Raw genomic sequence first — 72,089 nt, forward strand, 5'->3', positions numbered from 1 at the left:
CACCGCACGTCACTGCAGCCATCCATCCATTTTCAACCGCTTGTCCCTCTCAAGGTCACTGGAGCCTATCCCAGCTGCAAGAGGTAGGCAGAGTAGCCTGAAATTTTATTCAAGTAAGAGTACTGTTACTTTAGAGATTTATTACTCAAGTAAAAGTAAGGAAGAGTCACCCAAATATATACTTGAGTAAAAGGAAAAAGTATGTTGTGAAAAAACTACTCAAGTAATGAGTAACTGATGAGTAACCTGTTCGTTTAATGACGACGGCAACAAGTAATGCACAAAAACATAAAAATAGCAATGAACAAATTCAGAGCCAAGAATATCTCTTAAGAAACTAAAACAATAATATATATTACATAATATATATTTGGTTTTACACCGTGGAAGAGGGGTTAGTGCATCTGCCTCACAATACGAAGGTCCTGCAGTCCTGGGTTCAATCCCAGGCTCGGGATCTTTCTGTGTGGAGTTTGCATATTCTCCCCGTGAATGCGTGGGTTCTCTCCGGGTACTCCGGCTTCCTCCTACTTCCAAAAAAATGCACCTGGGGATAGGTTGTTTGGCAACACTAAATTGGCCCTAGTGTGTGAATGTGAGTGTGAATGTTGTCTGTCTATCTGTGTTGGCCCTTTGATGAGGTGGCGACTTGTCGAGGGTGTACCCCGCCTTCCGCCCGATTGTAGCTGAGATAGGCGCCAGCGCCCCCCGCTACCCCAAAAGGGAATAAGCGGTAGGAAATGTATTGAAAAAAAATTTGAAAATGAATTTTACCTTTGCAACCTCATTATACTATTGGCTAAGTTTTATATTCATAAATGTTAGTTTCTCAATACCCGACCTGTTTTTTGTGCCTCTAACAACCAAAAAGGTGTGAAAATGATGATACTGTATTCCAAATTTAAGTTATTTACTGAGATTGAGTGAGCCTATGGCTTTGCACTTTGTTTATTTTATATATATATTTTTGTTGTTGTTGTTGTTGTTGTTTTTTTGCATTCTATTTTAGTTACTTTGAATTTACACCCCCCTGGAGCTGTTTTGTACAGTTTTTATACTGTTTTGTACTGTTTTTGTACTTACTTTGATTATTATTTTCAACTGTTTGTAAATGTTGAAATTTATAAATAAAGGTTTATAAAAAAATAAATAAAAAATGTGCAGTTAATCATGTGACCGCTTGGCTCAGTTTGATTGGTGAAACAGAGTCAAACATCACCAGTGACTGCATTTGATTGGTTGAACGGGGTCAAACGGAGTCAGTGACAGCATTTCATTGGTGAAACGCAGGCATGTGATAGATCCTACTTTGAAGGTCTGTCTGACAAAACAAAAAGAAACAAAGCTAGCAGATCGATAAAAATCGGTAGCCAGGAGCGAGCTGAATGTAGATAAATGGAGCGGAGTAAAAGTGGCGTTTTTTCTCTATAAATATACTCAAGGAAATGTAAAAGTATGTTGCATTAAAACTACTCTTAGAAGTACAATTTATCCCAAAAGTTACTCAAGTAGATGTAACGGACTAAATGTAGCGCGTTACTATCCACCTCTGCCAGCTGCACTGTACACCCTGGACAAGTCACTACCTCATCGCAGGGCCAACATAGATAGACGGACAACATTCACACTCATATTCACATACCAGGGACCATTTAGTGTTGCCAATCAATCAATCAATGTTCATATAGCCTTAAATCACTAGTGTCTAAAAGGGCTGCACAAACCACAACACAAACTACAACACAAACCACAACGACATCAATCAATGTTTTGTAGTAATTTTGTTAATTTTGTTACTTTATTTATTTTTTATTCCATTCCTATTCTTTCAACACATGTTGAGATAGGTCAATGATGACTATGAGAACCTTGGAGAGGAGGAAAGCAATGGATGTCGAGCGGGTCTAACATGATACTGTGAAAATCCATAATGGATCCAACACAGTCGCAAGAGTCCAGTCCAAAGCGGATCCAACACAGCAGCGAGAGTCCCGTTCACAGCGGAGCCAGCAGGAAAACATCCCAAGCGGAGGCGGATCAGCAGCGCAGAGATGTCCCCAGCCGATACACAGGCAAGTAGTACATGGCCACCATCTCGGACCGGACCCCCTCCACAAGGGAGAGTGGGACATAGGAGAAAAAGAAAAGAAACGGCAGATCAACTGGTCTAAAAAGGGAGTCTATTTAAAGGCTAGAGTATACAAATGAGTTTTAAGGTGAGACTTAAATGCTTCTACTGAGGTGGCATCTTGTACTTTTACCGGGAGGGCATTCCAGAGTACTGGAGCCCGAAATGAAAACGCTCTATAGCCCGCAGACTTTTTTTGGGCTTTGGGAATCACTAATAAGCCGGAGTCCTTTGAACACAGATTTCCTGCCGGGACATATGGTACAATACAATTGGCAAGATAGGATGGAACTAGACCGTGTAGTATTTTATACAAAAGTAGTAAAACCTTAAAGTCACATCTTAAGTGCACAGGAAGCCAGTGCAGGTGAGCCAGTACAGGCGTAATGTGATCAAACTTTCTTGTTCTTGTCAAAAGTCTAGCAGCCGCATTTTGTACCAACTGTAATCTTTTAATGCTAGACATGGGGAGACTTGAAAATAATACGTTACAGTAATCGAGGCGAGACGTAACAAACGCATGGATAATGATCTCAGCGTCTTTAGTGGACAGAATGGAGCAAATTTTAGCGATATTACGGAGATGAAAGAAGGCCGTTTTAGTAACGCTTTTAATGTGTGACTCAAAGGAGAGAGTTGGGTCAAAGATAACACCCAGATTCTTTACCGAGTCGCCTTGTTTAATTGTTTGGTTGTCAAATGTTAGAGTTGTATCATTAAGTAGAGGTCGGTGTCTAGCAGGACCGATAATCAGCATTTCCGTTTTTTTGGCGTTGAGTTGCAAAAAGTTAGCGGACATCCATTGTTTAATTTCATTAAGACACGCCTCCAGCTGACTACAATCCGGCATGTTGGTCAGCTTTAGGGGCATGTAGAGTTGGGTGTCATTAGCATAACAGTGAAAGCTAACACTGTATTTGCGTATGATGTCACCTAGCGGCAGCATGTAGATGCTAAAGAGTGCAGGGCCAAGGACCGAACCCTGGGGAACTCCACACGTTACCTTAACGTAGTCCGAGGTCACATTGTTATGGGAGACGCACTGCATCCTATCAGTAAGATATGAGTTAAACCAAGACAGGGCTAAGTCTGACATACCAATTCGTTGTTTTGATACGTTCTAATAAAATATTATGATCGACGGTATCGAAAGCAGCGCTAAGATTGAGGAGCAGCAACATAGATGACGAATCAGAATCCATCGTTGGCAATAGATCATTAGAAGCGACGTGTACCACAATAATAAATTAAACCACTATCTTACAACAAAGACAAAAGTAATCCTTAAAACTTTGTCTCTCTATGGGACAACGGATTACTCCAAACTGATTAAAATTGGAAAAGGACAGAGTAAAAATAAACCTTCAGATAAACTAAAAGGTAAAGATTGGAAAGTAATCAAAAACAGGATTCTGATAAAATCAAAAATTTAAAATAAAGGGATAAAAGATTACAAATTTGAGGGACAATTAAAAACAACCAAATTAGTAGAACTTAGAGGTGCCATAAAACCAAAAACAAAAGGCAATGTTAAAAAGATGAAGGAAGAAGGAGAAAAGGATGTAGAATTTTGGCTAAAAGTGGCCAGGGCCAGAGAGAAGGGAAAGAGAGAGAGTAAGGGGAGTGAGAAGGTGTTATTTTGCAGAAAGTAAGATGATGAGACGGCGCACTGCAACAGGCAGAAGAGAGAGACAGAGGAAAAAGTAAATGTTAGATGGTTGTAAAAAGGTAAAAAGAAGGTAACAAGGAGGTAACAGAAGGCAAAAAGAAGGTCAAAAGTAAATATAAGATGTTTAAAAAAGGCACATTAGAAGAATATATAAACCATGCACTCAATGCGGGAGTAGTGAAAAAGCAAAAGACAATAGAAGACAGCAACAACAATAACAGCGGTTACACCCTACTATTGGAGTTGTGGCAGAAAAGGACATTTTGCAAGAGACTGTCTTGGAAAAAATATATAAAATAAAAAATAAAAAAGATTAACAAAGTAATTTAGAATGACTGTTAAAAGACGACACCAATTCGTCATGTTGTCAGCGTATGCCATTGGTGGTAAGATTGCTGCAAACTTGTTTGTTTGTTTGTTAATGTGTGTTTAAGTGTTTCTCTTTCCAGGTACAAATTGTGTAAAAACCCTGGAGGTTCAAATAAAAATAAAAATAGGTTAAAAATAAAAATAGGGTTAAAATAAACCTAAAATAGGAGAACATCTCAAAGTGCTAAAGTGATATAAAAGTAAAAATAGATGAAGAAATGAGAAGAAAATAATAATAACATTTAATGCAAAATGCAATAAACTAATGCGTACGACGGAGATAATGTGGGGGTATTGAAATAAGATATGAAGAAAATGTAGACTACAATCGGGCGGAAGGCGGGGTACACCCTGGACAAGTCGCCACCCCCGCGACCCCGAAAGGGAATAAGCGGTAGAAAATGGATGGATGGATGGAAAATGTAGACTGAAGATATACATGTATGTTTGGGTATATAAATAGCGCTTTTATATATATATATATATATTTATATATATATATATATATATATATATGTATATATATATATATATTTATATATATATATATATATACATATAAATATATACACATATATATATTTTTTTAATATTGGAAAAAATAAAAACTTAGATTAATAACTATAATAAGAGTTGATATGTATAACATGGTAACGTGGGATACAAGTGTATAGCTGAGGAAAGAAGAAAAAAACGCACTTCAAGTGTTGCTGACTTTAGCCCTGGGAAGTGCACTCGGGCACTCACACACAACTTTGTGTGCGTGTGTGTGCGTGGTGCATTGGGGGAGGTGTGAAATTGAATGTAAGTTTAAAGTAGGTTTAACATTGAAATGTAGTATAACATTCTTAGGTTAAATTATGTTTTAGACATTTGCAGTACACCATACATCTGGGTGTTGAGCTAAGATAAGATAATAAAATAACAAAGAATAAATAGGAAGACATGGCAATCAAAACAACTATCAATTAGCGACAGACAACTATTTGCTTTTAATATTGTTGAATAATAATTGCAAATAAGAATAAGAAATAAGAAATAAGAAATATAAACAATGGGAAGAATATAAATTCTGAGTAAAAGTATAGATTAAGTGGCGTACAGACAATAAAGTGAGTTTAAAATGTTACTTAAAAAATTACATAAAGTAATGCGTCTAAAATTTGAATTAGGAGAAAAATAACATTAGCGTTACTAAATAATCTACATAGTGAAGAACACAAAGTAAGCAAAATAAAAGTCCAATTATGCAAAACAGAAGTAAAGTATGTAAGACATTCCCTAAACAAATATGGACGCACTATTGTAGGAAGCAGAAAAACAGAAGTACTACAAATAGAAAAAAACACAAACCAAAAAGCAAATGAAGTAATTTTTAGGATTAACTAATTACTGTAGAAGTCTGATACCAAATTATGCTTAAATAGTAGCTCCATGAAGTAAATGAATGTAAAAAATGTAATCATCCGTAGAGTAGTATTCAGAAGCTAAAGCAGAATTCTGTGAAATAAAAATATAATAGGATGTGTGGTTGTTACAGCAATGAACATTTTGAAAGCTATCAAATGACCATCAAATTACTCAATGCAAGCTGCAGAATTAGTAACACTAATAGAAGCATGTAAAGTAATGAAAGATCTAAAAGTTACAATATACACAGATAGCCATTACACATTTTCAACAGTCCACACATTTGCACAACACTGGAAAAATATAGGAATAATAACGTCAACAGGAAAACCTGTCAAACATGGAAGACTATTAGAAAAAAAATAATTGTAAAAGCAGTACAGCTACCAGCTAACAAAGCAATTTGCAAATATGCAGCGCACACAAAAGGAATTGACACAATATCACAAAAAAATGTGTTTGCTGACAAAACAGCAAAACAAGCAGCAGAAAAAGAAATACAAATTTCAAACTAAAAATTTGTGACATGAATTATGATACACTATAATATATGCAACAACAAAGTACTCGAAAAGAAAAAGATAAATGAATTAAAAAAAAATGGAGTCATGTTGAACAAAGAAGACATCTATGTACTGTATCTCCAGACAATAAAGTAATCTTACCAAAAAATCTGTATAAGTGGGTAGCAGTTTTCAGCCATAGGTGAACTCATGGCTCAACAGGAGGGAAAAGACTAGCCTCATATACTTCCTATAGTTTAATTCGTATAAAAAAAAAAAAAAAAAAAAAAAAAAAAAAAAAAAATTGTATACAACATCTATGCATGGATTTTATTGAACTAAATAAGAGTGAAGGAAAACATTATTGTCTGGTCATAGTAGATGCATTTTCAAAGTAGGTAGAAATATTTCCTACAGGAAAAGCAGATGTGCTAATAGTAGCAAAAGCATTATGCAAAGAGTTAGTAAAGATGTACAGTAAATGAACCTTACAAGTACAACAGGACTCGGACCATTTGAAATAATATTTGGAAGACTTTATCAGCAACCAACATTTTGAAAAATCAATGAAAGAAAACATTGGCATCCTCCAAGGGGGGAGAGAGGTTGTAAACAACTAAGACAGCAGTAAAGTCAGTGGAAAGACCAAACTGAGTACACTAAGAACATTGTAAAAAGGTCATATAATGGGAAAAAAGTATTTGGTATTGTATTTGTGTTATCAAAGGGACATGTTAATTAGCACACTGCAAATTCCACTGTCACAGTTGTAAGCAAACCATTTGATGGTGTGTCAAAGTTTGATAATAATTGGTTCCTGTTTTGGCAAATTGATTTGTTCCTTATGACCGAGCAAGTAACATAACATGGTTCTAGGAAATTGAACAATAAATGAAAATTGCAAGAAGAAGTTATTGGGGATGATAAGAATCTGGGGAAATTATTTTATAAACAGGGGGGAAATGTCAGAAAAAATGTGTGTAAATTATCAAAAAAAAACTTTGTATTACATTGTGTTCCAGACAAGAAGACAAAAGGCTGAAACCTTCCAAGAAAAATGCTCGTAAAACTTGACTGGACTTCCAAGCGGACAGATGGCAGGATCTGCCCAACTTCCAGAAGAACTCTTTTAAGTATTTTTACGAACTCTTGTTGATATATTTTATGGGAGTCTCTTTGAACAATTTTATGGAAGCCTCTTTGAATTGTTCGGTAGCCGAAGGCAACGCTGTCCCCGAGGAAGCAGCTGTGGGAAGGAAGGGGGTGAAAGTCAAATTAAGAACGAGGAGTATGATCTTGGGGCAGAGCTTGGTGCAGGACTGTACAAAGAGTGTACAGTGGCCATGTCTCTCCTCGGATCTGTTTTGAAATTTAATTCTGTCTCCGGTTGATTCTTTGCCTTTTGTCTTGTTTAATAGACGCTGTCATTGTTTGAACCTGACACTTTGCTTCTTCCTCGTCATCTCAGACACTTTGTAAAAGGAAACTGGAAATATGTGATGTATCATATATTAACTGTATGCATGTTTGAAATAAACTAACACCATAACACAGTGGTTCACAACCATTTTTTCAGTGATGTACCCCTGTGAACATTTTTTTAATTCAAGTACCACCTAATCAGAGCAAAGCATTTTTGGTTGAAAAAAGGAGATAAAGAAGTAAAACACAGCACTATGTCATCAGTTTCTGATTTATTAAATTGTATAACTGTGCAAAATATTGCTCATTTGTAGTGGTCGTTCTTGAACTATTTGGCAAAAAATATATACAAATAACTAAAGAAATGTTGATTCAATTATAAATAAATATTTCTACACATAGAAGTAATCATCATCTTAAAGTGCCCTCTTTGGGGATTGTAATAGAGATCCATCTGGATTCATGAACTTAATTCTAAACATTTCTTCACAAAAAAAGTAATCTATATTTATGGAACATGTCCACAAAAATGAATATTGCATTGCATTTCTTTTCACAGTTTATGAATTTACAGTCATATTTTGTTGAAGTATTATTCAATTAATATATTTATAAAGGATTTTTGAATTGTTGCTATTTTCTGAACATTTAAAAAAAAATTTCACGTACCCCTAGGCATACCTTCAAGTACCCCAGAGGTACACATACCCCCATTTGAGAACCACTGCCATAACCAACCATAACCAAAATGGTGATGTTCTGGAAGGCCAAGCAATAATTCAATTTAATGCAATTCATTTAAATGGCAGACTGATTTGAGATACAAGTGTTGTAAGTTAAGAGCCTGGTCACAGAATCAATTAACCTTGTAAATTGAGGTACAACTATACAGTAATAGCATTTCTAAGGGAAAATTGTACCATTTTTTTCCCTTGTCTTTTCGTAGTGAGAAATGTGAGCTGAACTTAGCTACAAATGAGTCTGCAAGCTTGCGAGCCTTGTCCCAAGAGAGCTTAGATCAGTATCGAGGTTTAGGCTTTCACAACCTTGAAACTAATTACAGTCAAGCCGAAACAGTTTGTCTTAATTTCCTCTCTGTGGCTTTTCCTTTCAAGACACAGCGCACACATCTTTGAAAATAATGTTGTAGAGTAAGTACAGGCGACATACTTCCTTCACGTCAGGTTGCTCACCTGTGCTTTTACATCATGTCTATTCAGATCTTTCAAGGAGAATAAAAGTTCTGTTCAGCACTTATGACATCTCACTCACTTTCTTCTCACCTTTGCATCGCTGTTCTTATCCATAGTGCTTTTTTCTGCTTTTTCATTCTTGCCTTCCCCTTTGCTTTTTAAACTCTTCTTCTCACCTGTTTAGTATTACAAAGAGATGATTTCCAACCACTGCACTATAAGAAGTGTGTGTCATAATATAAGGACTGGAAACAGTTTCTGTGAGAACACACTGATAGAAGATAAGGAGGGCTTTTACAACAAATAATCATTTTTCCCCCTGCAGAAAGATACTTTTGTGTATAGACTGTGGGAGTCGAACTATGTTTGTAATCAGGTGTTCTGATATCGGCAAAAAAAAAAAGTACAAAACTTCTTTGCTATAAGATCCGATACAAGTAATTTTGCAGGGTGCTTACTTGTGCAAAGGTGGAGAGCCAGTTAACATCTAAATCCATCCAACCATTTTTTATCGCTTGTCCCTTTTGGGTGGTGGGGGTTGCTGGAGCCTATCTCAGCTGCATTCAGGCAGTACACCCTGGACAAATCGCCACCTCATCACAGGTCAACACAGATAGACAGACAACATTCACACTCACATTCACACCAAGGGCTACTTTAGTGTTGCCAATCAACCAACCCCAGGTGCATGTCTTTGGTAACACCTAAATGTCCTCCAATAAACACACATTTAGTCATTTATTTTATTTTAGTGCATAAGCAGTAATAAGCAGGGGCGCCACTAGGTTTGAAGAACAGGGAGGGGCTTGGCCCCCTGGAGGTTCATGTGATGCCAGCCCAATGCATGTGAGCATTTTTGCACTTGCAAGATCTGTTCGCTCACAACTATTTGGCAGTGTATTAGAATTACACAACAAACAATAAATACATCTAAATGGTTTAAAGTGGTAGTGTAAAAAAGCCTTAGTCATCTTTAGTAAGCATGAGATGGACCTAACACATTAGGACATTGTTGTTGCATGGAAGAGCTGGCAGGCAACTTGCAAACAGGGAAACGTTGCACAGATGATAGCAGTGTACAAACCCTGTTTCAATAAGACTTGGGAAATTGTGTTGATGTAAATATAAAAAGGAATACAATGATTTGCAAATCATTTTTAACCCATATTCAGTTGAATATGCTACGAAGACAAGGTTTTTGATGTTCACACTGATAAACATTGTTTTTTTTGCAAATAATCATTAACTTTACAATTTGATGCCAGCAACACGTGACAAAGAAGTTGGGAAAGGTGGCAATAAATACTGATAAAGTTAAAGAATGCTCATCAAACACTTAGTTGGAACATCCCACAGGTGTGCAGGCTAATTGGAAACAGGTGGGTGCCATGATTGGGTATAAAAACAGCTTCCCAAAAATGCTCAAGTCTTTCACAAGAAAGGATGGGGAAAGGTACACCCCTTTGTCCACAACTGTGTGAGCAAATAGTCAAACAGTTTAAGAACAATGTTTCTCAAAGTGCAATTGCAAGAAATTTAGGGATTTCAACATCTACGGTCCATAATATAATCAAAAGGTTCAGAGAATCTGGAGAAATCACTCCAAGTAAGCGGTATGGCCGGAAACCAACATTGACGGCACTGTATCAAAAACCGACATCAATCTCCGAAGGATATTACCACATGGGATCAGGAACACTTCAGAAAACCACTGTCAGTAAATACAGTTTGTTGCTACATCTGTAAGTGCAAGTTAAAGCTTACTTTGCAAAGCAAAAGCCATTTATCAACAACATCCAAAAACAGCGCCGGCTTCTCTGGGCCCGAGATCATCTGAGATGGACTGGTGCAAAGTGGAAAAGTGTTCTGTGGTCTGACGAGTCCACATTTCAAATTGTTTTTGGAAATATTCGACATTGTGTCATCCGGACCAAAGGGGAAGCGAACCATCCAGACTGTTATCTACGCAAAGTTCAAAAGCCAGCATCTGTGATGGTATGGGGGTACATTAGTGCCCAAGGCATGGGTAACTTACACATCTGTGAAGGCACCATTAATGCTGAAATGTACATACAGGTTTTGAAACAACATATGCTGCCATCCAAGCGCAGTCTTTTTCATGGACGCCCCTACTTATTTCAGCAAGACACTGCCAAGCCACATTCAGCACGTGTTACAACAGCGTGGCTTTGCAAAAAAAAGAGTGCGGGTACTTTCCTGGTCCGCCTGCAGTCCAGACCTGTCTCCCACCGAAAATGCGTGGCGCATTATGAAGTGTAAAATACGATGGACTGTTGAACGACTAAAGCTCTACATAAAACAAGAATGGGAAATAATTCCATTTTCAAAGCTTCAACAATTAGTTTCCTCAGTTCCCAAACGTTTATTGAGTGTTGTTAAAAGAAAAGGTGATGTAACACAGTGGTGAACATGCCCTTTCCCAACTACTTTGGCACGTGTTGCAGCCATGAAATTCTAAGTTAATTATTATTTGTAAAAGAAAAATAAAGTTTATGAGTTTAAACATCAAATATCTTGTCTTTGTTGTGCATTCAATGGAATATGGGTTGAAAAGAATTTGCAAATCATTGTATTCCATTTATATTTACATCTAACACAATTTCCCAACTCATATGGAAACAGGGTTTGTAAACAGCACTAAAGAGTTGACCTGAAAACAAAGCAGTTGGTGGTGGAAAGAAACTTTCTTGACTGGAAAACAGATGCTGGATGTCCACCCAAAGATATGTTGTTATATGTCCGCGCACAACCTTTTAAAATTAGATTTGTTTCACTTACTAGATTTTTTGCTTACAACATGTTGTTACTTTATTTGAATTATACAACAAATACTGAAGAAATTGAAATGGTTGAAAAGCAATATTTTTCGTCTCCTGTTATTACTGTAATGATAATTTAATCACAGGTGTCAAATTCAAGGTCGTAGGGATAGGTGATATGGACCATCACAATAACTTGGAATTAACGGTGATAACGATAAAAGTGAAGATAAGAAACACTCATAGAACTTCACCTTTTAGACTGAGTCTGTCAGTGCATCCAGATATTTTCATCAGCAATGGAGCAGGACGGTGCTAGGAATACGTTCGTGGTGAAATCTCCTCTGAACGCCCTGTCAGTCATTAAATGACATTTTAACTGCACTTCTTCACGCAAAACGAGGCTCCTACCCCCATACTACATCTGCCCCGAATTAGTGTCCACAACCCGATCGCCCACTTCAATGTCCACTGTGTTGCTAAACAACAAGTATTTTCCCCTTCTAATCCATCGATGTATTGAAGATTTACGGTAAACTGAATCATGCACAGCATGCAGATTTTCAGGACCGACCAGTATATTTATGAACTAAGAATACTTGTCCAGGGTGTACCCCGCCTTCCGCCCGATTGTAGCTGAGATAGGCGCCAGCGCCCCCCGCGACCCCGACAGGGAATAAGCGGTAGAAAATGGATGGATGGATGAATAATACATTCCCTGATTGGATTGAGTGCTGCAAAAAGACACCCCTTGCTGTAAAGCCCAGAGTTGAGTTGAGTTTGAGTTTATTTCGAACATGCAAGTATATAATATGATACATCAAAATTTTCTATTACTCGTGGGCAAAATATTGTTTATTAAAGGCTTTCTTCACTGATTCAGTGCAGCGCCTCTACTACAGCTCCTCCATGTTTGATGCTAATCTGTCGGAATGAGAAGAAGTATCCCAATGCTGAACTGTGCTGCAAATGTTATTGAGCTTGAAGTGTTATTATTATTATTTTATTTATTTTTCCAACTGACAGTAATTACAACGCATAAGTAAACTGTGGCCGGGGGGGAGAATGCTATTTATGTGATGTTCTTAGCCTCACTTTGTGATACCAGAATTTTTTTTTTTTTAATTTAAAGTCTATCTATCCATCTATACATCTATCTATGTGCATTTTCTGCTATTTAATCATTAATGTTTGTTTTACTTTCAAATGGATTCTCCCCTGCAGGCTTCAGTAGTTGCGACCAATGGGTTGGCTTCACATTCAAATGAAATGCACACAGACAAACGAGGAGGCTCCTCTCTGCACAAATTCACTGGATCCTGTCTGACAACACAGGATAATGCTTTCTGTGTGTGTGTGTGTGTGTGTGTGTGTGTGTTTGTGTGTGTGCCTGCGTGGGTGTTTGTGTCGCTCTATTTCACACATGACTGCACGTCCACATCCCGGCTATAGAAGGAAAAAGCGCTTCAGTGTGACCGGCCGGAAGTCTCTTTGCAAGTTCAGACTGAGGAGAGATCAATATGCGGATGTGATAGCACCGCCACCTTTATCTTTTCACAAAGAACATCACTTGTGAGAACGAATGGGAGTGTTTGGAATTATTCAGTATGTGATGTGGAAGGTTAAAAATCAAGTAGAAGGCAAGGATGTGCATAGAACTCACAAAGTGTTCAAAGTTAATTTCAAACACTTTTTTCCTAAATAATTCATCACAGTTTTATTGAAGTCAAGCTATATCAGGTTCCATTTATCGACAGTCACAACCATTCTTTTAAGGCCATTTGTACGGGGCTGAAACATTTCCACTGACAAAAACGTTCTTTTACGTGATTTGTAAGTCATCTTTGGCATCATCTTGGCTGACGTAATGTCACTTTGTGTGTGGTTTAAGTGCACACATGTGACTGCAAGGCTCCGTTTAATTGGCGAAATAGTCACGTGAAAGTGCCCGTTGAAAGAAGTCTTTATAACGAGCTAAATGAATGCATCTACGCAAGCAGTAATCAATGGTGTAGGAATAAATACGATAATGAGATAAATAAATGTAGCGATCGGAATGAAAGTCATTACAACAATTTCAATCAATCAATGTGTATTTATATAGCCCTAAATCACAAGTGTCTCAAAGGGCTGCACAAACCCCAATGACATCTTCGGTACAGAGCCCACATAGGGGCAAGGAAAAACTCACACCCAGTGGGACGTTGGTGACAGTGACAATGATGACTATGAGAAACATTGAAGAGGACCGCATCATTGGGCAACCCCAGGGGACCGAAAGCAATGGATGTCGAGCGGGTCTAACATGATATTGTGAAAGTCCAGTCCATTGTGGATCCAATATAGCGGTGAGAGTCCAGTCCAAAGTGGATCCAATATAGTAGCGAGAGTCCCGTCCATAGTGGAGCCCGCAGGAGACCATCCCAGGCGGAAGCGGATCAGCAGCGCGGAGATGTCCCCAACCGATACACAGGCGAGCGGTCCATCCTGGGTCCCGACTCTGGACGAGCTGTCCATCCTGGGTCCCAACTCTGGACAGCCAGTACTTCATCCATGGCCACTGGACCTGTGTCCACCCCGCCGCCCCTCCTATATATAACATATAATACTGCAATAATTATGTCTCGTTTTTATTATTATATAACATGTTGGTCGCAGGCAAGCAAAATTACACTGAGGCCATTGGAAACTTTGCACAAACAATCGCTCAAAATCCTTGACCAAAAACCACAACATCACCATCACTGTTTAGTTCTCCAAAAATATAGATTGTTAAACTTACCTAACATTCAAAGATTAGCATCAATACGAATGGCTCATCGAATCCTAAAGAACGCTGCACCAACGCCACTTAAGCACTTTGTCCAGTTTACATCTGCTGTGACCACTAGAAACACACGAGCCTCCACCAGGGGGCAGCGTGGCGTACCCAGATGTAAAACATCGTTTGCACAATCAGCCTTTTCATATAAAGCCATAAAGGAATGGAACGACCTCAAAACAAACTTGAAAAGTCTACCAGATTACTCTTCCTTCACAATTGAAGTTAAAAAGTGGCTTTGGAGCAATCCAAGCTGCTCACAAGGTCACTAAGGAGGGCACTATGTTTGACAGGTCAACTTAATGTGTATTATGTTTATCCATGACAGCATTTTTGTTGTAAATTGTGAGGTGTGTCTGTTAAAATCATGGTTGTTTTTACAAATGATGACTGATGTGAACAAGAGCATGTATTGTCTTTGTGTGACGATGTAAATGAGGTGTGGTTGTAGTGTATATTAAGTATGACTTTTCTTAATTTGATTATATGATATGGTTTGATTTTATCGTCATAATTGTATTCCATGATTTTTTGTATCCCTTTAATTTAGGTAGCCAGGGACTGCAGATGGAAATTAGCTGTTTAGCTATAATCTGGTACAGAACATGTCTGTCTTTGAGTTTAATGTTTCTGTGCATTGTCGCTTCAAATAAAGACTAAACTAAATGGAGTAAAAGTAATGTTTTTTGTCACAAAAGTACTCAATTAAAAGTAAAACTACTCTCACAGTACCATTTATCCAAAACAATCCTTTAAAGGTGTCCTGTTATGCGACAACACCTTTCATAATGTATTGGCACCTGTTTTTTTGTATTTGTGATCCCCATAAGTCCCAAAAATGTGAAATCAATGAATGAAAGCATGGTGGAAATATTTACAAAACAATCGTGCCTTCTTCCAAACTTGCTGTTTGGAATTTAGGACGATTGTGATGTATTTTTCCTTTATACGGCAGCTTTTTAAAAAACACCAATGGTGCAACGAGACACATCATCAGTGATGTAAACTAGGATCACAGGGGGTTTCAGGTTTTTCAACAATCAGACCGCCTCCCCAGCCAGGGTTGATCAGGCCCCAGCCTGTGTCCAGGTAGCGCTACACACCTCTCCCCTCCTGATCCACGGCCACCTTGATGCCACTTCTGCTGCTTCAGTGGCTAACTTGATGGCCCTTCGCTGGCTGGCCCCTGGGATGCCAAGCATTCTGTAGGCCCACAAACCCTTGACATCCCACTTCAATGGGTCGGCATATCGCTCGCCACCTATAGCTCTGACACTCCACAAGCTGAGAGTACTTTGCGCTCTTCCTCTCATTGGCTTCCTCCATACGCTCCTCCCAAGGCACTGTGAGCTCCAAGACAATTACCTGCTTGGAGGCCACTGAGGTAAGCACAATGTCTGGCCATAGTGATGTTTTGGCAACCACGTTAGGGAACTCCAACTGCAGGGGGATCAACTGACAGCTCCCAGTTGCGTGATGTTGCCAACAGACCAGAGGAGGTGTTCCGGGTAGCCGGTGTTGACTTCTCCCCAGATCTTTACCAAGCGGAGGCTCTTGCTGTGACTGACTCCCCCGTAGATGGAATCGGCTTTGGTTTTCAGGACCTGGTCATGTCGCCAGCGGTACCACCCTTCACCCAGGACTTTTGGACAACAGCTCAGGATGTGCTCCAAGGTTCCTCTCCTTTGGCAGAGGGGCACGCCTGTCTCTCCACCTTCCCCCAGGTGAAGAGGTTGAATAGACTTGGCATTGGCAGCACATCGTAGATTGACTGGATCAAAAATATTATCTTCATATTGGATAGAGGTTTACCCAAAGAGCTTTGAGACAGTCTGCTATTGTTGTCTGATGCTGGATTCAATAAAATCCTAATTTTCCTCTATCTTCTTGTTGTAGGGCAGACTGGCTCGTACATGCACATGCATTCTAAAATCCTTCGCTGTTGCCATTTCTAATAAAAAGTAGCATACTTAAATTATATATTTCAGTACAGCAATGTTAATTTTGTTGACTAAATGTTTTTGTCTTCGTTAAATTGGTAGAAAATTGATGATGGATGGATGGATGGATTCGTTATCCTCAATGACCTAATTTTCCATGACTAAAATATGATGACAACTTATAATAACAAAATGCACGCTCACTAAAATAATGACAAAGTTAATTGGACATTTTGTCAACGAATGAAATTTATACAAAAATGTTGACGGAGACAAAATCCAATCATATTTAATCTTGTCTTTAGAGGTGGGGGGAATAAGTTAGTAATATATCCAATGACGGAAGCATGTGAAATAAGGGCGGGAAATAAATCTCCAAGGGGTCCAATCAGAACTTCTGTCTTTGTAAGCCTGAGGTTTGGACTTTTCACCGGGAAAACAGACTGATTTTTGACACTCCTCGTTATAATCTGTCTTCTACACTTGGAAGAAAGCGAAGAGAAGACCTAAGGACACACTTTACCTTTGCCGCCACAGACAACAATAGACGTTGTAAACCCGTTGGCTTGATTTTCTCTGGTAAAAATATAACCAACTTGAAGCGCCGTCAGCAGGCTAATCATTCAGACACCTACGCAACAGCAAGTAGGCCAAAGCTAATTTGAAGAAATTACTCACACTGAATTGAATTACTGAGAATATTAAAGACAGTAGCGTGAGAGCAAGAGCGAGAGTGCCTACCATACCATTACTTTTGCTGTACAGAATGGGTGACTTTGTCCACCAATGAAATAAGCTAAGATACCTGTGCAGTGCACTTTAATTGGTGTCCTTGTTGCATTGCTCAGCTATTAACAACTTCCATCCATCCATCCATCATCTTCCGCTTATCCGAGGTCGGGTCGCGGGGGCAGCAGCCTAAGCAGGGAAGCCCAGACTTCCCTTTCTCCAGCCACTTCGTCTAGCTCTTCCCGGGGGATCCCGAGGCGTTCCCAGGCCAGCCGGGAGACATAGTCTTCCCAACGTGTCCTGGGTCTTCCCCGTGACCTCCTACCAGCTGGACGTGCCCTAAACACCTCCCTAGGGAGGCGTTCGGGTGGCATCCTGACCAGATGCCCGAACCACCTCATCTGGCTCCTCTCGATGTGGAGGAGCAGCGGCTTTACTTTGAGCTCCTCCCGGATGGCAGAGCTTCTCACCCTATCTCTAAGGGAGAGCCCCGCCACCCGGCGGAGGAAACTCATTTCGGCCGCTTGTACCCGTGATCTTATCCTTTCGGTCATGACCCAGAGCTCATGACCATAGGTGAGGATGGGAACGTAGATCGACCGGTAAATTGAGAGCTTTGCCTTCTGGCTCAGCTCCTTCTTCACCACAACGGATCGATACAACGTCCGCATTACTGAAGACGCCGCACCGATCCGCCTGTCGATCTCACAATCCACTCTTCCCCCACTCGTGAACAAGACTCCTAGGTACTTGAACTCCTCCACTTGGGGCAGGGTCTCCTCCCCAACCCGGAGATGGCACTCCACCCTTTTCCGGGCGAGAACCATGGACTCGGACTTGGAGGTGCTGATTCTCATTCCGGTCGCTTCACACTCGGCTGCGAACCGATCCAGTGAGAGCTGAAGATCCCGGCCAGATGAAGCCATCAGGACTACATCATCTGCAAAAAGCAAAGATCTAATCCCGTGGCCACCAAACCGGATCCCCTCAACGCCTTGGCTGCGCCTAGAAATTCTGTCCATAAAAGTTATGAACAGAATGGGTGACAAAGGACAGCCTTGGCGGAGTCCAACCCTCACTGGAAACGTGTCCGACTTACTGCCAGCAATGCGGACCAAGCTCTGACACTGATCATACAGGGAGCGGACTGCCACAATAAGACAGTTCGGTACCCCATACTCTCTGAGCACTCCCCACAGGACTTCCCGAGGGACACGGTCGAATGCCTTCTCCAAGTCCACAAAGCACATGTAGACTGGTTGGGCGAACTCCCATGCACCCTCAAGAACCCTGCCGAGAGTATAGAGCTGGTCCACGGTTCCACGACTAGGACGAAAACCACACTGTTCCTCCTGAATAAGAGGTTCGACTATCCGGCGTAGCCTCCTCTCCAGTACACCTGAATAAACCTTACCGGGAAGGCTGAGGAGTGTGATCCCACGATAGTTGGAACACACCCTCCGGTCCCCGTTCTTAAAGAGAGGGACCACCACCCCGGTCTGCCAATCCAGAGGTACCGCCCCCGATGTCCACGCGATGCTGCAGAGTCTTGTCAACCAAGACAGCCCCACAGCATTTAGAGCCTTAAGGAACTCCGGGCGGATCTCATCCACCCCCGGGGCCTTGCCGCCGAGGAGCTTTTTAACTACCTCAGCGACCTCAGCCCCAGAAATAGGAGAGTCCACCACAGATTCCCCAGGCACCGCTTCCTCAAAGGGGGACGTGTTGGTGGGATTGAGGAGGTCTTCAAAGTATTCCCTCCACCGATCCACAACATCCGCAGTCGAAGTCAGCAGAACACCATCCGCACCATACACGGTGTTGATAGTGCACTGCTTCCCCTTCCTGCGGCGGCGTATGGTGGTCCAGAATCGCTTTGAAGCCGTCCGGAAGTCGCTTTCCATGGCTTCCCCGAACTCCTCCCATGTCCGAGTTTTTGCCTCGGCTACCGCTAAAGCTGCACACCGCTTGGCCCGTCGGTACCCGTCCACTGCCTCCGGAGTCCTATGAGCCAAAAGAACCCGATAGGACTCCTTCTTCAGCTTGACGGCATCCCTCACCGCTGGTGTCCACCAACGGGTTCTGGGATTACCGCCACGACAGGCACCAACAACCTTGCGGCCACAGCTCCAATCAGCCGCCTCGACAATAGAGGTTCGGAACATGGTCCACTCGGACTCAATGTCCCGCACCTCCCTCGTGACATGTTCAAAGTTCTCTCGGAGGTGTGAATTGAAACTCTCTCTGACAGGAGACTCTGCCAGACGTTCCCAGCAGACCCTCACAATGCGTTTGGGCCTGCCAGGTCTGTCCGGCATCCTCCCCCACCATCGCAGCCAACTCACCACCAGGTGGTGATCGGTAGAAAGCTCCGCCCCTCTCTTCACCCGAGTGTCCAGAACATGAGGCCGCAAATCCGATGACACGACTACAAAGTCAATCATGGAACTGCGGCCTAGGGTGTCCTGGTGCCAAGTGCACATATGGACACCCTTATGTTTGAACATGGTGTTTGTTATGGACAATCCGTGACGAGCACAAAAGTCCAATAACAAAACACCACTCGGGTTTAGATCCGGGCGACCATTCTTCCCAATCACGCCTCTCCAGGTTTCACTATCGTTGCCAACATGAGCGTTGAAGTCTCCCAGTAGGACAAGGGAATCACCCGGGGGAGCACTTTCCAGTACTCCCTCGAGTGTACCCAAAAAGGGTGGGTATTCTGAACTGCTGTTTGGTGCGTAAGCACAAACAACAGTCAGGACCCGTCCCCCCACCCGAAGGCGGAGGGAAGCTACCCTCTCGTCCACTGGGTTGAACTCAAACGTGTAGGCTTTGAGCCGGGGGGCAACGAGAATTGCCACCCCAGCCCGTCGCCTCTCACTGTCGGCAACGCCAGAGTGGAAGAGGGTCCAGTCCCTCTCGAGAGAACTGGTTCCAGAGCCCTTGCTGTGCGTCGAGGTGAGTCCGACTATATCCAGCCGGAACTTCTCTACCTCGCGGACTAGCTCAGGCTCCTTCCCCCCCAGTGAGGTGACGTTCCACGTCCCAAGAGCTAGCTTCTGTAGCCGAGGATCGGACCGCCAAGTGCCCTGCCTTCGGCTGCCGCCCAGCTCACAATGCACCCGACCTCTATGGCCCCTCCTATGAGTGGTGAGCCCATTGGAGGGATGACCCACGTTGCCTCTTCGGGCTGTGCCCGGCCGGGCCCCATTGGGGCAGGCCCGGCCACCAGGCGCTCGCCATCGTGCCCCAACTCCGGGCCTGGCTCCAGAGCGGGGCCCCGGTGACCCGCGTCCGGGCGAGGGAAATCTGAGTTCATTTTGTTGTAATTCCATAGAAGTCTTTGAGCTGCTCTTTGTCTGATCACTCACCTAGGACCTGTTTGTCTTGGGAGACCCTACCAGGGGGCATGAAAGCCCCCAGACAACATAGCTCCTAGGATCACTGGGACACGCAAACTCCTCTACCACGGTAAGGTAGCAGCTCAGAGAGGAGGCTATTAACAACTTGACAAACCAAAAGATAACCTCTGTAATTTTTTAAGCTAACACACAAAGAAAAACACTAATGTGAGATATATGTACATTCTAGATCAACGGTCCCCAAACTACGGCTTGCCAGCATTTACAACCTGACCTGGGGCAGGTCACCATGTCAGTATTAGACAACATTAAATGTTAACCGTTGACAATGTGCTCCCAACTAATGGAGTAGATAGGTATTGTAAATTACTGAACACGTGTTTTACATCACTATCAAAGTGCATACATTCTGTGAGGTTGTATTTTGGCCTCATCCTTCACTTTGAGCATGAGTGAAGAATGCGTGAAGACTGCATTACAGACCTGATAAAACCTGGTAAGTTAGAAAGAGAAAGAAATTATACAGTAGTATCTGCTCACAGAAGCTACCTGTGATAGTCCCACACCTTAATGCTTAAGTCACATGCAGGATTCTCACAGGAATGATGCAAAAATACAACCTTATCTTCTGTAGAAGCAACATATAGGTACCATTCAGCCAGACGTTCCCACCCATGATCTGATTATTTAAAAACTACCACAGAAAGTGGTAAAAAACCCACAACTTGCCCACTGAACTAGGAAGACATTATAAAAAATGTAGCAGTTTACACAACTTAAAATTATATTTATATCCATTACCAAGCATTATGGGTAAAATGCGCAACACTATCCACACTTCGACATGTTTGATGCATTTTAGCTAGTTGATATTTTTGATGGATCACACAACTTTAAGGAGGTCGTCAGAAAAGTAAAACAATATTCAATGTTTTATTGTTAATACTTCATATTGTAGTGATGAGGGCTTCAATGTGTAGTTGGTCTGTTGACTAAAGCTTGTTGTAGTTAATGCTTTAACGAACGGATGTGTCTCTAATCGTTTATGATAATATTGTAAAACCGATATCTTTTATTTTTATACAAAATGATCTTTAATGTTTTAATATTTTACTTAATACATATATATATATATACATATATATATACATATATATATATATATATATATATATATATATATATATATACATATATATATATTTTTTTGTCCTTATTAAATTATCCAGAAAATTGTGCACAATACTGTGGTAGAGCACAATATATGTATGTGTGGGAAAAAAAACACAAGACTACTTCATCTCTATAGAACTGTTTCAAGAGGGGTTCCCTCAATCATCAGGGGATTTTAATGGAAGCATTCACATACCATGGTTTATATAGGGCACAGAACGGGTAGGTACAGGGAGGCATAGGGGCGTGGTGATTGGCTCATGTGTTACCTAGGAGGTGTCTCCGTCTGTGACGGCATGCTGATACAATTTCACTGTGCTTGTTGAGGGATGACAGGTCTGGGTGGTATATAATAAACAGTTTTTCTTTTAAGCATAGGTTGCATCTTTTATTACCACTGTTGTAAGGTGTGCTTGATGCAAGAATTTGCCATGTTATTGAATATTCAACATTATTGTCTTTGAGGTTCCAAATGTGCTTGCAGGGTTCTGTAGTATTCCGCAGAATTTGGTTTCTAAAAGAAGCTTTGTGATTGTTCCATCTGGTTTTGAACTCTCCCTCGGTCAATCCTACATACGTGTCAGATGTGTTAATGTCCTTGCGAGTTACCTTTGATTGATAAACGACTGATGTTTGTAAGCACCCCCCGTTGAGAGGGCAATCAGGTTTCTTGCGGCAGTTACAGCCTTTGTTGGTTCGTTGAGAGGGCAATCAGGTTTCTTGCGGCAGTTGCAGCCTTTGTTGGTTTCGGGGTCGTTCAGTCTGGGGACGGACAGCCCTTTTGCAATTGCTTTATTGTGATTTGAAATAATTTGTTGTATATTATTCATACAGCTGTAGCTCAATTTGATGCTGTTCTTGTTGAATAATTTTCTTAGGGTGTTGCCTATGGGGAGGTGTTTGTCGATCAGAGTGAGGAACTTGTGACCGATATTAGTTGAGACGTTTTTGCTGTACGGGGGGTTGTACCAGATAATGTTGTTTCGTTTTCTGCTCTTTTTTGGTTGGTTTCCTGGCGTGGGTTTGTAGGTGAGGGTGAAATTGTATCCGCTTTCATCAAGAGCTTTCTGGTACGGGGGGGTTGCTTGGTCGAATTCAGCTTTGGTAGATGACAGCATCAATGTCCTCAGCGCAATTATTGACGTTCCAATAGCAGCGCACTTCTGACGTCCGGCAAAAATGTGTGTACCTACTTGCGGAAGTTTAGAAACCCCTGTTCTAGATTTATAACACTGGTTTCTATATTCAATTGGGACAGTGGCCAAGAGGCCAATTGTGGCCATACGTTATTCTTAATTCTTAATTTCAGCTAAAATAATTACACACAGTAAGCCAAGTGTGAAACGTACTTACTGTTCTGCAATTCTGCACCGTTATTGTCCCATCATAGTTTGGTGTTTTTCTCACCTGCCTGTGAGCTTTCATTTTTGGCCCATGGGCTTTGTGAAGGCTGCTATTTAGAGATTGTTTGCAGCCACCGTGTTACACTTGCAACTCACTTCCAGGAGAAAGGAAAAGCAATTCCATGCTTGGGCCACAGTGAATTCGTCTCTGTCGGTTCCGCTGCTTGATGCCCTCAAATCACATTCCGACTGCCTTCCAGTCTCCCATCCACCCCGCTGCTTTGTGATGCAGGCGCGGGTGGGCGTCGGCGGGGAAGTGAAATGGGGAGTGTGTGTACTTCACATACTTCCTTACAGTACCGTCCTCCTTGGTGTCATTCGGTTCTGTTCCTTGGCACTTGCAATCTCCCGCTTGGCAAAGGATCTCTGTAATTAACACAAGACTAATCACAGAAAAAAATTCCAAGTATGATTAACGTCTATTGATAGTAACTTTATACTTTTTCAAATCTTTGCGCACTAATTTAATTGATTTTCTAGGGACAGTAAAACCTCAATTTCCGAACCCCTCATTGTACAAACTTTTCGATTTATAAAACAGAGGCCCGGTAAAAATATTTTCTGGTGTGCCAACATTGTCTCAGTGCAGGATTGTTTTATCCATCCATTGTGTTGCCCTCAGTGTAACCATTTTGTGCCCGGCAGCAGAAGCACTGTGTCAGCATTGCAGTGCTGTTTGTAACCCTGTGTTGAAATGTGATAAAACATTTGAATACTATTGAAAACCCAAATTTCCTGATGGTAATAAATATTGGTAAAAAGTACAATGTATAAATAATAGTTCATTAATATACTTTTAATATTGTTAAGAATATTTCAAAAAGTACTGCATCACTCAGGATGTGTTTTTGTTGACACACAAAGCAACCAATCATGTCACAGTGTTGGCATCAGTGTAAGCCAATAAGATCAAGTGTCCCCACCCATGTCTGGGCATGACCTGTGCCTGTTGCAACATATTTATTGTGATAATACATGCTTTATGAGTAGACATTATAGTTATTAGGAGACATAGTTTAAGTTGGATCGTTCTGACCACCTAATCAGTGGCCTAGTGGTTAGAGTGTCCGCCCTGAGATCGGTAGGTTGTAAGTTCAAACCCTGGCCGAGTCATACCAAAGACTATAACAATGGGACCCATTGCCTGCCTGCTTGGCACTCAGCATCAAGGGTTGGAATTGGGGAAAAACACCAAAAATGATTACCGGGCGCGGCACCGGTGCTGCCCACTGCTTCCCTTACCTCCCAGGAGGTGAACAAGGGGATGGGTCAAATGCAGAGGACAAATTTCACCCTACCGAAAGTGTGTGTGACAATCATTGGTACTTTAACTTAACCTACTTCTAGGTCAGGTTTTTTGACATGGATTCTTTTCCTGAATTGGATTTTTTCATTGACTGCATCCCAGCAGATCATGGATTGCAACCCGAGCCTAAACAAACCAGCATTTGTGACCCGACCGGTCACATGTACACACTTAAGACTAGATGAACATTGATACTGACTAAATTATTGAAATACTAGTTTGTGTTTTAATTGTATTATCTTTTCAAAAGTCCCTAATGTGTGAATGTGAGTGTGAATATTGTCTGTCTATCTGTGTAGGCCCTGCAATGAGGTGGCGACTTGTCCAGGGTGTACACCGCCTTGCGCCCGATTGTAGCTGAGATAAACGCCAGCGCCCCCCGCGACACTGAAGAGAATAAGTAGTAGAATATGGATGGATGGATCTTTTCAAAAGTGTACCATCTATATGTTATGTTTCATGTTTTCATTCGCAAGTAAAAGCAAAATTTTCTGCAAATGATGTGGACACATAACAAGCTGCGTGTATCATGATCAATATAACGTGTGACTCACTCTGTTTGGTTCAGCTGGCCAGGGACGTTTATTCTGGTTAATTACGGGTAAGCACTCCATTTATGTCGAAATAGCTTGGCTTCAAGTTCCACATTTTGCAGCTTCGATTCACTTTCACCTGACAATTTCAGCTTCCGTCTGCTCCAACGTCTCCCTGTTCCTTTGTGCTCATTTCTAGAAGCAGTCGTTCATCCTCCTTGAATTCAGGTTTAAAAAGATAAGGTTGTGAATTCTCATTTATCCAAAAATAGTCATCTTCGTTGTTTGTTAGCGAACTTACCATGATTAAAACACACACAAGCGTTCTGTATCCGAAAGGGGTTGTTGCCAGAAGTCAGACATGCGCTGCTATGGAAACAGAAATAAATGCGCTGAAGACTTAGTTCCGACAATGGTTAAAATGACCAAAATAAGGTAAATATTGTACAAATGAATGTGTCGGTTACTACATTATATATATATACATATATATATATATATATATATATATATATATATATATATATATATATATACATATATACACACACACACACACACACACACATATACTTGCAGTGTGTAAATAAAAAGTTGATGAAGGTTTTTTTTAAGTTGTTTTAGAGGGCTTTGAAGGCTACAGTAGTGACTGCCAATACACACATCTTCAAGGTGTTTTTTATCATCTTTAAAACACAAAAACAAAAAAATAAGTGTATTCTTGTCCCTCATAATGTTTGTGAACGATCGGCAAAATTACCAAAAATGTGCATTTCCTTTAGACCTCACCACAAGTCTATCAATTTGATTGTGCTGGTCACCAAAGTTTCTAATACAAATGTTCAGTTTCGCTGAGTTCATGGGTGTTGACAGACCATTTCATTCTTTCTACTCCTAAATTCTGGAGGCATCCTCTCTGAAAGATTCCACACTGAAATACCAATCTGTGGGGTTAAGCATTGCCATCTTGTGGATGGTGTTCAGTCAGCCTTGACTGCAAATCAATAGGAAACAAACGTCTCCTGAAATATTATTTTTGTGTAACAAAGTTGTGTTTTTTATCCTCCAAACTAACTACAAATGTTTGAAGTTACTTCTGGAGCCTCATCGTGGGTGGAAGGAACGTTACTGTCATTGCACTTAAAAAGTACAATGAAAATAAAAGTTCAGTACAAAGCCGTCCAAGATCAGACATACCGTTGAAGGGGACGACTGATCGGGTCGCCACACGGGTGGCGCCCTGTAAAAAAGGTAAGAAATATGGTTATCGGGAAAAAGAGAAGAGAAAAAAAAGTCCCGAACTAAACTTTTGAGAGCTTGATAAACTTCCACCTTGCTGAGCAATAACGACAACACAGTCAGTCAGTCCAACAAAAGTCAACAACCAAGAGGTGTGTATCCATTAGGTGCAGGGAAAGAATGTGTTGCAGCTTTGCTGCACGGTCCATTTGGGGGAATCTCAAATGAACAACCTTGCCAGGTCCTTCCAACCAGGGAAAACAATCCATGTTAGAATGAATCATGCACATTTTTGGAGATAAAAGCGCTCTTTTGACTAATTTTTACCTTAAGTTGAAGACAATATCCGGTATCGCACTCGCTATATAAACTAACAGCTATTAGATGGCTACCTAGGTGGACAAAATGTTTTTTTTCCAACAATGAGAATGAAGGAACACGTGCACACACACACACACACACACACACACACACACATTCTTGTATTTGTTACCTTCTTGAGACCTCTTAAAAGGACCACCCTCTCTAGCTATATAAAGAATTGTATTTACCAGTGACGTGCTGTCAGGGGAAGCAAGTGAGCAGTGCCTCACCTACCACCAGGTGGCTTAACCATGAGATGTTCCAAAACGAAGTAATAAAATAAAATACGTTTTGATATTTCTCTTTTGGTATATGCCTTCTCTGTAATTTTGGTGTGGTTCCTGTATATTTTGATGATTTTCATGGTCAAAATCGCGGAATTTCCATGTTTCCTGATCAAAACAATGCAGCAGACGAGAAGTGAGGCAGACACAGGCGGGGCCTCCACGGCTACACACGGTGTGTATTGGGCGTGTGCATGCTTGTTGCCACATGGAAAAGGTAGGTCATGAGGCAGCAAGTACCTCTGCCTCAAGGTAGGGGCCGATATATCGTCAATTTGCAGTTCAATGCCTCAGCAGTACTCTGACTCACCACACTGGGAGAAGTTGGGGCGCTCAAGCTAGCAGACACAGATCTCCTCAGCAGAAGCCAGTCTTTTTTTCTTTTCTTTTTTTTCTTAACTGTATTTATAACAAACAAGGCATTTGTGGGTGTTTTTTGTCGGATGCAAAAATATTGTTTAATTTCTTGGAATGAAATTGAATTAAATGAATGTTTCTGCCAACATGGAGGATTATATACTGTATCCAAGATGAAATACTTCTCTAAACTGGACTTTAGGACAAAATGAATGCGATAATACAAAGTACGTTTTTATGGAGGATAGCTATTGCTGCTTCAGATACAAATAGAGAAAGGTAAGATACACTCACAATACTTGATTTATTTTGTTAAAAGTAAATGGGACCAAAAAGTATTTAATAACAACTTTATCAAATACTTTTTGGACCCATTTATCATATCATAATATCATTATGATAACGTTTTAATGAAAGCGAATAATTCCCTTTTTTCCCTGTAACTCTAATTTGCAACTTAAATCAACAATGACTAGAGCTGCACATTTGAATTTAAGTTAAAAAATAAAAAATAAAAAAAATTATCAATGCCTCACCTGTTGTTTAGTTCACTGCATGTCACTGGTATTTACAACATTAATAACAATATATACATACTTTGCAAATATAAAAGGGTAAGCTTTTAGTATTTTTTTTGGTTAGTTTTTTTGTTTGTAATTGGTTTTTAAATCTTCATTATTTACTTCGTTATTACAGTATGTCTCTCTCTCTCTCTCTCTCTCTCTTTCTTTCTCTCTCTCTATATATAGATATATATATATGCATATATATATATATATATATATATATATATATATACATGTATATATATTTATATATATATATATTTACTTATACATATATAAATATATATATAAATATTACTTTTTATTTTATTTTTTTATTAATTTTGGCTTAAAGGAGCACATTTACATTTCTTACACACACTTGTTATTACATATGTTGGCCAGAGGCGGGGCACTTTGATTTTTTTACACACACTTGTTATTTCATATGTTGACAAGAAGGGGAGCACTTTTATAAACCACTCACGGTCAATTTGAAAAATCCCTTCTTTTTGAGACCACCCTAATTTTGATAGATTTTACCACCGGGGGGTGCAAATGAGACATTAGATGCAATAGTTTTCCTTATTAGGACCATGATTTCTGTCTTAACTTGTTCACTGGTCGTCATATGGAAGGTACTTTTCCTTGATGTCTCAAGAAAGGTAGAAATACAAGAACACACACACACGCCCGCGCAAACACACGCACACACTCACACACACACACACGCACGCACGCACGCACACACACACACACACACACACACACACACACACACACACACACACACACACACACACACACACACACACACATTCATGCATGCACGGCTCCACAAAACCTGAATTCTGTCTCCTACAGGTACATTACTTCCAGAAACGCATCCTGACACTCTCAATTTGACTTGGCGGGCATCCTCAAACTTTACATTCAGAAGTTTTTTTGTTTTCCTCTTCCCCTTTGCCCTGAAACATTATCTCATCATCACCAGGCGCTTCTTTGCTCCGGGGTCTAAAAATGGTTGTTTTGCCTTTTGTAGAAAGTAGTGACACATCATTTTTGAAGGTGATGAAGCTCACACAGGAAGATTGATGGAGGCGTGTTGGATGGGAAAATAACGTTCTGGACCGTTAATTTCACCAAGTCGAGGAACCAGCCTGAGACTGTCAACACAGGAAATGAGTCGGATTTATCTCGGGCCTGGTGTCCTAGCGCTCTCTCGCTGGTTGCATTTGGAAGGAACACAGTAATGGCTTTCTCTGGTGGAGCTGCGGCTCAGTGTGTTTGTGCTTTTGAGACCTCGTAAGAACCAATCATGCCCCCGCTTGACTATACACTGTTGTGCAGGCAACATGAGCATGCAAAAAGTACATTGTTATTATGCGTTATTGTCACTTTGGTTTTCCATCAGCTTGCTTCCTGCCCAACTCACAGCATTATCAATCATCATTTTTGAATAGCAGCATAAATATATCACACTGCAGTCACAGTCACGAAAGCTTTCGAAATAATAAATGTGAACAAAAAAAATTACAATTTAGACCTATACGATCCCACGTGAGCTCCTGAGCGTGTCACTAATGTGCACATTTGTGTACACAACATGCAGCCTTGTTATACCTGCCATAGCCTTGCAAGCGTATAGAAGCAGCATTAACATATACACCAGGGGTCACCAACGCGGTGCCCGTGGACACCAGGTAGCCCGTAAAGACCAGATGAGTAGCCTGCTGGCCTGTTCTAAAAATAGCTCAAATAGCAGCACTTACCAGTGATCTGCTTCTATTTTTTAAATATTAGTTATTTACTAGCAAGCTGGTCTTGCTTTGCTGGACATTTTTAATTCTAAGAGAGACAAAACTCAAATAGAATTTGAAAATCCAGGAAAACATTTACAAATTTTGGTCTTCACTTGTTTAAATAAATTCATTTATTTTTTTACTTTGCTTCTTATAACTTTCAGAAAGACACTTTTAGAGAAAAAATACAACCTTAAAAATGATTTTAGGATTTTCAAACAAATATACCTTTTTACCTTTTAAATTCCTTCCTATTCTTTCCTGACAATTTAAATCAATGTTCAAGTATTTTTTTTTTATTATTGTAAGGAATAATAAATACATTTTAATTGAATTCTTCACTTTAGCTGCTGTTTTTTCGACAAAGAATATTTGTGAAATATTTCTTTGAACTTATTATGATTAAAATTCCAAAAAATAATTCTGGCAAATCTAGAAAATCTGTAGAATCAAATTTAAATCTTATTTCAAAGTCTTTTGAATTTCTTTTAAAAATTTTGTTCTGGAAAATCTAGCAGAAATAATGATTTGTCTTTGTTTGAAATAGAGCTTGGTTCAATTTGTTATATATTATAACAAAGTGCAGATTGGATTTTAACATATTTAAAACATGTCATCAAAATTCTAAAATGAATCTTAATCAGGAAAAATGACTAATGATGTTCCTCAAATACTTTTTTTAATTTTTTCAAAAAGATTCGAATTAGCTAGTTTTTCTCTTCATTTTTTTTGGTTGAATTTTGAATTTTAAAGAATCGAAATTGAAGATAAACTGTGTTTCAAAATGTTTTTTCATTTTTTTCGTGTTTTCTCCTCTTTTAAACCGTTCAAATAAGTGTTTTTTTCATCATTTATTCTCTACAAAAAACCTTCCGTAAAAAAAAAATGTACGACGGAATGACAGACAGAAATACCCATTTTATATATATATATATATATATATATATATATATGTAGGTGTGGGAAAAAAATCACGAGACTACTTCATCTCTACAGATCTGTTTCATGAGGGGTTCCCTCAATCATCAGGAGATTTTAATGGAAGCATTCACATACAATGGTTTATATAGAGCACAGAGTGGGTGGGTACAAGCAGGCGTAGGGTGTGGTGATTGGCTCATGTGTTACCTAGGAGGTGTTTCCGTCTATGGCGGCATGTTGAAATGATTTCACTGCGCTTGTTGAGGGATGATAGATCTGGATGATATATAATAAACAGTTTCTCTTTTAAGCATAGGTTGCATCTTTTATTACCACTGTTGTAAGGTGTGCTGGATGCAAGAATTTGCCATGTTATTGAATATTCAACATTATTGTCTTTGAGGTTCCAAATGTGTTTGCTGAGTTCTGTAGAATTCTGCAAAGTCTGGTTTCTAAAGGAGGCGTTGTGATTATTCCATCTTGTTTTGAACGCTCCTTCGGTTAATCCTACGTACGTGTCGGATGTGTTAATGTCATTGCGTATTACCTCTGCTTGGTAAACGGCTGATGTCTGTAAGCACCTTCCGTTGAGAGGTTAACCAGGTTTCTTGCGACAGTTACATTCATTATTGGTTTCAGAGTCGTTTAGTCTGGGGGTAGGCAGTCCTTTTGCAATTGCTTTGTTGTGGTTTTAAATGATTTGTTGCATGTTATTCATACAGCTGTAGCTCAATTTAATGTTGTTCTTGTTGAATATTTTTCTTAGGGTGTTGCCTTTGGGGAAGTGTTTGTCGATCAGAGTGAGGAACTTGCGGCCGATGTTGGTTGAGACGTCTTTGCTGAATGGCGGATTGTACCAGATGATGTTGTTTCATTTTCTGCTCTTTTTTGGTTAGTTTCCTGGGGTGGGTTCATAGGTGAGGGTGAAGTTGTATCCGCTTTCATCAAGTGCTTTCTGGTACGGGGGGGTTGCTTGGTCGAATTCAGCTTTGCTGGATGACAGCATCGATAGCCTTTTATTAATTCCGGTAGGTATTCTTTTCGTGGTGGTGGGTGGGTGGTTGCTGTCGTGGTGCACGCATATGCCAAATCTTCAAAGAAAACGGCCTACGGATCACGATTGAAGCCAACAAGCAAACCGTCAACTTCTTCGACGTCACTTTCAACCTGAGAAATAACAGCTACCAACCATTCACGAAACCCAACACAACACTCCAATACGTGCACCACGACAGCAACCACCCACCCACCACCACGAAAAGAATACCTACCGGAATTAATAAAAGGCTATCGATGCTGTCATCCAGCAAAGCTGAATTCGACCAAGCAACCCCCCCGTACCAGAAAGCACTTGATGAAAGCGGATACAACTTTACCCTCACCTATGAACCCACCCCAGGAAACTAACCAAAAAAGAGCAGAAAATGAAACAACATCATCTGGTACAATCCGCCATTCAGCAAAGACGTCTCAACCAACATCGGCCGCAAGTTCCTCACTCTGATCGACAAACACTTCCCCAAAGGCAACACCCTAAGAAAAATATTCAACAAGAACAACATTAAATTGAGCTACAGCTGTATGAATAACATGCAACAAATCATTTAAAACCACAACAAAGCAATTGCAAAAGGACTGCCTACCCCCAGACTAAACGACTCTGAAACCAATAATGAATGTAACTGTCGCAAGAAACCTGATTGCCCTCTCAACGGAAGGTGCTTACAGACATCAGTCGTTTACCAAGCAGAGGTAATACGCAAGGACATTAACACATCCGACACGTACGTAGGATTAACCGAAGGAGCGTTCAAAACAAGATGGAATAATCACAACGCCTCCTTTAGAAACCAGACTTTGCAGAATTCTACAGAACTCAGCAAACACATTTGGAACCTCAAAGACAATAATGTTGAATATTCAATAACATGGCAAATTCTTGCATCCAGCACACCTTACAACAGTGGTAATAAAAGATGCAACCTATGCTTAAAAGAGAAACTGTTTATTATATATCATCCAGATCAATCATCCCTCAACAAGCGCAGTGAAATCATTTCAACATGCCGCCATAGACGGAAACACCTCCTAGGTAACACATGAGCCAATCACCACACCCTACGCCTGCTTGTACCCACCCACTCTGTGCTCTATATAAACCATTGTATGTGAATGCTTCCATTAAAATCTCCTGATGATTGAGGGAACCCCTCATGAAACAGATCTGTAGAGATGAAGTAGTCTCGTGATTTTTTCCCACACCTACATATTGCGCTCTACCACGGTATCGAGCACTATTCTCCGGATAATCCAATCAAGACATATATATATATATATATATATATGTATAGATTTATTTATTAAAGGTAAATTGAATAAATTGGCAAATTCTGGCAATTTATTTAAGTGTGTATCAAACTGGTAGCACTTCGCATTAATCAGTACTCAAGAAGTAGCTCTTGGTTTCAAAAAGGAAAATGCTAAGGGCGCCGTCCATCAGGGGGCGCCACACCAGTGCCACAAATGTTGGAGAGAAAAAAAAAAAGTTGGTTCTTTTATTTCTAAATACAAAAAATAATCCCACGTTAATTAAAATGCAAAGTGAAGCCAATTTAATAGAAATATTAACACGGTGCGCCCCCTCCCTTCCCGTATCATGACTCTTTTTGGACGTCACCACATCAAAAAATCAACACAAGATGTCAAAACGGCCAAAACTGTCAGGTGCCCAGGGAAGAAAAAAGAGAAAAGAAGAGGAGGACAGAGGTAGGTAACGTTAGCCTACATGAAATTATTTGTCTGTTACAGAATGTGATAGCAACCTGGCTTTTTAGCATTAAGCTAATGTTACATGATTCGGCAATTGCTAATCAATAAATAGCTAGTTCTGTTTTAACGTCGGGTTAATATTGTGGAGGGGGCTAAATTGTTATGGAAAATAATAATGTTACGTTAGGTAATTACAGTACTCCCACCTTACATTACTCAGGGACATTTGAATTGGATCTTTTAAGCAGATGTTTTATGTTTACATTCTTATTGCCTTCTGGTTAGCTAATGTTTGCCCTGCAGGTAATAGTCACTTTTCTACCCCTTTATATATTAGGTATAGTTGTAAGCCTAGTTGTTAAAGTGCACATCATTAATGTTAATTAAGCAATATCACATGAGAAGGAATGCTGTTTTTTAATTTGAACACAGCTGTGATTCGGTTAAAGATAATCATAGCATAACATTCTCATATAATATTTTATACTGTTACTTTGCATTCTGCTATTCAGCATTTCACTGTAATGATGACAATAAATTGAATCTAATCTAATTTGCATATCAGTTAATATCATACATATATCTTCTTGGTTTTTCATCTATATTATATCATTTCATTTTATTCCTGGAATCATAGGTTGTTATTATTAGACTGTAATACTCAATGGTGTCACATACTCCTCTCTTCAGATGCATTGTTGAAGTTTCTAAAAAACGCAAATAAAGAACTCTGTAGGATCCCTTTTTTTTGTAATATAGTTGTTAAAGTCATACTGGTTTGATATCTTGTTTTGTGCAGTGCCTTTATTAAATTGTATTTTTAATTTATTTTATGCAACTTGTTGACACGTTTTATTTTGTGTTTATGTATGTAAAAAATATTGTATTTCATATATATTTTTTTTATTGTTTGTATTAATGTATTTATTCATTTTTTTTATCTTGTTACTATTCTGATTGTTAATTTGCTTTCTTTAAAGGGGAACATTATCACAATTTCAAAAGGGTTAAAATCAATAAAAATCAGCTCCCAGTGGCTTGTTGTATTTTTTGAAGTTTTTTTTCAAAATTTTACCGGTCCTGGAATATCCCTAAAAAAAAGCTTTAAAGTGCCTTTTTTTCCCTCTCTGCGAACACACTGTCCATTTTCCTGTGAAGTCACACAGTGTTGCCAATGTAAACAAACAATGGCGAATACCACAGCAGGATATAGCGACATTAGCTCGGATTCAGACTCGGATTTCAGCGGCTTAAGCGATTCAACAGATTACGCATGTATTGAAACAGATGGTTGGAGTATGAAAGTATTGAAGAAGAAACTGAAGCTATTGAGCGAATAGCTATTGACGCTATTCATAGCAATAGCATGGCCGAATAGCTGCGTTAGCATCGCCGGTAAAATGTGTGGACCAAACGATCAGGACTTTCGCATCTTGTGACACTGGAGAAACTTAAATCCGTCGATTGGTAAGTGTTTTTTTTCGCATTAAATGTGGGTGGAAGGAAATGTAATATAGTTGCAAATGCATCTGCAGGTTATCCATACATCTCTGTGCCATGTATTCTTTAGCACCGCCGGTAAATAGCATGTTAGCATCGATTAGCGTAGCATGTTAGCATCGATTAGTTGGCAGTCACGCCGCGACCAAATATGTCTGATTAGTACATAAGTCAACAACATCAACAAAACTCACCTTTGTGATTTTGTTGACTTTATCGTTGCAAATGCATCTGCAGGTTATCCATACATCTCTGTGCCATGTCTGTCATCGCCGGTAAAATGTGGAGACACTCCGGCACAATCAATGGGGGTCTGGCGGAAGATTTCTTGCCACATTTGCATCTTCGGGCCAGTGGTGCAACTTGAATCCCTCCCTGTTAGTGTTGTTACACCCTCCGACAACACACCGACGAGGCATGATGTCTCCAAGGTTCCAAAAAATAGTCGAAAAAAATGGAAAATAACAGAGCTGAGACCCGATGTCTGCAATGTTGAAAATGACGGCTGTATTACCTCGGTGACGTCACGTTCTGACGTCATCGCCAAAAGGGCCATAAACAGAAAGGCGTTTATTTCGCCAAAATTCACCCATTTAGAGTTCGGAAATCGGTTGAAAAAATATATGGTCTTTATTCTGCACCATCAAGGTATATATTGACGCTTACATAGGTCTGGTGATAATGTTCCCCTTTAAGTAAAAAAAAGGTCAAAGACAAAGCTATTCGTTTTTTTGTGAGTATATACACTTCACTGCCGATGTGGGGGCGCGCCACCTAAAATCTTGCTTAGGGCGCCAGATTGGTTAGGGCCGGGCCTGTACACAAATATGAACTAAGGTTCAGCGGGACCACAAGGCCGGAGTGTTATCTTTTACACACGTCTGCCTCGCTCTCTGCAAATTATTTATATTCACAGTTAAGTCCTCCTCCTCCAGGGGATGCTTTATGTTACTCTCTACAATGGACCCAATGGAAGTATTCCAATACACTTTTAAGGTCCAAGCTTTGCTGATCAATACTGGAGAATAATCTATTAAAAGCATGCTGTCTTATATTTTATATGCAATTTCTACTTTGCTATTGATTTTCGGCACAATCCACATGTCATTATTCTAACCAATCCATTTGAAGTTCCATAGTACGAGATATTATGTGAAATATGGTGAAATTATTCAGTAGTTCATTGATTCCAGGAGCAAATGGAAGCACAGTATATATATATATATATATATATATATATGTATATATATATATATATATTGTTTTCTATCTTTCAGAAGTCTTTTAGACTATTTTATGTTTCCATCATTTTTGGTTGGTTTGTTTGTGTAATTTCAACAGCTTTTATATAATTCCTTGCATGGAGGATATAATTAATACACATACAATTAACGATGTAAAGTTGTAGCTCAACTTACAAACTTAATCGTTTCTGATTTTAAATCAAAGCTTTTGTCATCAATTAATTGCTGCTTGCCGCCTGTCCGTAACACAACTATTTTAAATGTAATATGCCTTTTAAACGGAAAAACTAACTTTTAAAAAATAAATATTGTATGAAAACAATACAATTGAATGCTTGTGACGACAATTTTGTGAAGTAATGTAATAATAATGCACAGAGTAGACTTGTACGGAATCTCCTTCCAGCTGCTTCTCTGTCAAACATATCATCAGCAGCTTTTCCATATTTCCATGAATAAATGTCATCTGTTTGGATTTAATTTTATCATTCTTGGTGTTATGTATCCACTGGGAAAAGGAGACGGCACAGCAACAGGATGTCAAGTTCAATAGGTTTATTGAAAATTTGATGAATACGTGGAGTGTGTATGCTACTATGTGTCTGTATGAATGACCATGTGTGGAATTACCATATGTGAATACCGTGAGGTTTGTTGAGGTGCGTGTTGGATGAACAGCGTCCAAATCCGAGTGGGAACAAGCCAGGGGAAGTCCAAGGTCCAAGCGGGGGTCAAAGGCAGGAGAGAGGGTCCAAAATTCTAAAGCTAGGTCAAGGATCCGGGAAGGCAAACAGGTCCAGGAGGGAAACAGCAGTGGTTACACTAACGCTGAGGGAATAGCGGGAGAAACAGGGATCAGGGAAAGAAAACGCAACGAGGAAAACAGGCAACGAGCGAGATCAAGAGGTTTGTCAGAGACGTCACGTGCAGTTTACGGGTAGTAGAATACGTTACGACGTCGATGAGTCAGCGTCGGCCATCTTTATACTGCCGTCCTTCATCAATGTCAGGTGTGGACTGTCGCCGGCCGCTGCCGAGAGTGGGCGCGGTTTGCTTGATGAGTGCGGGGGCGTGTCTGGCGTTTCTAGAGGAGGTTCTGCATGCTCCCGCAGCAGTGGGAAGCACGGAGTGTGTGTGTGATACAACACTTGGTTGGCGTTAGACTCTGATTTAGTACAGTGGTTCTCAAATGGGGGTACGCGTTTCTCTGGGGGTAGTTAAAGGTATGCCAAGGGGTACGTGAGATTTTTTTAAAATATTCTAAAAATAGCAACAATTCAAAAATTCTTAATAAATATATTAATTGAAAAATACTTCAAAAAAATATGAATGTAAGTTCATAAACTGTGAAAAAAAATGCAACAATGCAATATTCAGTGTTGACAGCTAGATTTTTTTGTGGACATGTTCCATAAATATTGATGTTAAAGATGTATTTTTTTGTGAAGAAATGTTTTGAATTAAGTTCATGAATCCAGATGGATCTCTATTACAATCCCCAAAGAGGGCACTTTAAGTTGATGATTGCTTCTATGTGTAGAAATCTTTATTTATAATTGAATCACTTGTTTATTTTTCAACAAGTTTTTACTTATCTTTATATATTATTTCCAAGAAAGACCACTACAAATGAGCAATATTTTGCACTGTTATACAATTTATTACATTGGAAACTGATGGCATAGTGCTGTATTTTACTTATTTATCTATTTTTTCAACCAAAAATGCTTTGCTCTGATTAGGGGGTACTTGAATTAAAAAATATGTTCACAGGGGGTACATCACTGGAAAAAGGTTGAGAACCACTGCTTTAGAATGTTGCAAACAAGCAGTGATACACTGCATCTGCTTATTTATGTTTTTGATTATTTCTTTCTTGAACTCAATAAATATCATCCACTTCTTCTCAGCGCTGTCTAATGGGAGAGATGTTTCTAATTCAAATTGTTGCTTGCGACCTAAAGCTCAACTATTAGCCAAGAGACAGCTCTTTTATCCCAAAACACTGTTGAGGTAGCACTGTATTTAAAGACTATCATTTCTATGAAAAGTCATAAACATTTCCAACTTTTAGCAAGAATTTGAAATTTAACACACCGATATAATATATATTATTGAATTTGTTTTAGTGTTTGAATGTTACAAGTATTTGTTTTCTTGGCATATTGCAAATTACAGCAAGTTTAAAAACGTTGCTATTAAATACAATTTACAGTAAGACAGAGTGTGTCTCTGTCCGTCATTTCGTGCGGTAAGGTTCAAGGCAGGTGAGGCACTTTGGAGTTAATAACAAACAAACAACCTTCATACACTATCATCAATGTTAATACAAGCTGTTCATTATGATGATTACCTCAAAAAGAAAATAATACTTGACATTCATAAACATTTTATCAAATACTTCCTAGTCACATTCATTTAAATAAAACATTTTGTGGCTTTACCTTTTATGTATATGTAAAGTACATGCACCTATCTTTAAAGATAAGTAAATCAGTTTGGTCTATAAATCCAGTTTGGAGACATTTTTGAACTTGTATATCCCTGCATCAAAGTAGTCATATTTATTCATTGATTTTTCATTTTTCATTTTTGTTTTAGTTGGACTACTTCTGGATTGTTTTGTGTTATGTTTGTTTGTCCTCTCAATTGCTCTGTTGATTGCTATTCGGAGTGTTGGTGGGTCGGGTTTCGTTTTGGAATTGGCATTGTATTATTATGGTATTATTGTGTATTATTTGGTAGGATTAATTAATTTAAAAAGAATAAACAATCAAAAAATACAAATGTACACTAGCTTCATCTGGAGAAAAAAAGATGGTATGGTACCAACAAACACCTGCTAGTTCACGTATAGCATCACAAAATGTAAATAAAAAGCCAAACTTTTCATAAAGTTTTACATCAAACAGGAAAACAGTCAACTTGATGACATTTTGCAACACCCTAACATTTTCACAGGGAAGCTATTTAGAGGCAGAACCATGCAGCAATAGTTGCATATATTTGCATATAATTAGAATGTCAACAAGGCCGCACGGTGGCCTTGTAGTTTGCAGACTGCTTCCCAACACAAAATATGCCTGTTAAGATAATTTAACTGATAGAGAAACATGGTTACGGCCACATGGTGACTTAGTGGCTACCATGTTGGTCTCAACGAGGATGAAGACACTCATGTTCACACCTACGGAAGAGTCTCTGATGAGAAACTGCACACAAGCATGGAGAATGCATGCAAACTCCCTTCAGAAATGCTTAAACTGAGATTCAAACCTTCGATCTACTCACTGGGCAGCCAAAATCCTAACCGCCCAGTCACCGTGCAGCCCCAAGAGAGGCCATTCTGACCCAAGTGGATGCTTCAAGGCAGTGTTTTTCAACCACTGTGCCGCGGCACACTAGTGTGCCGTGAGATACAGTCTGGTGTGTCATGGGAGATTATGTAGTTTCACCTATTTGGGTTAAAAATATTTTTTGCAAACCAGTAATTATAATCCGCAGTTTCTGTCAAGTGCTCGGCTGAGTAATCGTGTAATACCCTTCCATATCAGTTGGTGGCAGCAGGTAGCTAATTGCTTTGTAGATGTCGGGAACATGGTTGGTCGTCATCACAAAATGCAGGAGGCAGCGTGTAGGTAAAAATCAGTGACGTGCTGTCAGGGGAGGCAAGTGAGGCAGTGCCTCACCTGCCAACAGGTGGCTGAACCATGAGATGTTCCAAAACGAAGTCCATCCATCCGTCCCATCCATCTTCTTCCACTCATCCGAGGTCGGCTCGCGGGGGCAGCAGCCTAAGCAGGGATGCCCAGACGTCCCTTTCCCCAGCCACTTCGTCCAGCTCTTCCCGGGGGGTTCCCGAGGCGTTCCCAGACCAGCGGGGAGATATAGTCTTCCCAACGTTTCCTGGGTCTAACGTTTTTATGAAAGCAAATAACTCCCTTTTTTCCTGTATTTCTAATGTGCAACCTAAATCCACAATGACTTGAGCTGCACATATGAATTTAACTAAAAAAAAAAAAAAAGAAGGAAAAAAAGTATGTATGCCTCACCTGGTGTTCAGTTCACGGCACGTCACTGGTAAAAATGTATCGAACGCTTAAATAAAAAATATAAAAAATAAACAAAAAGGCGAGTGCCGATAAGAAAAGGCATTGAAGCTAAGGGAAGGCTATGCAAAACGAAACTAAAACTTAACTGGCTGCAAACTAAAAACAGCCTGAATGCTGGATGACAGCAAAGACTTACAGCGTGTGGAGCAGACGGCGTCCACAAAGTACATCCGTACATGAGAATCAACAATGTTCACACAAAGAAGGATAGCGTCCTCACAACTTAAATCGTCTCGATTTGAAAAAACAAAGCAGGTAGCGTTCAAGGAAGACATGAAACTGCAACAGGAAAATACCAACAAAACAGGAAAAGCCACCAAAATGGGAGCGCAAGACAAGAAGTAAAACACTACCCACAGGAAAACACCAAAAACCTCCGAACAAGTCAGATCATGATGTGACAGGTCGTGACAGTACACCTACTTTGAGAAAAGAGCTATAGTGACGCATGCTTGGTTATGGTTTAAATTCATATCCAACAATTGCGAGAACAACATTTTACCGTCGATATCGACTAATGAGATTTATTTTTCAATGACTTCTACTGCTTATGTGCCTCGGGATTTTTTCAATGAAAAAAATGTGTCTTTGCTCAGAAAAGGTTGAAAAAACACTGCTTTAAGGTTCCAAAATGAACCCATTCTAGCGCACTGATTCTGGTCGATTTGTGCGGTAGTTTTCCAGCCGAGGTCTTCCAGAACTTTCTAATCTTTTCTTTTCAGAGAAACAAATAAGCGCAACTGTGCCAAATGAAATTACACAGCTGTGCTTGCGCCGGTGTTGATACTCTATCAGCAAGTTGCAGTTTATTCACAGTGTGCTTTCTTCTGCCCTGATAATCTGAAAAGGAAACAAGAGTCTCACCTCCATATTGCAATTATGGAAGCTGCTTAAAGAGCTAAAATGCACACAGTTTATTCCCATATCTTCATTTGTTATTGTTGGCAGGTCTGATAGCTTCTAAATGTAGACAAGACCAGTGATTGCAATTTGATGAATCACGTCGTCTCAGGGGTTTATTTGAGTGGACGCAATGGCGGCGGAGAAAAACGAATGTGTTTCCACAATAGGTTGTCTCTGTGACGCTTCCATCATACAGGAGTCACTGTCAGTGACCCCTAAGTGAAGAGAGGTGTGAAAGAATAATACACACACTCTTAGAGCAGTCAATACATCTCCCTGTGAGGCACAGAACAACACGTTTTCTCAGCATGAAACCCTGCAAGGCAACATTCTTTTGTAATGTTTTTGTTGTGTGTGTTTGATATCCTTGTCTACCTGTACCAAATAACATTTGAGTTGTGTGTGTGTATATATATATATATATATATATATAAATAAATAAATAAATATATATATATATATATATATAGAGAGAGAGAGAGAGAGAGAGAGATAGTTTTATCGTCTGCAAATATCAACTTTAAGTCTTTTGTAACTTTAAAAATGTAATTCATATAAATTACATTAACATTACATTAACAATAATTTTTGTATTGATACCTGAGGTACGCCACACAATATATTTAGCGTTGTAGATGTTATGATCCGATGCCCGGATCATACCATATTGTTGCTTTGTTCCTTTTTATATCACATTTTGTAGTTTTACCTCCTTATTTCCTGGTTGCTTATTGTTTCCACCTGCTACTCTCGGTTCATGCACGCCTGTTATTATTGATTACTGCCCTATTTAAGCTTGCCACTTTTGTTCTTTCGGTCTCGGATCCTAATTTGCTTACACGCAACAGGTGACGACTGCTATTCATTGTTTTCCTCTCGCTATCTTTCACGCTACGCCTAGTTTTTCCCTGGCTCTCATACTAGTTGTTTTTGTTTTGCTTTTTTGTGCCTTCGTGCCAAGTGTAGTGTTTCTGTTCGTTTTCCTAGCTCCCATGCTAGTACCATTTGTTTGCCTTATCTGCTTAGCACCAGTGTTTCTAGCCTGTTTTATTAGTTCAATAAATCTTTATTTTCTTACCATTCGCTGTGATTTTGCCCGACAGAACCACGGAAGAATAAATCCGGCATCGCTATGCCCACCAAGTCTCACAGTAGACTTCTGTTCGCCTTTTTTCACTTATTGTAGAGTAGCTTGTATTCCAGTTGAAGACCAGCCTTCTGATGCCATACCATTGTCATGTTTTGATTAAAATATTTTGAGTAAAGGTGTCAAATGCTTTAGTTAAATCCAAAATTACTGCCGCTTTACACTGTTTACCATCTATTTCATTGGTAACCTCTTTCGTTGTTTCGATTAAAGCCATCGATGTGGAAATATTAGGTCTGTACCAGTGACGTGCGGTCAACTAAACACAAGGTGAGGCATACATATTTTTTTTCTTCTTTTTTACTTAAATTCATATATGCAGCTCTAGTCATTGTTGATTTAGGTTGCACATTAGAGTTACAGGAAAAAAGGGAGTTATTCACTTTCATAAAAACGTTATCATAATAATATTATGATATGATTAAATGGGTCCAAAAACTATTTGATAAAGTTGTTAATAAATACTTTTTAGTCCCATATTCTTTTAACAAAATAATCAGGTATTGTGAGTGTATTTTACCTTTCTGTATTTGTATCTGATGCAGCAATAGCTATCCACTTTGAAAACGTACTTTGTATGATTTGCATTCATTTTATCTTAAAGTCCAGTTTAGAGAAGTATTTAATCTTGGATACAGTATATAATCCTCCATATTGGCAGAAACATTCATTTAATTCAATTTCATTCCAAGAAATTAAATAATATTTTTGCATCAGACAAAAAACACCCACAAACGCTGGCTTACTCTAATAAAAATGCCTTGTTTGTTATAAATACAGTTTAAAAAAAAAGAAAAGAAAAAAGACTGGCTTCTGCTGGAGAGACCTGTGTCTGCTAGCTTGAGCGCTCCCACTTCTCCCAGTGTGCCGAGTCAGAGTACTGCTGAGGCATTGAACTGCAAGTTGACAATATATCACCCCCTACCTTGAGGCAGAGGTACTTGCTGCCTCAAGACCGGCCTTTTCCATGTGAGAACAAGCATGCGCCTCTTCCCAAGCATGCCCAACACATACTGTGTGTAGCCGTGGAGGCATAGCCTGTGTCTGCCTCATTTCTCATCTGCTGCATATTTTTGATCAGGAAACAAGGAATTTCCGTGATTTTGACCATGAAAACTATCAAAATATACAGGAACCAGACCAAAATCACATAGAAAACAAACCAAAAGAGAAATATTAAAACGTATTTTATTTTATGACTTCGTTTTGAAACATCTCATGGTTAAGCCACCTGGTGGCAGGTGATGCACTGCCTCACTTGCCTCCCCTGACAGCACATCACTGGTCTGTACCCATACTTGTTCTCTGTAAGTAGTCTGTATTTGTTCATTCATTTGTCCAATCTGTTACAAAACAGGTGTTCAATGATTTTCAAAAATTGTGAAAGTAAAGAAACAGGTGTATAATTTTGTAAATTGGTGTTTGTCGGGATTTTGCCTGTTTGAAATGATAGGTTTCTAATATACATTAAGACTCCTGAAATCACTTCATTAACACTTTTTATCGTTTCCATGTCAATTCCATTACAATCAAATGAAGTCTTGGATTTACAATATTTCACAATTTTGACTATTTGCTTTTGTGTTACATTTGTGAGGAACATTAAGTTGGGATTTCATCCATGGTGTCATTAAAGTCCTCAATTGACACTGTGTCTTGAATCCTTTTCTACAATATTTACATAGTAATTAATAAAGCTTTCAACTGCTTCCTTCATATTGTGATTATGTACCTTTTCCGTCTGAGAAGTATTGGGGGTAATCCATCTTAGTGGTGTTTTTAATTATGCTAATAAGGATGCCCCATGTTGCTCTCATATGGTTTTTGTTCCTAAATATTTTTTGTTCGTAGTATGTTAGTTAGCTTGTTTTTATACTTATTATTTTTATTATTATTATTATTATTATTATTATTATTATCATTATTATTTTTGATGTACTTATTTTGTGCTTCTGTAGTTCTTTGTATTGTACATTTTCTGAATAATGTATTCTTCTTATTGCAAACATTTTCTTAATAATTTTGTCATCCATGGTTGATTGTTCTTTCTCTTTGTGACAGGTCTGCAGCCGTCATCGTGTGGGTTGCAGTGACCATCGATGCAAAACGCATTGTAGCAGGTTTGACTCTTGTTTATTCTTTCAATAAACATGTTGTGGTTCCAGTCGGTCGCGCCAATTTCTAGCACGACCTCTCTTCCTGCTCGTCTCGGCGCGCCTTTTGGTGGCCGGTGGCTGCGTCTTCCACGAGGGCTCATCTTTCTCCTGGTCGCTCTCGTCGTCTTCGTCGTCAAGTGTTTCCTCTCCTATTTCTGCCACGATTACTCCTCCCTCTCTCCTTTTATGCTGCAGCAGAAGATGCAGGGATTGAGCGCAGGTGTGTCGTTTACGCACCTGACTCGGATTGCTGCAGCGTCGCTCCAAGTGCGCCCTGCCTCTCTGCTCCGCTGCATGCTCCGCTTCCTGGCCGCCTACCTCGGGTAGGACCGCTATCTGTCCTATCCTGCCGTCGGCTCGTCGGCTCCGTCTCTCCACACTCTGCATTCTAGTGAGTTGATTCCATGTACAGTGTTTGTCATGAAGCAGCAGAAACATGTTTAAAAAATTACAATATGCTTCTTCAACATAATTTTTACTGTACACATTGTCCAAATTGTGCTTTTTTTTTTTAGCTCATTTTGAAAGCAATCATACTCTTCTCTGTTCATAGTCTTCGGAATGTATTTTAGTTGTCCATGTTCCTCTTCTTGTAGTTTCCACCATTGATTGTAAAAAAGTGGCACATGAACACAAAAACTAGACCACATGTAGGATTAATAATTGCTACGAAAATATTATTAAAAAGCACGACACAGTGTCCTGTGATTCTGCTTGGCTTTGTGATTTTAGGATATAAACTGATGTTATACATTGTATCAATGAAGTCATCAATGGACTTTTGCTTATTAGGGCTCCATTGGTCAATATTAAAGTCACCCCTATGATAAAACTATTTTTTGACAAATCGTCAATAAAAGTTGCCTTGATCCAATCTGCAAATGTTTGAATACTTGACTTAAGTGATGTATACTGTATATACAACTGATTAATATAATTCAGCTTTTTTCATGCTATATGTCTATGGGTATACTTTCTAAGATATTATCAACAACAAATAACCGTTTTTTTATCACTTTGTAGTTCAGGTTCTTCGTCATGTACATCGCTACTACTCCTCCGTTCTTATTGGTTCAGTCGATTGAATTTAGTTCATATCCTTCCAGATCCAACTCCTTTTTAATCATCAATCCATATTTCTGTGAAAGCGATCACTTTGAAGGGTTTCTTGAATCGTTCTAAAGGTTTTTCATGTTGTTGTAATTTGCATTCAAACTACTGCTACTAAAATAAATAATTGAGAATTTTTTATCACCTTTAATATTTCTGTTATATTGTTCATCTCCATAATACAAACAAACCATCTTTATCAAAGTGATGGCTCTTGCAACTTGCCTTAGCCTCAAGGTACATTATTTTGCAGTCATAATCAGTAAAACAAAAGCACAGAGATGTGTGTTTTAACCAGTGTTTGGAAAATTGCACCAAAAAAGTAATTGATCAACTGTTACTCGTTAATTTTCCCAAAAAAGTAATTTAATTACTAACCGAATTAGACTTTTATTAATGTAATAAAATACTAGGGTAAGTAATTATCGTGTTAGCTTAAAAACAACAAAACAACTTTAGTTATCTGGCATATGCATTTAAGATGTTTCATTAGACCAGAGTGTGTGTATGGGTCCTTAAAAGGCGGTGCCTGTTGCAAAGTGGCTTGTAACGTCTCCCAGATAGAGCAGCATTAGCTCAACTGTGTTTGTTGGCTCAAACTGGCAGTTTTAGGGCAGTTACGGCAGCTCTGTTGAATCATTTCATTGCATTGTGTTAGCGCTAGTTAATAAAGAGATTGAATGTGCGTCCATGGCTGTAGTCTCCTTGTCCACAAACGGGGTAGAGTCGGGTCGCAGCAACAAATCATCAATTTGTTATTTAACTATAGTACAATACAATTAATATTCTTATTTTTATTATAATTGTAAAATATTTTTAACTCTGTTAATCTAGTTTTTAATCAATTCAATTAATTGTATTTAGTTTTTAACTAATTATTTATGTAATATTGATATGTTTTACTAATTATATTGCATTATATTATATTTTATACATTTTGTTTCTACTATATTTTAGTTGTATAGACTTATTTCCAACTCTGAGCAAGAGTTTCAAATTAACCCAGGAAGATGTGTTGTTGTTTTAAGTCAGGCTAGATCTACATATTGAATGTTTTTGGATCAAACGCCACCTTTGAGTCTGTCCATTTACCATTAAAAGCTTATCAATCATCCAAATTATACATTTGAGGAAAACTACAGAGAGCATAGTCTTGCAGTCCAAGGACTTGAACTCAATCTGCACTGCAGAGACAAGCATCTCCACAGAGACCACAAGCATCGCAGAGCCCTGGCAAGGTAGGTTGTTACACTGTTTAACTCTCATCCCTCCAGGGAGGGGTGAAAACAACAAGAAACTCTTGCTGTTATTACTACCTTGGCTGTGATTGCAGACCAAACATGACAGGAAAGAATCAGGCGGAGGTGTCCAATGTGCCCCCAAAGGAAACACACAGTACTAAACCTGACAGATAAAGTGTGGTTGTTTTTTTTTACTCCTGAAGAGAACTGTATTTATACACATTTCATTCAGCATTAGCGAGGTTGGAGGATTTGTATATTTTATACCAGGGCTGCGACCTTCCCTGCTCCAGTCAGGGATTATTTTTCCATTACTTCATTAGATTTTGTTTTACGTAAATAGTTAAGCAACCACAAAGCTCAAGATGTACTTTTGCTCCCTAATTATAAACATACAAGGCTTTTATTTTTTTTCATAATTGTTTGATAACAGTTTCCGCCTGGAAAAACTCAATTAACTTTTTGTTTTGCAGCTGTATTATTGTGACATTAAATATTAAATATCTTTTCTCCGTTCAACAATGTTTTTTTTAACTAATTAAAAATGAATGCAAAATCTGAGATGTACAGATTATTTCTTGATCCATTGTTCATGCAAAGCAAAGATAGGCTTTAAGCCACTGCTATTAGTGTTGTTCTTTTTTGTGTTGACCATAATGTCAAACTGTGTTCAAGCATACACAGATTAAACTACAGCACCACATTAAATTACAAACCGCTCATTGAAGGAACCATTTAAGAACCACAGACCGAATTAAAAACAATATGCTTTGGTATTAGAACTTTGTCTCTGTGCACCAACGTTTTATCCATCCATTGTGTTGCTCGCAGCACAAGCCATTTTTTTTCCAAGCAGCACATCCAATATGGGCGAGCGGATTGATCGCTGATGTTCATTCAGTCAGCACTTTTTTTTGTTAAGCTAGAATGCTACTTTGTCTAATTTTAACAGGTTAGAGATGGTCAAGCAATGTGTGGTTTGAAACATTGAGGAAGTACCCATAGCGTTGTCGACACTGCTGAATGCAAAGTTGATTAACACGGTAAAGTGGATTTTATTTTTTATTCTGAATTGTAGCGACCTGGCTGTTGATGTTGAGAAGTTTTTGTGATTTTAAACTGTGAGTGCGTTACAGTGCACAGGGCAATGTGTGTGTGGACGTGTTAGTGGGGCGGACAGTTGAACGAGTTGTTGTTTTGTGACTTTGTTATTAACTGTTGTGCAATCTTAAAGAGAAACTGCACTTTTTTGGAATTTGGCCTATCATTTACAATCCTTATGAGACACAAGAACAGAGCCTTCAAAGCCCTCCATCAAACATTGTTTTATACACATTGCAAATATACAGTGTATATAATGTAGTAACAGACACGTTGTTCATAACAGTAGTATGTTCATAATTCACAATATTTTGGTCATTTTAACCATTTCCGGAACATAATTCCTAAGTGCATTTTTTTCCGTTCCTACAGTAACACACTAAATGTGTGTTCCCTACTTCCGGAAACAAACGCGAGTGTGTTATTATGGCAGACTTGGTAACAGACAACAACAGACAAAATGCGGATTCACAAACTTGTATTTTTTAAGCTGAATATACGAAGGAAGAACTGCTGCTTATAAATTAGTTGGGTAAAGAAAGGGTTAAGCGTTGGAGCAGACGGAAGCCAGAAGAGTCAGGACCGCCGTGACTTGACGTTGCAAATGTGGAACTTGGAGACAAGCTTTGTGGACAGAAATGGAGTGCTTACCAAATATCAACTGAAAAAAAAACCCCTGGCCAGCTGGACCAATCAAACAAATGTCCATTGAGTAAGTCACTATATTATCGCTCAAAATACTTGCAGCACATCATGCATGTATTACCACACTGTTACTACTTTACACATACTACAATATGGTTGTTCATGTTTTTCAGTCAGTACAGGTTGCTGTCCTTGTGTATTACAAACTCAAAAACCATTCAGCTGCTGACACAGAAGCTGTCACAAGTGTTACTGCGCTAGAAAAACAGTTCCTCAGTGTTCACTCTTACAATAATGGAATATTACCAATTATTCATGTTTACATTGTTTCTAATGAAGAAAGTTGCTTCAATAAACACACTTTTTTATTTGTGAATCCTATTAAAGAACCAGTTAGGTTTGTAAATCGAAATTTTACTGTAGTTAAAGTGATTGTCACACCGCGGTGAAGGATGTCTTGGCTTTTTTTTTTGTCTTGTGAATTTCATGTTTCAGTTTGAAAAGTAACTCCCCTTTTTGTTTCAGGTCACTTGCCTTTCCTCCTATGTCATCAGTTTGGCGTCATGCCTGATCCCTGATTCTTTCTACCTGTTCCCCATTACCCCCATGTGCCTTATAGTTCGCGCCTCCCTTTGTTCTGTGCCAGGATGTCTCATTACATTGTGCATCTCCAGCTTCATGCCCAAGCCTTGTCTCGTCTCTTATTGTCTTGAGTAATCCGGATCCTGAATTTTCAAGTTCGATTTCTAAGTTTTCCTTTTCTCCTCATAAGCAGAGTGATTTTATGTTTGTAAAGTTTTCAAGTTGAAGTGGTGAGTTCAGTTTATTGTTAAAGTCTCTTCATTTCCTAATTTTTTATTGATTTTTTTGTTTATAAATTTGCTTGACCAGAAACAGTGAAGAAGTTTTAAAATAAGCCCATTGTTTTTCCCTCCTTCTGGAGCGTTTTTTTGTTCTTTAAATTTCATCCATCCATCCATCCATTTTCTACCGCTTATTCCCTTTCGGGGTCGCGGGGGGCGCTGGCGCTTATCTCAGCTACAATCGGGCGGAAGGCAGGGTACACCCTGGACAAGTCGCCACCTCATCGCAGGGCCAACACAGATAGACAGACAACATTCACACTCACATTCACACACTAGGGCCAATTTTTAGTGTTGCCAATCAACCTATCCCCAGGTGCATGTCTTTGGAAGTGGGAGGAAGCCGGAGTACCCGGAGGGAACCCACGAATTCACGGGGAGAACATGCAAACTCCACACAGAAAGATCCCGAGCCTGGATTTGAACCCAGGACTGCAGGAACTTCCTATTGTGAGGCAGACGCACTAACCCCTCTGCCATCTTTAAATTTATTCGTCATATTTTTGTTTCCTCCTTTTGGAGTGATTTTTTTGTTTTTCACCTTTTGTCACACCTTATCGAACAGTTGCCAGTATTTATAGTCGTTTTATTGCCCTGACTCAAGAAGTGAAAAGTGATCATTTCAGGATAAAAGCCTGCCGGATTGTACTCCACTCTGCATCTCAGTCCTTTTACTGACCCAGGCCTGACAGTGATGATGTTACACTTGGAAAACAGTCATCTGTCCTTCAACTGCCTCCCACTGTATCAATAAATGATAATAGGTTGCTGCTGTGTGAATATTCATGCTCTCTTTCAGGAAAAAATAGATGTGGATCCAATGTCACAATGTCTCTAATTGTGCCCAGAGAGCTTTTTTCAGCCAAATGTTCTTCCCAGCAGCAAGATGAACAAGCAGACCTTTGGTTACACTTAAGATGCAAAGTACATTGACTTTATTTATAGTTTTAATAAAAAGAAGAGGTCTTTGCCTCTGCCACATGCATGACCCGAATGCTGAAACTGGTCTCAGGATTCTTACATCTACACATCGTTCATAAGACAGAATTCTACAAAAGTCACTCACTCACTCACTCACTCACTCACTCACTCATCCCATGGCCTGGGAGGCCGTAGGGGTGTCATGGTGGATGCTTGGGCAGTCAGGGATCTCCAGCGCTCACGATCTTCTGCTGTTCGTAGCAGGGTTTGGAAGCTGAGGCCAGTCCATTATTTGATGTTGTCCATTCAGGCCTTTCTCTGCCTGCCTTGTCTCCGCTTCCCCTCTACTGTTCCCTGCAGGAGGGTCTTTGACAGGGAGGTGTGCCTTGTGACATGGCCAAACCAGGTCAGCTTGCGACCTTTAACTGTTGAGAGTAGGGGTTCCTGTTCGCCAACATGGTTGGTAACCAGCTGTCTAACATAATCATTTGTCCGGTGTTCACTGTACGATATACGGAGCATGCTTCTGGAACACTTGCATTCAAAGGACTGTATCCTGCGCCCAGTGTCCGCTGTGAGCATCCAGCTCTCACAACCATAGAGTAGGGTAGAAAGAACAAGTGACATGTAGAGTCTGACCTTCACCTGGAAGCTGATGGTATTGCTTTTCCTTATACTGTTCAGTCTTGTCATGGCTGATGTTGCTATGCCGATTCTTGCTCTGATCTCTTTTGTGGAGCTGCCATCTTCACTCACAAAGCACCCGAGGTACTTAAAGTCCTTTACTTCCTCCAGGGTTTGTCTATTCAATGTGATATTCGGTGGTGGTAAGTGATTGTGACTGTTCATCAGGATCTTGCTCTTCTCTGAACTTATCTCCATTCCATAAGCTCTCGCCGCCTCCTCCAGTATGGTGGTCAGTTCCTGGAGTTCAGCCTCACTTTTTCCCATAAGGTCGATGTCATCCGCGAAGCAAAGGTTGGAGATGGGTCTTCCTCCGATGGTAGCGGAGGTGTGAAATTTTTGGAGTGCTTTTTCCATTATGTTCTCCAGGAAGACATTAAATAGGAGAGGGGAGAGGAGACAGCCTTGGCGGACACCAATAGATGTTTTAAAAGGTTCTCCTATGCTGTTGTTAATGAGAACTGCACTATTTGAGTCTGTGTAAAGTGATTGGATGACTTGTTTGAGATTATTATGAAAGTTGTAGTTTCTGAGAACCTGCCATAGTCCTTCATGCCAGACACGGTCAAAGGCTTTTTTAAAGTCAATGAAGTTGTGGTATAAGTTGTGCTGGTGCTGAAGTTGTTTCTCAGTAAGTAGTCTGACGTTTAATATCTGTTCGGTGTTGCTCCGTTTTGGTCTGAATCCAGCCTGCTCCTTGGAGAGGAGTTCCTCTGCCTTGTTCTTCATTCTGTTCAAGTTTATCCACAGCATTACTTTGCTAGCATGACAGATGAGGCTGATGGTTCTGTAATTTTGGCACAGCCTTGAATTCCCTTTCTTAGGGAGGGAGATGATCAGAGATTGGGTCCATTTTGAGGCCACTGCTTGGTTTACCAAATCTTTTGGCAGATGTGTGTCAGTGCTGTTATAGTGCTTGGCCCCCCATGCTTCCAAAGCTCTGCTGGGACGTTATTGATGCCTGGTGATTTGCCGATTTTTAGGCTCTTTACTGCCTCCTCTACTTCAGCTTGCAGTATTGGTGCATCCTCGCATTCGCCGCTGGGCTTCATGGCATTGGATAGTAGGGTGGGGTCTGGTGATATTGTATAGTTGTATAGTTCCTGGCAATACTCTGTCCACCGTTGGGTTATTTCTGCTTTCTCTGTTAGTAGAGATCCACGCTTGTCTTCTATTACTGTGGCTATAGGTTGTTGTGTCCTTGTCACTTTCTTCAGCGTTGCGTAGGCTGCTTTACTGTTGCCCTGCCTTATCTCTGCATCTATGCTTTCACACTGTTTTGTGATCCACTTTTCTTTTGCTTCCCTCATCCTCTTCCTGATGTTTCTGTTCACAGAGGTATGCTGCATAGCTGCCTCTGGGTCATCCTTCTTTGTCTTTTTGAGGGCCCTTCTGAGGTTACATTGGTCGGTCTAGGATGTCATCAGGGATCCATTGTTTGTTTTTCTTCCTGTCCTTCCCTAGTACTTCAGTTGCTGATTCTATGATTGCTTTCTCCATGTTATCTGTCAGTGAGTCTATATCTTGTTCTAAGTTAAGTGTTGCAAATTTCCCTCCTATGTTTGCCTCAAATATTCCTGCAAGTTGTGGGTCTTTAAGTCTGTCTAGACTAAATCTGATGCGTGGGTTAGTGTGTTTTTTTTGAGTCTTCAGTTTAAGTTTAAGCGTCATTAGTACCATATCGTGGTGACTACCAATGTCCACACCAGGAAATGTTCTGGTTCGGGCTTTGTTGATGCTTGACGTGAACCATTGTGGCGTGAGCATGTAGTCGATTTGTTTATTTATCTTTCCGTTCGGTGCATGCCACGCTGTTCTCCGAGAGTTTTTATGTGGAAACAGTGTATTGGCTACAGTGAACTTATGGCTTTTAGCAATGTCCAGAAATTGCAGTCCTCTTTCGTTTGTTTCACCTAGCCCAAACCGCCCTGTTGTTCTTCCCCAGTGGTCGTATGCATCGCTACCTATTTTGGCATTCCAGTCTCCTTAGATGACTAGAAAGTCCTTCTTGGGAGTTTTCTTGATGGTGTTCTCTAGGTTTCAACTGCTTCATCATCATTATCTGTCATTGGGGCATACACTTGAATGATGGTTGAATTCATGGGTCGCGCAGCGATTCGGATGATGATGATGGATATACGTGTGCAGTTGAAGACTGAGTTTATTTTGCTTTTGTTGACAATAAAACCAACTCCATGTTGATGTCTACAGTCCTCTCTGCTATACCATAGCTTGTGGCCTTCTTCTGTGGTAATCTCACCACAGCTAGTCCAGCTGACCTCATCCAAACCAATGATGTCCCATCTGTATCTGTCTAATTCATGGGTCAGTTCCTTCACTTTCCCACAGGCATACAGTGTGCGGACGTTCCATGTCCCAATAATGGTGTCATTTTTTGATAGCCTGGGTGTTGATGTTGATCTTGATCTTGTCCCAGTAGTAAACTTGTAGCCCCAAACCTGGGGCAACGCAGTGGGTAGCGCGGTCATTGTTTTTCCGGGCCTTGACGGATCCAGCATGTAGATACTTGAATGTTTTTCCATCATGACATTTCATTAGGCAAATAAGATTGGTGGTGTATATCTCCCCTCCAAGCTCTTACCGGGGCCAATGACCCCCTGGCTACCCTTGTCTAGTTCAGCCTGCCGGTCGAATCAGTTTACCGTGGTGTTGCCGCAGAAATTCTGCTACTTGGAGCCATAGACAAGAGCTGGGTGTTGGTGAAGTCCAGTAAGGTTTCAACCAGCAATCCAGCTGCGACCATATCATCCTTAAAGGTAGTACATCTCCCTTCCACCCCAACACCACTCTGCAGAAGTAACCTGAGGGAAAAAAAATCTAAGAATCCATGAGAAAGACGGCACTGGAAAACAAAAAAAGGAGTTGGTACTACATGTTATGGACCATACTTTCCTCAAAACTAACATGCCTTCCTGTGGAATCACATGTTTCCTTAATTGCTTCCAATTTTGGAGTTACCACTTGTTTGGATTCAACGTCTAGTACAAGATTTACCATGCTTGGATACAATATTTGAAAAGCTTCATTTTATTGTTATTGTGATACATCCAAGAGTGGTTCTTTTCAATTTTTTTTTTTGTGGATTTTGTAATTCCTTCAGGGTGATTTTTCTGCAATTTGCATGAAAAATAGCAAAATACATGATGTTTGTAAAACACTAATAAATGCACTGAATGCTGATTAACTTTAAACAAACACACTTTAGGTACATATACTGTATATATGTAAATATATAAATATTCATTAGAATGTCTATATTTCAAATAATATGATTATATACAATAACTACTCTAAAGCATATCAACATTTATGTATCGTCTGTTCGGCATATTGTTGCCAAGTTTGTCCCTCCATGGATGCGTCAAGCAATGACACAGCAAAGGTAAGATTAAATGAATTTATTTAAATAACAAAAGGAGCTAGAGAATAAAAATACTGGAGCTTGTAGAAAAAACAAACAAAGGACGCTAGCATGAAAGTTATGATATACAAATAGACAAACTAAACTGGCACGAAGGCACACAAAAGGGAAAAACAAATCATCAGCATGAGAGCTGGAATAAAACAAATTCGTAGCATGTAAGCCTGTGAGAATAAAAGTGCATAGTGTGAAAGCTAGCGTGAATAAACATGTAGCGAAGAGCAGTCGAAAATAGGTGCGTGACCGCCAACTAAATAGCAGACGTACCGTTGCATGAAAAGCAAACTTGGATCCCAGGTTGAACAACAAAAGAGGAAGGCTTATATAGGAGAGGTGATGACTAGTAACAGGTGTGCGGGACCCGAGAGTAGCAGGTGTAACTAATGAGAAACCATGGTAACAAACTAAACAGGAAATAAACAGTCAAATGACGGAGAGATACAAAAATGGAACAATAAACAATAACATGTGGAGAACCGAAAAGCGCATCTCAACAATTTAATTTGTTTAACGTTGTCCATTGAGGCAGCTGTTATTATCCGCTGCCCGGATCATGTGCTGTTTGGATTTTGTACTCCCTCAGTTCCTGTTTTTGTGTACCCCTCGGTTTGTTTTCTGTTTCCATGGGTGCTTATTGTCTACACCTGTCTCTGTTTGGTGTTCTAGACGCTCACCTCTAATCAGAGCACTATTTAATCCTGCCTTTGCCGGTTAGTCAGTCTGGCTTCCGAGTTTGCTTTCACGTAACAGCTAACGACATTTCTTACCTGCTTCCATGCAAACTCATACGCTAAGTATTGAGAGTAAATCATTTCTTACCTGCGCGCTCTGTCCGGAGTCCGTCTGCATCTAGGGAGAATGATGCAGACGAATGTTTTTGTGTAATCAGGATCCCTATAACTCCCAAAAATTTGAATCCAAGCCATTGGGGTGTCGCGCAGATATTAACAAAATACTTATGCCTCTTTCTAAACAGGCTGTTTTTTTGCCTCAGTTACGTCAGCTGAGATAGGTTTACCCAAAGAGCGTTGCACGATTCCGCCATTTATATTTAGGTAAAGTCCAAAGTTGTAGTCTATGAATTCCTTATTTTGATCTACGCTAAAAAAAATCCTCCACTGTTGCCATTTCTGAAAAAAGGTTTATAATTTTAACTAAAGCGATAAAAACGACAACATGGTTGACGTGATGGAGATGCAGGGGCTTGGACTGGGAAGGGCCTCAGCACGTAGACAATCAGGACACACCTGTCCCTGGTTGCCAATTAGGTTGCTTCTTAAGCCTTCCTTGTTCCTCTGGACAGGGCTGGATCATCATTGTTTTGTAGCTACACTGCGGCAACAGGTGTTGGTTGTCAAGTTGTACAAGTTTCCATCCGTACATAAAAGGTGCCATATGTAATAATTTCATGTCAAGTCATCATTAAATGGCCCTGATATGTCAAAATGCAGTAATATATCATGTTCTTTTCAAATACCTCTACAACCGATAACAGTAGTTCAGCCAGGATATGCTCATTTCAAAATTAGATTAACAGCCCCAAAATCTTGTTATTGTTTTGATTTCGATACCCCGGCCTTCACCGTTTGACCAATAAGAAAGTCTGTGGGTGTGTCACATCCATGTTGCTCCTGGTAGGGTTACTAAACATGTCAGACCTTAGACCTTAGTAAATCTAAAAGGCGTTGTTGAGATTCCCAACTTATTCCTGACAAAGCCAGGAACAAAATGAGTATTTGTATCTGGGATGCCTTTGAAAGATGGAGACGATTGAAAGCGGAGAAAAAATGTACATCTGATGCCAAATTTGCTGATTTACGTTTTCTTATTACCTGTAATAAATGGAAAAGGACATTTTGTACGTAAACTATATGGTCTAATACAGTCTATGATATTGTCTAACAAAGCTAGTATGTTTGTGCAATGAATGCTTATAGTGTGATGCTCAGCTCCTAGTTTAATGCTTGGATAGCATTTTAGCCCGGTAAATGACACATCGACACACAAGCCAACGGGGAAATATATGCACATTAGCCTGTATCTTGATGTGTCATCCAACTGAATATATATTCTCGACAAATAGAAAAACTATGAGGATTTGGGTAGTGTCAGTACCTATTTCGTTGTCAATATGATGATACACTGAAGAAAGGGGTTCTAACATTAGCACGGCTAATTGCGGTCTCCGGTACTGTATGTGTATATATGGCACATACGGGATGGTAGATGCTTGGCACACTATAATGCATTACTTGCTATGATTTTCTAATGTCTATTGATATGGTAGTAGGCTATATGATTTATGCGTAACGTGGTTTTTGTGTGAAGGGTTGGCTCATAGAATCGCACTCTACACTGAAAGATGGTGATTGATTGAGTTTAGTTTATTTAAAACATGAACATACTTACAGTATTAGACATCACACCTAATTTCATATCATTTCTGTTTACACATGTCCAAAAAGGAGTGCGAAGAAGCTTATTTAATCCTGCCCTATTACCACTTCAGAGCGTTTACCAATACATATGTTCATCCACTGGTTTCTTTTTGTAACACAATTACAACAGTGAATGATTAATACAGCAGTTCTTGGAATATATAATTAAGTCAGTGATGATAAACATACTGAGATGAAGAATATACCGTTTTCAAGCAGGTTGAAGGTATTTCTCATAATTCTTCTTTCTTGTACTTTGTAAGGACTATTCATTTGAACAACCTCTTAAACTGGATCATATCAATTCATTGTTTAACTTATTTGCTTACTCCAGTCCATAGTTTAATTCCACATACTGATATGCTGAAGGTCTTAAATGTTGTACATGCATACAAATGTCTTAAGTTAGTTTTTCCTCTAAGGTTAAATTTTTCCTCTTTAGTTGAGAATAATTGTGGTACATTTTTGTGTAGTAGCTTATAGTTTGCTCTGTACATCATTTTAGCAGTTTGCAATTTTACTAAATCGATGTATTTCAATATTATTTATTCAATAAATAAAGTGTTTTATGTTCTTTATATACAACATTATGTATCAGTCTAACTAATCTTTTTGTAACATGGTTAGTGAATGATGTGCACATTTGGAGTAATTTACCCATAGTTCTGCACAATAACTCAGATATGGTAACACTCGCGAGCAGTACAGAATACAGGGTGATTTTTGGTCGAAAACATATTTTCCTTTGTTCATTAATGAAATATTTCTTGCTAACTTATGTTGCATATTATATATATATATATATATATATATATATATATATATATATATATATATATATATATATATACACATATATATACACACACACACACATATATATATATATATATATACGTATATATATATATACATGTATATACACACATATATATATATATATATATATATATATATATATATATATATATATATATATATATATACATATAATTTTTTATATTATATTTATATTTCCAGTATTTTTTTTCATTTATTATTACACCGAAAAAAATCACGTTTATTTTACCCTTTCAATGCCTACTCCGTCTATTTGTATTTGTGTATGATGCTCTTTTGATGTGCATACATGGAAGGGAATGCAGTGCGTCAGGTTGGATGCAACATGGACTTATGCTGAACAAACTGTGGCGGTAATTTTACTGTTGGTCTTTGCTTGCCATCAAAGTAGGCCTATGTGATATATAATATATCATATGTTATTATACATAATATATTTGGTCAGTGCGGTCAAACTGGACATTATAATAAGGTAATGCTAACAATATGTCCCGACTCCCGACTAAAATAATGCTGCATAACTTTACAAATACCATTTGGCTAATCAACATCAGTAAAATGTGGCATGATTACATATTAAACCATCTTACATGAAGCGTAAACTAGAGAAACCTACAGCGTCGGACTCATCGATTGCTATTTGAAGTTTCTCGGAGTGGGATTCTGATTCGGCTGCGTATCTGGCAACCTCAGTCATGGAGAGTGGGAGGGGACTACAGAAATTTGACCGTGATTGCAGTACCATTTCTGTCCACATTACTACATATGGCACCTTTAATAGATTACCATTGTATTTGCATACAGTCTTCTGTCTCTGCATCCTGGGGTCATGGCAACAATACCGAGCTACATTGTGACACTGCCATAGCCAAAATCATGGACTTCATTCTTTCTTAATCTTTAATGAAAAAACATTGACTTGAAAAAATGTTGACACAAAATCCTTGAAATGCGCCAATAAGAATGAGACCTACGTATTAAAAAATGTGAAATGTACTTTTTTGAGTCTTCTACTCTTGACTAGGAGTCAAAAGTTCCAACACATACAGATAAACTTTAAAGTAAGGAGAGCCCCAAAATCAAATAAAGAACAATACAAATCATTGCAAAACAAACCCGAATGAGACAATATAGTTTGTATTCTAAACATTTCAGTCTGCAATAAAGCCACAAATGTCAAAGGAAAAATACATTTGTCATTTTAAATAGAGTAGTCTGCTTTTCTGCATCCACTGTCCAGTCTGGGCGACCACACTAACTTATTGGGGACGGCGTGGTGTGGTTGGGAGAATGGCCGGGCCAGCAACCTGAGGGTTCCTGGTTCGATCCCCACCTTCTACTAACCTCGTCATGTCCATTGTGTCCTTTAGCATGACACTTCACCCTTGCTCCTGATGGGTCCTGGTTACAGCCTTGCATGGCAGCTCCCTCCATCAGTGTGTGAATGTGTGTTAATGGGTGACTGTGGAAATAGTGTCAAAGCACTTTGAGTACCTTGAAGGTAGAAAAGGGCGATACAAGTACAACCCATTTACCATTGCATGCAACTCCAAACTCATTTTATCCATACACACAGCATGACACTGACAGCTAATTATGTCTCTTACAGCAACCCGATGGAAAACTATAGGAAAGAACACATATATTATCCCCTAAAGACTCCGGGCCATGAAAAACACCGAACTGACAAACAACTTTAAACTGTTGACTGTGTTTAGCTGAATTCTGTGACCTTGCACCCGTTCATCCATCTATGTTATTATTTATCCCTGGTGACTCATCCCTCTCTGCACCAGGGTGCGCGCATAAAGTACTCAATGAAATGCAGTTATATGTTTATGTGTGTGTTTTAGGGTTATGGATTGTATGAATTAAAAATTCAGTTTTCACATGGCGTGAAGAAGTTAAGGCAGGTTTATTTGAACACTCATGAGTACTTTTTGTCTGACTTTGTTTCTGCTCCAACTCGGAGGATGGACACTGTTGTCAGTCCAGTCAGATTGGTTTATTAAGATTGTATTCATTTGATTGTGTTTTGTGAGCATGAGTTCATATTTATTATTGAAAGAAAATGGAAAAAAAGTTAATTAAAAGCGCTAAATCATTTACTCAGATGTGACATAAAATCCCATATTTTTCTAATCTTTATAAATCCAATTCATGCATACTGGATTTTACAGGCTGAATGTTAAGCAGGCGGACTAATGCAATGCTTACAGATATGTAGCTGACCCTTAACCGCAAGAGAATTAAAGATGGAATTTACGAGCTGCTTTCGTTGGCTAATTACAGTTGGGACAACTTCTTAAGAAGTGTAAACATCTCTTTTCTATTTTTTGTCTGTGTTGTCCAGGAATGATGGACAAACCTCTCAGGTCATTGTGTCATTGTCAGGAAAATCTTTAACAATCCAATAAAATGAACATAAAAAAAAAAAAAAATGATACAAAAGTGTAAACTAGCACAACACTGTGAAACAGGGATGTTGCTCAGAATTATGGGCCCTTTGAATAAATATTGGTGTGGGCCCATATTCTATCAAATGTGGCTGCTTCGTTGAAAAACACAAGCTTTCTCACGCTGTAAATGTCTACATGCTTACTCGCCAGAAAATACAATGAAAGAATCATAATTTAAAAACACTACTTACTTGAACACGAGTCAACTGCTTTTTGTTTGAACATGCTAAGTCGATAGGTAGCAGGCAGTCACTACGTTTCCATGCACTAAAAAGGTTTGATTTCTCAAATTGTATTTTTTTTTTTGTATATTCACACCTACAAGTGAAGTCCCAGTGTCTATGCACTCTCCCTAATGAGACTATTGGTAATACTCCGTGTACCTCCCGTACAATGGGGGAGGGGGCGCTTCTTTCCTTTCGGCGCGGATTAACGTATTGCTTCTCCCGTTAACTATGACGTCGCACCAAAACTGCCGTAATATTGGCACATATTACAAACATTACGTCTCGCCGGATAGTATAATCTCGGATTCAGGAGGAACAGTGTGGTTTTAGTCCTGGTCGTGGAACTGTGGACCAGCTCTATACTCTCGGCAGGGTTCTTGAGGGTTCATGGGAGTTTGTCCCAACCAGTCTACATGTGCTTTGTGGACTTGGAGAGGGCATTTGACCCTGTCCCTCGGGAAGTCCTGTGGGGAGTGCTCAGAGAGTATGGGGTAACGGATTGTCTGATTGTGGCGGTCCGATCCCTGTACGATCAGTGTCAGAGCTTGGTCCGCATTGCCGGCAGTAAGTCGGACACGTTTCCAGTGAGGGCTGGACTCCGCCAAGGCTGTCCTTTGTCCCCCATTCTGTTCATAACTTTAATGGACAGAATTTCTAGGCGCAGTCAAGGCATTGAGGGGTTCCGGTTTGGTGGCCGCGGGATTAAGTCTCTGCTTTTTGTAGATGATGGGGTCCTGATAGCTTCATCTGGCCGAGATCTTCAGCTCTCACTTGATCGGTTTGTAGCCGAGTGTGAAGCGACCAGAATGAGAATCAGCACCTCCAAGTCCGAGTCCATGGTTCTCGCCCGGAAAAGGGTGGAGTGCCATCTCCGGGTTGGGGAGGAGACCCTACCCCAAGTGGAGGAGTTCAAGTACTTACGAGTCTTGTTCACGAGTGGGGAAAGAGTGGATCGTGAGATCGACAGGCGGATCGGTGTGGCTTCTTCAGTAATTGGGACGTTGTACCGATTCGTTGTGGTGAAGAAGGAGCTGAGCCCGAAGGCAAAGCTCTCAATTTACCGGTCGATCTACGTTCTCATCTTCACCTATAGTCATGAGCTTTGGGTCATGACCGAAAGGATAAGATCACGGGTACAAGCGGCCGAAACAAGTTTCCTCCGCCGTTTGGTGGGGCTCTCCCTTAGAGATAGGGTGAGAAGCTCTGCCATCCGGGAGGAATTCAAAGTAAAGCCGCTGCTCCTCCGCATTGACAGGAGCCAGATGAGGTGGTTCGGGCATCTAGTCAGGATGCCACCCGAACGCCTCCCTAGGGAAGCGTTTAGGGCACGTCCAACTGGTAGGAAGCCACGGGGAAGACTCAGGACACGTTGGGAAGACTATGTCTCCCGGCTGGCCTGGGAACGCCTCGGGATCCCCCGAGAAGAGCTGAAGTGGCTGGGGAGAGGGAAGTCTGGGCTTCCCTGCTTAGGTTGCTGCCACCGCAACCCTACCTCGGATAAGTGGAAGAAGATGGATGGATGGATGGATGGATGGACGTCTCTAATAGCTATGCTGATGTTAAATAGCAATAATCAAATAAGAAAATTTCAAAGATTGCGCCACAAACATGATGCTACAATCAAGAAGGTCTCGGAGCAATTGCAGGTCTCAAGCAAAGAAAGAATGGCGGTGGAAAAGTGTTTCAAAAGGAATTTTTGGAAGAAGAAATATGGAAACAAAACGTTTGAACGTCTCAGAGTTTATTCATAAGGCTCTGTGGATTGATATAAAGAGCTTTAAATCTGAAGGAAGAGACCAATATCTCCCAGAAGACTTGGTGGGTTGCTTTTGGTGTGGACACGCTCTCCAGTTGTGTGGAATACAGAGTTGTTGCTAATCAGTTTGGGGTGCACAAATGCAGCATGAAGAAGTTTGTGTACGGTTTATTACCTGCGTCACTCCATCTCACTGTTTTTTTGTTGAGGCGTCCCAACAAAGCCGCATTACGTAGTTACCTTCTTAAATACATTTCTGTTTGTTTATTTTCTCTCATTGAAGCACTTCAAAATGCTCCGCTTTTTTAATGTGTGGAGCAAATAAAGTGTCCACTTGATTCCAGTTGTCGTCTGCTCTGATTGAATGGTTTTTGCTTCCGGGTTATATTGTTGAGACTGGCGCATGTGCGATACGAAGGGTCCCCTGATCTAGTTTTAAGTGGCATGATCCAGGTGTATAAGTGTAGTTTCTCAAAAACCAAACACAATCAGATTTAGGTGTTTCCATGTGTTATAGGATGCTGATTTAGACCCAAACTATTTGAGAAATCAGACTAATTTAATGCATAGACATGTACTAATTGACAGAACATCCCACTACCCCAGGTCTAGGCAATTATTTTGACTCGGGGGCCAAATTTCAATGAAAAATGTGTCGGTTTTTAGGATCACTCATACAAAACCTCACAATAATGTCTGATTGAATGCTAAAGACCGCCTTAAAAAACGGAATGGAATTAAAATTGTTTCATTGAATGAGGGAACTCACCTGAAATAATCAATAAACTACTATCTATCTATCTATCTATCTATGTAAATAAAGAATGTGGGATTTACAATATTCACTATGAACGATAAACCACTGAATATTGACAACATATGAATATATGACATTTTCCAACCAAGCGAAAATGCCACAAACTGCAAAATATGAACGCAAAGGGTAAAAAAAAACCCACTTACAATGTGATAGATGTGATACATCACTAAGTTTTAGAAACTTCATAGTAAAAATCTATTTCCGTGTCTGTCCCTGACACCCGCATTTCAGGCTTGCCACTCTGGAAACACTCCGTGGAAACGCTCCCCACCCACACTGCTTGGAGCCTGGTCTGAGCTGCTGTGACTTGGATTACCATAGTAAATAATTACATTACTATAGTAACTAATTAGATTACCATATGAAAAGTTCAGATTTCAACAATTGAAATAGTTCAAGACCGACAGTCATTTGAAAACGTCACTGCACATCAAAATGGCAGCTACACTTTCATCTTAGAGATCTTAAAAATATTTGGGAATGTCCGGCGGGCCAGTTTGAAAAGCTTGACGGGCCACATCTGGCTCCCGGGCCTTAATTTGCCCAGGTTTGCTCTACCCCATTCATTGTCACCTTCAATTTTATTGTTTTTCAGTGTTCTTGATGGTGATTAGAGTACTACACATACCTTGTTTCCTTTTATACAATTACCAACTTAAAAGATCAGTAATTAACTAGCATTGTTATGTAAATTATGTATTATTAGTTGTCTTATTCTCATTTCACTGATTTGCAACACTTCAAATTGCAAATATATGTTTAATTAAGCACTCAACAAACAGGTAGCAGGTATTAATTATATTTAACAATCACCACTGTTATGCAAAAAAACAACATGTCCTGGCTCAAAATAGTCTACGGATAAATATGTAGCTGTTATGATCCGTTGCCCGGATCATATTTTGTTGAGTCATGTTCTGTTTCGTTTTGGACTCCCTTAGTTCCTGTTTTGTGCACCTCTGGGTTTGTTTTGGTTACCATGGGTACTGATTGGCTGCGATGAGGTGGCGACTTGTCCACGCTCACCTGCTGTCGGGCACTAATCAGAGAGCTATTTATGCAGGTTGTGTGCCACACTCAGTCTGGCTTCGTGATTTGCCATCTGCAACAGATATGTTTGTTTATTTCTGTTTCCCAGTTCGTTATTCCTGTGCTAGGTTTTTACCTTAGCTTCCGCGTACGATCGGTACGTATCCCTTTCGTTTGTTTCCTGCATGTTTGCAGCACATGGAATACATTGTTAACAAACAAATATCAAAAACAAGAAGAGGCCTCATTTAATCTCAATTAAGGTTTATATTGGTTGTTTTTTTTACTGTAAGTCTCGTCATAAACCCAACGCCAGCCATTTTGCCAGAAAATTTGCTGATGAGGTCTCTAAAGTCCAATTGTTGACCTACCTCAATTTCAATTGTACGTCTTGGAAGGCCGTTGAGCCTTTCTTGGCTTGCTGTGGATCTGACAGTTCATAACTAGTTTCAGTTTGCATATGAAAGTCAGTGTAAAACTGTTACAAATTCTAAGTGGTCAATTTTACTTTGTTGTTTTTATCTATTTTGTATTTTATTTTATATTGCAACGAAAACAAACAACAATTAGGGACAAGCGGTAAAAAATGGATGGATCGATATTTAGATTATTCAAATTTCCAACTAATAACACATTTTACAAGACCAATTTAAACACATCGAGATAACATAACTGACCTTTGTCTAGTGCTCATAATTTTTAATTATGAGCATCTCATAATTACCATCTCATAATTAGTATTAATGAGCATCTGACGAAGGTAATTAATTACTAATTATTAATTACCGAGTAGAACTTGAATGTGTCATAATACAATTCAAGGCAGCCTCAAAATGAGCGCATACTGTAGCACTATCGCCCTGCGATGAGATGGCGACTTGTCCAGAGTGTACGATTCCTTCCGCCTGATTGTAGCTGAGATAAGCACCAGCACCCCCGCGACCCCAAAGGGAATAAGCGGTAGTAAATGGATGGATGGATGGATGGATTAAGCACTACCCAAGAGTGATATATGTGAATTACTGTTGCTCTACGATAAACTGGCAACTTTTGTTTTCTAATTTAATGAACTGGAGCTCATACTCTAACAGGCTCCTTCAGCTTCATTCCCACAGGGTTCTTCCTTTATTCCGCACTCCATCAAGCTGTATAATCACTCGCCATATAGCAATAGATGATATCTGTCTATTACCTGATACCTTCTATGTAAGTTACCGCTCTTTGTTCATAATGTATATTTTCTGCTGGATCTACTCTCTATTTTATGCTGCAGCTGTTACATATACTGTAATGTTGTACATGGTGATTGTTATACATTATATAAACATATGATAAAATGTAAAATATCATTATATATATCATATACTGTATATATAATATGTAAATATTACATATATGTTATATTTTAAATTGCTGCCACAGTATATTTTTAGTCAACTTTATACCTGCATTATCCTTTCTATCCTTAGTAACTGAGCTACTGTGTGGAACAATTTCCCTTGTGGTTCATTAAAGCTATTATCATATGTGTCCGATTTATGACACCAAAAGACTTCTAAAGTTTGCAATTTAATAGATATGATCAAAATATTATCAATCTGACAGAGTTTCCGGAGCCATTTTGAGATATAATGTTGAAACCAGTCACCTGATCGCGTGACATCGCGCTAAGAACCAAAGATCCCTTCCCTATCAAAAACAATGCTATTCAAGCAGACTTTATGAGAGCCCAAAACTATTACTTTTGGAAAAAAAAATGATCCAGGACCTTATATTTGCAGGATTTGTCAGTATTCGCTTTTGAGAAAGAAAGTCACTTAAAGGAGTTGGAAAGATTCTAGATTTAGGGAGAAAGTGGCCAACTTGACAACAGACGCAAAGACCTGCTTACAATTAGTCTGAATGGTTTACATTGCGTGATGCCTTCCGCGTTTGGCTAGATTTAGGCAGAATCATTTATGGATTGTTCTGTGATTGTCTTTTTTTGGTAAGTCCATCAGAATAACTCCAACTACGGCAAGCCGCAAGGGAACAAATTTATTATTATGAAAAAATAATTATACAGTGGTGAATAGGGAAATATAAACATGAGATACTATATATATATATATATATATATATATACATATATATAGTGAGAGTAAAAAGTATTTGATCCCTTGCTGATTTTGTTGGTTTGCTCACTAATGAAGACATGATCATTCTATACTTTTAATGGTAGATGTATTCTAACATGGAGAGACAGAATATCAAAACGAAAATCCAGAAAAACAACTTTCAAGAATATATTTTAATTCATTTGTATTTCATTGAGGGAAATAAGTATTTGATCCCTCTAGACAAAAGCAGTTAATACTTGGTGGCAAAGCCTTTGTTTGCAAGCACAGCGGTCAGACGTTTGTGGTAGTTAACCACAAGGTTAGCACACATATCAGGGGGAATTTTGGCCCACTTTTCTTTGCAGATCCTCTCGAGATCATTCAGGTTGGTGGGCTGTCGCTTGGCAACTCGGACCTTCAGCTCCCTCCATAGATTTTCAATAGGATTGAGGTCCGGAGACTGGCTGGGCCACTCCATGACCTTAATATGGTTCTTCTTGAGCCACTCCTTTGTTGCCTTTGCTGTATGCTTTGGATCGTTGTCATGTTGGAAGACCCAACCACGACCCATTTTCAGCTTCCTGGCAGAGGGGAGGAGGTTGTCCCTCAAGACTGCACGGTACATGGCTCCATCCATCTTCCCACTGATGCGGTGTAGTAGCCCTGTGCTCTTGGCAGAGAAACACCCCAAAAACATAATGCTTCCACCTCCATGCTTGATGGTGGGCACAGTGTTCTTTGGGTCATAGGCAGCATTTTTCTTTTTCCACACACGACGTGTAGAGTTTAGGCCAAATAGTTCAATTTTGGTCTCGTGTGACCATAGAACCTTCTCCCAATCACTTTGTGCATCTTTGAGGTGATCATTGGCATACTTTAGGCGGGCCTCCACATGTGCCTTCTTAAGCAGGGGTACCTTTCAGGCACTGCAGGATTTTAACCCATTCCGTCGCAAAGTGTTGCCAACTGTTTTCCTGGTGACTGTGGTCCCAGCGGCCTTGAGGTCATTCACTAACTCCTGCTGAGTGGTTGCAGGACGATTTCTCACAGTTCTCATGATCATTGCAACCCCACAAGGTGAAATCTTCTGTGGAGCACCAGATCGAGGTCTGTTGATGGTCATGTTATACTTTTTAAATTTTCTAACAGTTGCACCAATGATTGTTACTTTGATTCCCAGCATCTTGCTAATGTTTTTGTAGCCCATTCCAGATTTGTGCAGGTCAACAATCCTGTCTCTGAGGTCCTGAGAGAGTTCTTTTGTCTTACCCATGTTGGAGAGCTTGGAATCTGTCTGAGTCTCTGATCAGTCTTTAATTCCCAAGTTGATTGGGAGTGTCTAACTGCTCTGTGAAAGCCAGAAATCCTAATGCACACTAGGGGATAAAATACTTTTTTCCCTCAATGAAATACAATTCAATTAAAATATATTCCTCAACGTTATTTTCTTGATTATTATTATTCGATTAAAGAAGATCTACACTACGGTGGAACTTCAAAGGCCCAGGTGCCGTGAATTTAACTACCTGTGCTGCATCTTCTAGACCAGGAGTGTCCAAACGTTGTCAACCCAGGGCTGTATACTGGGAAATGAAAGAATGCAGAGAGCCATGTTAATGCATTTTGTACATTAAAGATGCTAAAACTAATTCACAGTACATCATTATATACTAAGCTATTTGAAAGAAAGCATTATCTTAGTTTTTGTGTTATAGCTGACAAAGCAAATAGTTGTTATATTTAATATACTTAATTCATTATTAATTCATTTAATTTTCAGAACATGTCAAGGTACAATAAACAACTGAAAATGGCCTGTTGGCCGCACTTTGGACACCACTTGTTGCGGCACACGCGCAGTCTGTGTCTCCCTCCGCTGCGGGACGACCCAGAGGACCCGCTGACAGCGCACCCGGACATGCCCCCGCTCACGCTGAGTGCAGCACGCCCACACAGCGACAAGCCTGCACTCATTTACCAATCTGCTCACCTGGTACTGATGAGGACAAGCTCAATAAAGGACCAGTGGACCCAAGGATCGGTGCGGGAATTTAGTTCTCTATCAGATATCGCAAGGCTTATGCTCTCTCTCTCTCTGCGCTTTTCCCTCGTGTTCTGACATCCTTGTTTGTTCTCTCGTGTTTTCCGAAGTGTTTCCCTTCCGCTGCCCTGGATTTGGACTGCCTCCCTCGTTTCCCGACTCCTCGCTTGCCCCCCGGACTCTGACGTCTCTCTCTCTCTGCCCCACGGACCCCTCGCGGAATTTGGACTCCTTTTGCCTTGCCCTCTTTGGTTTTGTCTACTTCCTCATTCAACATTTACGGTAACAACCACTTCAGTTAATCTACACACATAGTAACACACATTCGCACTTGGGTTTGACACACTCCATTTCCTTGGGTTACCTTATTAGTTTAGTATTGTTTATTATTCTTATTATATATATATATATATATACATATATATATATATATATATATGAAATACATTATTGAACATACTTTCTCCCTGGTGTCAGTCTGCCGTCACCCCTTATTTAAACCATAACACCCCTGTGTTTGACAGTTAAATTGTTGTGACGTTTTTAAAGAAGTCCTATTCTACTCACTTTAGGGGCTTTTAAATGAAATTGGATCCCAGTGGGGAAATGTATTACATTTGTTAGACTTGCGTGGCATATTGTTGCCGGATTCGGTCCTCCGTGGATGCGTCAGCAAAAACACAGCAAAAGGTAAGAACTAAGGAATTTATTAACTCAAATCAGGCTACAACAAAAACACTGGTGTAAATAGAAAAGGCAAATAAAAGCGCTAGCATGGAAATCTAGGTAAAACTAACCGAAACACAAACACTTGGCACAAAGGCACAAGAAAGGAAACACAAAACAACTAGCATGAAAGCTAGGAATAAAATAAAGCTTAGTGTGAGAGCTAGCGAAATCGAGGGTGAGAGACAAGCCATAAGCAGTTGTATGAGAACAAACTAAGATCTGACAATGAGTGAACAGAAAAGGCTGGCTTATAAAGGGTGGTGATTAGTAAAGACAGGTGTGCTGGAACCGAGAGTAGCAGCTAAACTAATGAGTAATCATAGTAACAGACTAACACAGGAAATAACAGGGTCAAACGGAGAATGAAAACAAAGATGGAAAAGTAAACAATAATATGTGAAGATCCGAGAAACGGATCTTAACAACATTATTTCAATAACATAAACAGTTTGACAGTAAACAGTTAATATCAATTTGTGGACAGGATATTATCCATTCTTCTCCTCAATTTGTCAGTTTCTTCCCCCTCCCACACCTACAGTGTTTTGATCAGTGACGGGCCGTGCGTTTCCCACCTAGGCCTTCAGTGATGTCCGACTTCAATAATTCCCTCTCAAAATACCATTATTTATGTCACCAAATGGCCATTGCTGGAGGAACACCATACAGAAACACCTTCACGCACTACTGGGCATTGAATCACCACCAACAGTATACAAAACGGATTATTTTCTGGCACATTTAAAAATCAATAAACCTGCATCAGCAATTACAAACATATCTTATGTGGTGCTGTCAAATTTAAAATGGAAAAAAAAATATTAAACAGGAAAAAAATAAACAAATAAAATATCTGAACTCACAATCTGTAAAACCCATTCGAGTTTCCGGGGTTGGCCGACAACATCTCACACGATGTAGTTTGTCTTTAATATCCTTCTTGCCAACATATGTGTTGTCTTGTCTAATCATAAAATATGCAGACAAAGTTTACTCCACAAGGTCCTCATCAAAAACCTCCCGCTGCCGGAATGGCTAAACACAACTACTGTGAACTACTCTACACTCCTGTGGCATGCTGGGTAATGGAGTTCTTATGTTACCTAGCTCATAAAGTCACTATATATCTGCCTTAGGCCATCTACGGCATATATATAGTGATGTGATTGGTGATGTGATAGACTATCGCAACTGTCTGTCAACTGTATCTCCCCGTTCACTTACAGTGCACAGACGTCAGCATTGTTGAATTTGAAGGCTTCGGGCAGATTTGGTACAACATGGGAACATAAGCTTGCTGAATTCTGATTGGATAAAAACTAACCTAAAAAAACAGCGCTGGAAGAAACATAATATGACATGAAGAGAATATGAATACTTTTAGATATTTAGGAAAAGTAAATAAAAAAAGTGCTATATCCTTAATTATGGTCATGATTTCTGGTTATGGTAGGCCAGCAGAGAAGGTCTTTCCGGCCCTGATGGCACACCACTGGTTTTGATTAATCAAGGGTCATCTAAGGGATTCGATAGAGACACTCCCCTTTAAAGGCCTACTGAAAGCCACTACTACCGACCACGCAGTTTGATAGTTTGTATATCAATGATGAAATATCAACACTGCAACACATGCCAATACGGCCGGTTTAGTTTACTAAATTACCATTTTTAATTTCCCGCGGAGTTCCTTGTTGAAAACGTCATGGAATGATGACGCGTACGATGACGCGTGTTTGTGACGTCTCGGGTTGTAGCGGACATATTAGCCCAGCACCACACACGGCTAAAAGTCGTCTCTTTTCATCACATGATAACACAGTAATTTGGACATCTATGTTGCTGAATCTTTTGCAATTTGTTCAATTAATAATGGAGACTATAAAGAATAATGCTGTTGGTGGAAAGCGGTTGATTGCAGCTGCCTTTAGCACCGAAATACGGCCTGTTTTATTTGTTTTTGTGAAGCTTTAACACAGAGTGGTCAAGCGAACATGTTTCTCCACGTCAACCAGCAAGTTTTTGGATGGGAAAATTGTGATATTACGTCGGCTCTTAACGGAGACTTCAGTGGATTATGCAACTTCCACCTGCCGCTCAAAAAGGCAGCTGTGATCTTGGCTCCTCCATTGGCTTCTCTGAGAGACACTGGCGTTCACCGCAGCCATCCGACTTTCAGGTATGACTTTACAACCTCATTAAAACACTATTAAAACAATAAGTAGATAAGGGATCTTCCAGAATTATCCTAGTAAATGTGTCTAATTACATCTGAAACGGTCCCACTGCCGCCGCTTGGAGCTGTCACTTTTTTTTGTGTGTGCTTCACTCTAACTTTCCTCATCCACGAATCTTTCATCTTCTCTCAAATTAATGGGGAAATTGTCGCTTTCTCGGTCCGAATAGCTCTTGCTGCTGGAGGCTATGATTATAAACAATGTGAGGATGTGAGGAGCCCTACGACCAGTGACGTCACACACACATCGTCTGCTACTTCTGGTACAGGCAAGGCTTTTTTATTTGCGACCAAAAGTTGCAAACTTTATCGTCGATGTTCTCTACTAAATCCTTTCAGCAAAAATATGGCAATATCCCGAAATGATCAAGTATGACACATAGAATGGACCTGCTATCCCCGTTTAAATAAGACAATCTCATTTCAGTAGGCTTTTAACTAGTTGCATGCTGATAGTTATCGAAAACACAACAGAGTTAGATATTGATCATACCTACAAATTTAGATTAATATCCAACAATTCGATGTTGAAAGGTGCTTTTTACACAAAACAGCAGGCCCTGAGGTTGGTTTAATTTCCTGAAAAACTTCCCCTTTGCTGCCTTACCCCTGCTTGGTAGTGTTGTGTCGTTCGCGAATGATTCTTTCGAACGAACGGATCTTTTGAGTGAATGTACTGAACCGAATCACTTCATGAACTGATTCGTTCCTTTCTCAGTTCAGTTGAGCTCCGCCGCGACCTTGACGGTATGAGTGGAACTGGCGTGAATCAGGTGATTCACGTTCGCGAACGTAATGACGCAGAGAACTGACTGTGTCGCGACGTGAATCACGTGAATCATGTTCGCGAACATTCTGACACAGAGAAGTGACTGAGTCGCGGAGCATGACGTCACATTGAGGATCTCGTTCAGTCACTGCGCGTCGTTCATTAGGTGCAGAGGGCTTGTGTCGTTCGCGAACCGACACACACCGAGATCTGCCGCTGGGGAAGCTGTTACTGACTGACTCATGATTCGCCGACCTGCACACATTTTTTAATTAAATTTTTCATATTGTGTTTATTATATACCGCTTTTAGAGTGATCATAATTATTACAAAAAAAACAATTAACTCACATTGGATGTGACATAAAAGAAAGAGTGATTTTTATTACATTTTTAATACATGTATGTTTTGTTAGAAACATTACATGTTAAAATAATAAAATGCAATGTGAAAAAAGAAAACTTGTAACACATTTTAGAATCGTTTTTTCTATCTTCTCAAATCCACTATGAATTGTTAAAATAAATGTAATGTAATGTAGAAAATAATTGCATTT

Source organism: Nerophis ophidion, linkage group LG11 (assembly GCF_033978795.1).
Source record: "Nerophis ophidion isolate RoL-2023_Sa linkage group LG11, RoL_Noph_v1.0, whole genome shotgun sequence".
NCBI lineage: Eukaryota > Metazoa > Chordata > Actinopteri > Syngnathiformes > Syngnathidae > Nerophis > Nerophis ophidion.